This window comes from Mangifera indica, chromosome 10 (genome assembly GCF_011075055.1).
Source record: "Mangifera indica cultivar Alphonso chromosome 10, CATAS_Mindica_2.1, whole genome shotgun sequence".
In the NCBI taxonomy this organism is placed as follows: Eukaryota; Viridiplantae; Streptophyta; class Magnoliopsida; order Sapindales; family Anacardiaceae; genus Mangifera; species Mangifera indica.
The window spans coordinates 9,895,396-9,967,484 of record NC_058146.1 but is presented as its reverse complement, the minus strand read 5'-3'; the positions used below and the strand labels follow the sequence as shown (position 1 = coordinate 9,967,484).

The 72,089-nt window shown below is 31.8% G+C and overlaps 6 protein-coding genes across 7 annotated transcripts; 4 read left to right on the top strand and 2 right to left on the bottom strand.

Annotated features, from left to right (window-relative positions):
• The first annotated feature begins 4,433 nt into the window (after positions 1 to 4,433).
• Positions 4,434 to 7,853, top strand: LOC123226953. Its single transcript, XM_044651540.1, has 5 exons — positions 4,434 to 4,735; positions 6,231 to 6,594; positions 7,020 to 7,090; positions 7,307 to 7,405; positions 7,515 to 7,853. The coding sequence occupies exons 1-5, from the start codon at positions 4,514 to 4,516 to the stop codon at positions 7,626 to 7,628; spliced, it is 870 nt and encodes a 289-aa protein (XP_044507475.1). The 5' UTR covers positions 4,434 to 4,513; the 3' UTR covers positions 7,629 to 7,853.
• A 25,773-nt stretch (positions 7,854 to 33,626) lies between these two features.
• On the top strand, positions 33,627 to 38,034 carry LOC123228000 (glycine--tRNA ligase, mitochondrial 1). Its single transcript, XM_044653177.1, has 9 exons — positions 33,627 to 34,195; positions 34,961 to 35,343; positions 35,457 to 35,574; positions 35,710 to 35,904; positions 36,010 to 36,234; positions 36,551 to 36,610; positions 36,701 to 36,781; positions 36,885 to 37,290; positions 37,512 to 38,034. The coding sequence occupies exons 1-9, from the start codon at positions 33,818 to 33,820 to the stop codon at positions 37,742 to 37,744; spliced, it is 2,079 nt and encodes a 692-aa protein (XP_044509112.1). The 5' UTR covers positions 33,627 to 33,817; the 3' UTR covers positions 37,745 to 38,034.
• Positions 38,035 to 39,099: 1,065 nt separating this feature from the next.
• Positions 39,100 to 41,380, top strand: LOC123227049 (cytochrome b-c1 complex subunit Rieske-4, mitochondrial-like). The gene is made up of 2 exons (XM_044651664.1): positions 39,100 to 39,374; positions 40,460 to 41,380. The coding sequence occupies exons 1-2, from the start codon at positions 39,191 to 39,193 to the stop codon at positions 41,101 to 41,103; spliced, it is 828 nt and encodes a 275-aa protein (XP_044507599.1). The 5' UTR covers positions 39,100 to 39,190; the 3' UTR covers positions 41,104 to 41,380.
• Positions 41,381 to 43,422: 2,042 nt separating this feature from the next.
• On the bottom strand, positions 43,423 to 45,748 carry LOC123227746 (phosphatidylinositol transfer protein 3-like). 2 transcript variants are annotated; one of them, XM_044652867.1, is made up of 6 exons: positions 45,439 to 45,739; positions 44,809 to 45,067; positions 44,605 to 44,641; positions 44,391 to 44,496; positions 44,085 to 44,195; positions 43,423 to 43,779 (listed from the first exon to the last, which is right to left on the bottom strand). In XM_044652867.1, the coding sequence occupies exons 1-6, from the start codon at positions 45,526 to 45,528 to the stop codon at positions 43,663 to 43,665; spliced, it is 720 nt and encodes a 239-aa protein (XP_044508802.1). In that variant the 5' UTR covers positions 45,529 to 45,739; the 3' UTR covers positions 43,423 to 43,662. The 2 variants fall into 2 exon arrangements, with proteins under 2 accessions (XP_044508802.1, XP_044508803.1); XM_044652868.1 differs by lacking the exon at positions 43,423 to 43,779 and having other exon boundaries at positions 44,089 to 44,195; positions 44,391 to 44,486; positions 45,439 to 45,748.
• Positions 45,749 to 49,657: 3,909 nt separating this feature from the next.
• On the top strand, positions 49,658 to 50,388 carry LOC123227747 (cytochrome b-c1 complex subunit Rieske-1, mitochondrial). Its single transcript, XM_044652870.1, has one exon. It carries the CDS (start codon positions 49,749 to 49,751, stop codon positions 50,154 to 50,156), a length of 408 nt encoding a protein of 135 aa, XP_044508805.1. The 5' UTR covers positions 49,658 to 49,748; the 3' UTR covers positions 50,157 to 50,388.
• A 4,821-nt stretch (positions 50,389 to 55,209) lies between these two features.
• LOC123227745 (phosphatidylinositol transfer protein 3-like) lies at positions 55,210 to 57,521 on the bottom strand. The gene is made up of 6 exons (XM_044652866.1): positions 57,163 to 57,521; positions 56,458 to 56,716; positions 56,262 to 56,298; positions 56,047 to 56,152; positions 55,741 to 55,851; positions 55,210 to 55,435 (listed from the first exon to the last, which is right to left on the bottom strand). The coding sequence occupies exons 1-6, from the start codon at positions 57,328 to 57,330 to the stop codon at positions 55,319 to 55,321; spliced, it is 798 nt and encodes a 265-aa protein (XP_044508801.1). The 5' UTR covers positions 57,331 to 57,521; the 3' UTR covers positions 55,210 to 55,318.
• Positions 57,522 to 72,089: the final 14,568 nt, after the last annotated feature.

The following is a 72,089-nucleotide window of genomic DNA, read 5'->3' as shown; positions in this document are numbered from 1 at the left end:
TGACGTAGAATTTGCTACAGACAATTAAGAATAGCAAATCATTGGAATGCAAATTTTAGATGATTTGATCTATTACTTTGAAAACTATGTTCATTATTATGTTATTAGTTTTGTATGATATCAATTTGTCAATATAACCATAGTGATTATATTGTACAATCTTAAATTTATAGGATAAAAAACCCATAATTAAATAAGTAATTAGATGAAAATGTCAGTTTCTTCTTCCTGGTAACTGCTTCATGCAGTAAATAAATAAATTGATTGGTGGTTTGTAACTCTCTATGTCATAACTCCACACATTATCGTTATATTCTTGATGGGAGAATGCTTATTTAAGGGTACAAAAAAGGGTCCCTAGGTGAGCTTTTCTGAAAAAACATATACACTAATCTATGTGAAAAAGAAATCACTTAAAAGACAAAAATTTACAAGCAATTTCCAGAGAATTATTCTATATCAAATCGACAAGCAATGACCAGAGGTTAGTGTTTAATATTTCGTAAATTTTAATTTTGGTTTTTATCTTACATACTCAATATATATATGTTTAGATAGAGGTCATATACATGTTTTACAAAAAAGATATCTAAACCCTACTACAATAAATCTAGATAATTGCTCCAATTCCATTTCTATAGATAGTGATACTAGAAGATAACTCTTGATTGATATCCAAATATTACTAAAAATAAAGATGAAATTTGATTGGGGATTGTAGAAGATGGACTTGACATGTCAGAGGGATAATAGGAGCACTAGAAAATCTCATTCTTTTCCATTGCATCGAGATAAAAGGCAACAATAATAGTTTCTACCCTTAAATCACACTCCAGAGTAACCAAGTAACAATTTCAATCAATACAAAAATTGCAGATTATAACCCAAACTAAGACCAATGACAATAATTGAAAAAAAAGAATTTCTGATAATAAGTTAATATTAATCTTGGAACTTATTTTAAAAATAAATTTGATTGAAAATTTTTAGGTAAATTTTAGATTTGGAGCTAGATAATTGAGATAGGAGAGGCAGGCATCAATTTATAAGTCAACAATGGTCAAATCAAGTTTATTTTTATTGTTTATACTCAATAAAAATAGGCCATTTAAATTAATTATTATTATTTTTCTATGATATTGTTAAAATTTTGTAAGGTATTGGTGGTATAGACATGTCAATTGCCCAGTTCAAGTTGTAAAGCACAGAAAAATGACATAACTTGTTACTGTAGTAGGGCATGCCAAGTCCATGGGTTAACCTAGGCTACACACTATTTACATAATAATTTAAAAAATTAATTAATAATTATAATATAAAATTATAAATATTTATAAGATATAGAAATTTTAAACTTAAAAAAATGAATTGAATTATTTGGATCAATCTTACATATATAAGATAACCAAAATTTTAGTATGGTTAAAAGATGATATTGAATATTAATTTATAGTAGGTGAAAGAAGTAAGTGATTTTATTTTTTTTTTAGACGTGAGACTCTTTGCAAAGTGCAAAAGTGTGGGTAAAGGAAATGAGTGATTTTATTTTTTTTTAAAAGTGAGACTTTTTGTAAAGTGTAAAAGTGTAAGTGTAAAGATATCACACATATAGAAAAATACAATTACTCACTCTCTTCACCCACTTTAAGAAAAGGTTAAGTAAAGTTGAAGGTTCAACCAAAGTCAAGTTTTAAATCCCATATTAGCAAGATTTATTATGAGAACTCAACTTATAAATAAATTTATCTTTATTTTAACCACAATTTAATTTTTTAACATATTTTTTTATTAGAAAATAAAATTTAAAAAATTATCTTTTATTTAAATTAACATACTAACTCGGTAAAGGCCTGTGAGTAGGGCTGGATTCGAGCCGAGCCGAGCTTGGCTCGTAGCCAGCTCGGGCTCGGCTCGCTTTATTTAGGGGCGGCTCCAGTTCGGCTCGAGCTTGACTCGAGCTGAACTCGGCTCGGTTCGAGTTCGGTTCGTTTTTAGTTCGGCTCGTTTTTCATATCAAAACGACATCGTTTTGTGTATATATATGGATCAAAACGACGTCGTTTTGTATAAAAAAAATTTTAAAAATTTTTAAAAAAATCTGCCCTGCCAAGCCGAGCCAGCTCGAGCTCGGCTCGAGCTCGATCGAGCCGAACAGAGCCCGGCTCTTTTTGGGCTCGAACCGAGCCAAGCCGAGCCCGAGCTCGAACTGGCTCGGCTCGAATCCAGCCCTACCTGTGAGCTAACTTGTTAAGGGATCGCCCTGGCATAGTCCTATATTTATAGAGTTGTGCTGTGAGTGAGCCTTAAAGATTTTTCAAGCCAACCCTGCTTGAAGGCCCACAATTGTGTGGGCCTTATGCTTGACCCCTAGGGCCAATGGGATTCATCAAAGCGAGTCCAATCCACTAACTCCTCTAGTCATTCATTCGGAAGATTCACATAAACAAGGCTGCAAGCATAAGAATTGGACCATTATCTATAATTGTTAAATTGTTATCTATAAACTAGTAGTGTTAACCAAAAGATAAAAAATCACGAAAATGAAATCTTGTCATTTTTTATGTTATATTTATTTTATAATAAAATATTATAAAATTATTTTTACATATTTACTAAATAATAATATTAGATATACACATTTTTAATATATAAATGATGTATTATTATATTATTAAGTATTATTTTATTTTTAATTTAAAATTATTTACTCACATGATAACATATAATTTATATATTTAAATTATGTATAAAAAATATATACATATAATTTTATTATTTACTAAATAAAAACTATAAAATAAAAGGTTTTCAAACTGTTGTGAGGGATTGTTAAGAGTTATAAAAGATTTGAAGGTCTATAATAATAAAATTAATATTGCAGGCCATACAATGTGAATAAATTTGTAATATAACAATAATTTTATAAGCTATAAATATTTGAATTGGTCTATTAATGGCCAAAAGACTATTTTCCACCCAAGTTTTAATATAAATATAAATACATATTTGTAAAATTTCAAAAACCTAAACACTCATTCATGATATAATTTTCGTTTAAATTTTCGTTTATAGTTAAGGGTAAAATAATCATTTTAATAATAATATTAAAAAATATATAATTTTGTTTCATTTTCAACTCAAGATTTTAGAAAATAACAACTTCACTTCTGTTTAAACATTTTCAATTTTGAAAAGTGTCTATTTCCCTCCACCCTTGTTTTTTTTTCTCCCTTCTCTAGCCACCGCCCATCTTCGACAACTCCTCCTTTTTCTTTTGTTTAGTTGACCATCTCTTACAATTGAAATAGTTGGCTAATACATGAGGTGTGATGAGGAGACACCTCAAAGATCTCTTCGTCTCTTTATTGAGATCTTCAGGGTGGGTCTTCAGGATATTGCACCGTATTGTCATCAAAAAGTAGCTCAAACATTGGAAAGAAGCAAATGTCGATGTCAGCTTGGTCGACGGAGTGAGAGGTCACCAGAGTAATATGAAGTTGAAGAGGGGATTAAATTGAAGTTTTCAAAAAATTGGGGTAGCTTAAATAGGAAAAAGATGGAAACTCTGGGTTGGCGGTGGGATTTGAGTTTTTAAAGTTAGAAAATTTTAGACAAATGTGAAGTTAATAAGTTTTAAAACCTAAGCGGGAAAATATAATAAATTATATATATATTTTTAATAATATTATTAAAATAACCATTTTATCTTTCATCCAAACTGAAAATTTTAATAAAAATTGATTTATAAGTATATGTTTGGATTTTTAAAATCTTATAAATATTTATTTATCTTTATATTAAAATTTGGGTAAAAAATAATCCTTTTGACCGCTATTAATCTATAAAACTTGTCATGAACTTATGGGAATCCCCTATACAAAGAGAGTTAGCCTGACTCTTATTACACAATATAATAAATTATATTAACACCTCTTACCACTTTAACGCCATAAGATGATAAATGTAATTTGTATATAATTTAAATATATAAAAAATATATTATCACCTATTTATATAATAATATATTATTTTTATATTTAATTATATATTTAAATTAATGTATATATAATTTCATTATTTTAAAACAATGGTCATCTTCTAATGATTATGTATATTGAGAAGAGAAAGAGAGAGTTTTAGTATTATATTTTGGAACTCTTGTGGCATCTACCATAATGGAAAGGAAGGATTATTTGAGGACAATGCTTGTTTATGTGCTATTTCTACTAAAATATTTTAGAATTATAAAAAAACAAATTATATTTACCTATTAATTTTTGTTTTTAAATCATATTTCAAAGGTATTTAGTTTTTAATTTTTATAATTTCACAAAACATATGTTCTTTCCTTGAAGAAATCTTAAAAAAAAATAATAATAATAATAATAATAAAGCAAAAATAAAAATATGTGGATAACGTAAATAAAGGCTTTATCCTCGCTTCAAATAGACAAATGACAACCTGAACTGAAAGACTCTAGATTTTCTAAGTACACTTGCAAACAATTTAGAAATGGCATCGCGTGTGCTGTCCACGGCCTTGCTGACTCCTCCGGAATTCATCAAACCCTCTTCAAGCTGCTCCTTTTGTTTGCCCTCAAAAAGAGTTTTGATTAATTCCAATAGAAGTTTGAAGTGCAAAGCGGTTGGTGAAAGCTCTCAGGGCTCTTTTGATCAGACGGTTTACAACGGTGTTTATGGCCCTTGGACTGTTGAATCCTCCGATGTGAGAGAGGTAATCTGGTTCTTCTTCTTCTGTTGTGTGGCGTAGTGTGTTTTGGAAGCGCTTTTGAGGCCATTAAAAGCGCTTTTCAAGTGGTTAAATTTGGTCGATGGGATGCATTTTGGGATGAAGGAGAGACTTAAGTGTTGAAGTGTTATAATAATTTTGAAGAAACACTTGGAGTGTGTTCTGGAAGCGCTTTGAGGAGATTAAAATTGCTTTTCAACTAATTTGATTTTGCTGGTTTTTTATCAATTTTGTTTGGATGCGATGCATTTTTGAGATAGAAAAAGAGAATAAGTCTTCGAGTGTTTCAATGTTTGGAGAAAAACTTGGAAGTTTTATTTTTTAATAAAGCACTTGAAAGTGTTTCTGTTTCTGGGAAAACACTCTTAAGTGATAGATTAAAGACAATAAAAAGTGATTTTTGGGCAAAGTATTTATCAGTTGTTTCTTAAAAAGGGCTTTTAATGTAAGGAAAACTCTAATACTGGAAAAATAATAGTTATGAAGAGGTTTTTCAAGTAGTTGTCTAATTAAACTATTTTTTTTCCTGGAAATGCGCTTCTAATTGATAGGTGTTAGGCAGTAGAAAACTTGAGTTTTAGACAACTAAGAATTAAGTTTTTCTTAGAAAGGACTTTTTAGATGAGAAACACATAAAAGAATTGAAAAGAATAGTTATCAAATGGTATTCTAAAATGGTCTTCGAATTCTGATTTTAAGATTCACTTAGTAAGTGCTTTTCTGGAAGCAACATTCCAGTGGTTTCTACCAAAGAAATCCCGCTTGTAGTAGATATGATAAACAGTTAACATTTAAATAACTTGAAGCTTAAATATTAAATTTACAATGTCTTATGTGATTATGAGTATTATTAAGGATAGATAATTACCCTGTTAAATTATTACGATTTCTTGAACTCAAATGCCATGTTTGTTTTATGGGACTAATCTTAGTCCACTACTAATACATGGGCCAAAATTTTAGTTCCAAATTCATGGTGTGTTTGACAGGATAGGACTGATTTTCTATTCTAGGGGATGAAATTAAAAGTTAGTTCTTAGACTATTAGCTTTAGTCAGTCAAGTCATAAAAGGCAGTGCACGTAGGACTAAACCTTAGTCCCATATATTAGTGCTGGAACTAGGGCCGTAGGGTTAACTTCCAGTGCACAGCCTTCAAGTGACAATACATTCTAGGCATATGGGGAGAATTTTTTTAGAAAGGTTCTTCTAGTGATTTCTATAAAATACTGAAAGTTTTTCGTAGAAAATATTCTTCAAAAGGAACTTCAAGTGTTTTTCTTAGGTAAAATTTACATGTGACGGAGCAATTTTTCAATTTTTTTTATTTGAAAATTATTTCTGTTGAATTCTACAAAATTGACTCTAAAGCACTTTTACATTTTGACGTGTTTGATTGCTGTGCAACATCTCATAGGCCTCACTATAATTACCTTTGTTTGTTGTGTTGGGAGTTTTATTATATTTTTCTTGTCGAGCAGGTGATTTTGTATCGGTCAGGACTCGTAACTGGTGCTGCATCATTTGTGGTTGCAGCGTCAGCTGCCTTCTTACCCGCTGACTCATTGTTGAGTGAAATGATCAAGCAAAATCTTGACTTGTTTTACATGCTAGGAGCTGGCGGGCTAGGCCTATCATTAGTTTTGATTCACATCTATGTGACTGAGATTAAGCGCACCCTTCAGGCACTCTGGGCACTTGGTGTTGTTGGATCTTTGGCAACGTATACAGCACTTGCTCGACCTGCTGGTGAAAATTTGGTGCAATATGTTATAGATAACCCAACTGCTGTCTGGTTTGTCGGTCCTCTCTTTGCTGCTCTAACAGGACTTGTCTTCAAAGAAGGTAAAAGACCATTTTGTTAATATGCATCATTTGCTTGTTTAACTATGATATTTACTGATTAGTGAATGGTTTTACAATGGTGAGATTGATCTGATCTTTTAATGAGAAGTGGGGAAAGGGAAAAAATTTCTTTTGTTATATGCTTAATTCATCAAGGCAACTCTTAGTTGTATTGCTTATCATATGTACATTAATTTATGAAAAGAATCTCGGCCTTATAATCAGATAGGTCATGATTTTATACTGTGAAAGTGAATCTTCAATTGTCCAGCCATTATGTGTTAGCAACTCAGAAAGAATGTCTGGACTAATGCATACAATTAAGGCTTTCAAATCTATAAATACTAGCATGATGCATGCCTGCTTTTGCCGATGGTACAAAGTATGATTAATTTTCAAACTGAAATCTTGAATTTTCTGAACAGGCCTCTGCTACGGAAAGCTAGAAGCTGGAATTCTTACATTCATTATACCAACAGTACTTCTGGGTCACCTGGTACAGTTCATGCAACTCTATCAGGATAATTATCTAGTTCTGTATAAGTTTGAAAGCTTTCCTGGATGGATTTGAACAACTTCATGTTTTATCCAACCACTTCAAATTTCTTCATATGGATGAAGTGGGTTAAGACTCATATTTTCTTGCTAACTGTTGAAAGTTATTGAAGATGATTCGATTAAAACCTTGATGATCTTCACCTGAAATATGCAGACTGGGTTGATGGATGATGGCATAAAACTTACTCTTCTAGGCTCATGGATGGCACTCTTTGTCATATTTGCTGGAAGAAAGTTTACGCAGCCTATTAAGGTACATTATTTACAAATCAAATGTTGAAATTAGTGATCTTATGGCAGTTTATGTTAATTTGTTATGGAAAGATTCCACAGCTTCTAATGCTTTCTCAATTTCTTTCAAGGATGACATCGGTGACAAATCTGTCTTCACATTCAATTCTCTCTCAGAGGATGAAAAGAAGGCCTTGGTTGAGAAGTTTGAGCAGCAAAAGTACAGTGAGAAACTTAATAACTGATTGAGTGCGAAAACACAAACCCTATATTGTGAATATTTTTGCTACATTTAGGGACAAGTTTGAGGAACTCTTGGAACTTGTTCTGTGAATACAACATAATGTTGCTGATTTTTGTGATATTTTCTGTTGAGTCTTCACATCTGCAAGTTCTGTAGAAAGAATTCTTAAGATATTATAAGTGCAATTTTGTCTTGTATAAAAGCAAATGCAATTGAATTCCCCAAATCGACCGTATTTTTATTTTGTTCTTTTATATTTTCATGTAATTTGACCATATTCATGTAAATTCATATTGAGATCATCTTGTACTTGATCAAGAAAACCATCTTGAAGGGAGTTTGTGTTTTCCATTTTCTTTTTGAAAATAAGCTGAAAATTCTTCCGGCTGCAACTCTTCATAAACAATTTTGGAAAATAGTGGTTCCTGTTTTCTACTTTTTACAGAAAAAAATTGAGGAAACATTTTTATCATGTTTTTGGTGTTTAGTAAAATAAATCTCAAATTTAATATATCACCAACTTCTTTAAATATTAGGGTATAACTTTATTCATATTTTTGGAACATGATTTCTTATGTTTAGAGTTTCTATAAGGAGAAAAGGTTTTCATCAACTATGTTCAGATAATGTTTTGGGATAATGCAAAATCCATCTTATAATTTTTGTGACAGAAATGATATAACTTCTTTAAGGGTGAATTATATTTTTTTACCAAATAAGAATCAAATACATTGAACTAGATGTTCAAAGACCAAAAAACGGTTTTTAATCTTTATAAGTTTGATTATGGATTAATATCTTATTGGAGAAATGTAATGAATCCTCATAGGATATGTTTAAAGTCGAGTATGTAATGTTGTTGAAGAGTACTGGATTAGTCGAGTATACTACATCTTATTTATAGACGATTTATTGAATTATCTCTACTTTGGTCATTTTGAGTTTTTTGAACAAATTTTTACTTGTAATGAAGTAGAAAAAAGCAAAAATGTTATGAGATTCAAACAATGTTACTTCCGTAGTTGTCAATGAATGCAAATTTTAATTTGGGACAGTAGGAAACATGGCTGATTTCGATATTGTTTATTGAGATTGTTTTAACATAGAGCTTGGAAAATGAAATATTGCATTTCAAAGATTTGAGAATATCTCTGGTATTATATTCTGAAAATGACATTCCTAAAACAGAGCTATCAATGTGTGTTTGGTTAGGGGTCATTAAATCTTACTCTGGTAATTTATCTTTAGTTTGTCATATATAGATAATAAATCAACTGATATAGTCTTTTAGATACACACAGGAAAAACCTCTTAGATTTCAGTTATTCTAAGAATCTTTGTCCCAAGTAATATCCTTTTTGGGATATATTTTTTTGTACTAACATCAATTTATAACATACTGTGGGTTTAGGTTATTAAAATATCAAGCACCACATTAAAAATTCTTGGAGTTTTTTTCTTTATGTTTATCTTATATCATCACAATGGGTATCAGGATCCATTGAATGACTCTCAACATTGTTATCGTAACATATTTTATGCAAGATTTTGAATTGTGTACATAAGGTAGTAACAATAATTTTATCAACAATTTGGTACTAGAAAAAGGGCTAGATTTCATTTCACCACCAAAAACATCTATCAGTCATCGGTCTTTGGCATGTAAATCTTCCTTGATGGCTTACAAAAGGTGGGAAAAAAAAGCCTTAAATGACTAGACATTCAAAAAGTCCATCACTAGCTTTAAACCATCTAATCTTGCCAGTGACAGTTAACCAATCACAATGGTTGAAACACGATAGCTAGCTTCCAATGCAGTTGCCTAATCTACAATGAATGATCTTTCCAAAGTTGACTAATAGGCATGCATCACCAGGCTTCTTCCCTATTAAGAAGACCTATCCAACAAAGGAGAGGAACTGCAGAAAAATCCATCTTTCATTTAGCTAGCACTCACTCTTATCATAAGTGACACTGACAAAATACTGTCAAGCAAAGGATCTTGAATCCTTCCTAACACACCTTGTGTCCCAAGCTTGTTGTCTCCAAATAAAAACCACCACCAAAGAGGAGATATCAGAATGCTTTTAAGCATAGGACATTAAATCCTACCCGACAAGAAACATATCTTGGGCTTATGGTTGCCAACTAGAGTGTCAACAAGCTTGGTATCAATTCAAAATTGGTTAATGATAGGATAAACAACTCCAACTATGTAACACTCTTTTTAGAAGTACTATCCTTCAAAATAATGTTACCACACTTAATTAGCAGAACATGCATTCACTTAAAACTTTTACTTAATTCTCATTTTTCCCTTTGACTTGATCCCTCCTAACTAGGTCATAGTAAGTACCCTTTTTACTTCATGCTTGGATGACGTGGATCTAATTACTTATACCTTTAACTCGAAAACTCCTTTGGTCCCTTAAACCTGCCTTGAGAAACATCAATATCTCATATTGTCATTTAAGATTCTCTTGGGATCCTAAACTTGTATGACTTACTAACCCTTGACATTTGAGTGAAAGCTTATAATTTGACTAACTTATTATTTGTGTTGATTAGACTAGGTCATGACAGGGATTTCCCACCTTGGTCACATGAGTTCACACACTATGCATTCATCTTCCTACACATACTAATGTACTGCAAGATCATGGCTCAAACCTATTATGACAAGGGTAGCGAAAGATAAAACAAAAATGTTCAAAAACCTAAAATACAAAGAACATATAATATGCTCAAAAATTAAAAAAAAATATTATGAAGAATATTCAAACAAAGTTCAAGAGTCATATACCTGTGTTAGACAACTTCTTCAGTCTTTATATGACAAGAGTATTGTAGTCCAACTCATGAGAGGGAGGAACCTCAATATTCATATGAAACACAAATGGAAGGAGGTCAGAATCGTGCATAGTGATCTTTTAGGATGTGATGCATGAGGAGAATGTTTTGTTGCATGGGTGTGCATGTATGTATATGTAATGTAAAAGAGTGAATTTACAGAAAATCACATTTGTATTTATAGACACCATGCACAATCGTGCACCCCTAATCTTTATTTTGTACGATCTATGATTTATCCAAATTTTCGAGTATGGATAAGAATAAAAGTTTGTCCTTATCCACCTACCATACACAATCATTCATGGAGTATGCACAGTTGTGCATGATCAAGGAAAAGTCAAAATCATATTTATTCTTATCCAATTAGATAAACCTAATTCAACACAATTTCACATACATACAAACACTCCAGGATTATTAGACTTTGGTCCCATTGTGCTATAAAAATACACTTTTGAGTCTAAAGACCTCTTAAGACTAGAAATTCTTAATCTAGAATTTGAATTAGATTTAACTTTGATAAACTTATGCCTCAAGAGTTCAATCAACTCCTTATATATATAAAACTATATTTGACAAAAATTTTTCAATAAACAATTAAGTGTACAGCTTTCTTTTTCATATTTATTTTGTCATTTTTTAAATATATATTGTATATATATTTCATATTTATTTTATATGTTTATATTATATTTTAGAAAACTAAAATTCAATTAATTTTATAAATTATATATATATATATATATATATATATATATATATATATATATATATATATATATATATATATATATATAAATTTTTAAAATGTTCAAAATATGGTAGTCTAGTCATATATTGTAACATGTTTTGAAAATATAATTTTTTATATCATGTATTATGCATTATATCGTATGATACGCTTTTAAAAAATAAAATAATAAAAAATTATAATTGATCCACAAACACCCTTAGCATTTGAAAATTTTCATAAACGTCCATAGTGCTCAATCATTTTCTCTAAAAAAAAATGTATCGATCCATATCGCTAATAAGTATTATATCATAGGATATTTTTATTGTATCATATTATTAAACAATTTCCTCAAAAGATAATGACAGTTCTCACGTGTCAAATTTTGTGTCACATACTTAGTGTAACACATAAGTGCACATTGTAAACGTTTTCACTAATCGACCTGTCAAAAGAATTCTACATGGATGGTTGCTCCAGTGTCTATAAATATATTTTCTTGATGAACGAAGGTATATGCAATCCTTAGACTTAAGGTCATTAGATTGTCTTGTGCAAAGATTGGTGGTTTGACATTAGCTCAATATAGTTCAGTTAAAAGATTGTCAAAAAGTGGTGATTGATCATATTAATATTTGTACAAAAATCATGGTAGATCAATAGAGGATTTGTGACTCTTAATCATGAGAGTTGATATCTTAATTAGGGTCCCCTCATAGAAGGTAACGACTAATTAATCATGTGGCCACAATGAGATAGAGTTGATGTCCAATCTAATATTTTTCAATTATTGACAGAAGTTAATCTAAATAATTTGAAGATCCCTATTGGAGACATTTTATCTATATATTAAGCCTGAAAAAATATCATATGACAAAAAATCAAATGGTGCAAGTAACCATATCACTAACAAGTTAATAAGTCATACGTTGACCTTCCACTAATCAGGGGACTGTGATATCTTATTAGAGGTCAATTTTAGTCTATGTTTAGATAGATACCAAGCTAAAAGTTTGGGATGAATTTGATCATTACCGACTTAGTAGAGAGTTTATAAGTCACACACAAAAGGAGTTGATCAAACTTTGGAAGCATAGGTGTTTCTTAATTGAATCTAAATCAAATCCAATTTAGATTTTAGATTGAGGGTTTTAAGTCTTGGAAATTCTTTTAGACAAGAAAATATACTTTATGATACTTAAGGACTAAAGTAAAATAATCCTAAATGGTTAGGGTTGTATATGAGAAAGTATAAGGATATATTTATCCAATTGGGTAAATTCAAGCCCAGCCAATTGATTTCATGCGGGACTATGGGCAAACACCAAAACTTATGTATACTTAATAATATGTACAAGCAAGCCATGAGTTTAAATAAGAAAATCAAACCCGTGATTTTCATATGACAACACTGGTGGGCTCTTTAATATTTATATAAATACAAATTTCTCACATGAAAAAATAGGGAGTAATGTGCATATTATGTGAATTTAGAAAAACCCTTGTCGCATGTGATGAAAGAAATTCTTATTATGACTTTTATCAAAACACCATAACCATCTTTAAAGTTCTAGTAGATTTTGAGCATGGTTTTGACCTCTATTCCCATTTATGCTCCTTGTGGATATCGAGGAGCAAACCTACACTTGGTTGTAAGAGTGATTCTATAACCTCTTAACTTCAACAAAAGACGAAAGAGCCTCTTACATAAGTATATTCATTAAATACCTTATGTGTGTATCATTGTATGTTTGTGAATTAATTGTTCTACAAGGCCAATCCAGAAAAGGTTTTTGTAGTATGATTGACTATTAACCAAAAAATTTTAATCATTATTTCATTGCTTGAAAGCCACAAATTCTTTACACAAGTTACCACTTGTGACCATTGTGATGTGATTGCAAAATATGATCCACATTAATCAAAAAGTAGAAGAATTTTTCCAAAATGTATTTGGGAAGTTTTTAGAGTTGGAGCATTCAATATTTAGCAATGTGAGGGCAAATTTTGATCATGAGTTCTAATTAAAAGCGAACAAGTTTGACATTTGGTCTAGTCCATTTGAGTTCAGCCTTGGTATATAACTCTTATTTAGTCTTAGGACTAACATGAATCATTATCTCTTTATCTTAACTAGATATAGGATACGAGAAACATACTTCAACAATGAAATGTTAGTTTACTAGGTGATGTGATGACGACCTTAGAGGATTAATCAACTAAAACCCATGAACCATAAACCCACACCTTATATTCTTAACCTTAAACCCCAAAACCATATATCCTAAATCAAAAATCATGAATAAAAAATGATGAATCATAAACTGTAAACCATAAACCCAAACCCTAAATCATCAATCATAAACTTCAAACCTTTATGTCTTATACAATGAACTGTAAACTTATAACACTCATAAGTATACTCAGAGGCCTTATTGTCTTTTCCATATGTTTAAATTAGAATTCAAATCGAATTAAGCCAAAAACATAAATAAATTATATGTTTGGCCTGTTGTATAACCATGACACAAGGAAAGGCATGCCCATACATTTTGTTATAGGTGTATGTTTGTATCTTATGAGAGGTATGATTGTATGTCATTGAATTTAAAGACTCTTAAATTTCATAGGAGTCTTGAACGAAAAGGGATTTCCAGAATATATAAACCCAGCTACTTTTTAGACAAAAACCTTAATCTTGGCCTCTGCATCCTTGTGCTAGCATAAAACATAAAGGAGAGCAAGGACAATGTAGATTTTCTAATAATCGAGAAGGAATGTTGCTAGCGACTAAATGAAGGGAGAAGAAAAACAGTTTCATGTTTCCCTCTGCCAGAAACTAGGTAAATAGGGATTTCTATTGCTTATGATTTCTATGGTTGAGTGAAAATTTTGATATTGATCTTTGAGTCTTGTTTCCCCACCTGATATTTCTTAATTTCATATGATAAGGCATTCTAAACTAGCATAAGCAATTCTTGAAGAAACATGTGTTATATGTGGTAGGAATCGTTAAGCCTAATGCTTGATTGAATTATGTTTAAGGTATTTAGAATTGATTGGATATACTGATAATGATTACTAAAAACTAGTGTTTGGTTTGACGATGGGATATGATGAGAATTCTACCAAGAATTGGCTAGAAATTCACGTTTTAAGGCATCACAAACAACTGTGACCCTAATAGTCATAGGCATGCATGGGCTAGTGTTGCAAGAAAAATACAAAGGCATACTCTTGTGTGTAATTGCATGCATGCTTGTATGTTCTTCTAGAATATAGAGTAAAGAACGAAAAAGATGAACAATAGTTCTTAAGGACATGCACCCATATGTCTCTCTACATATACATACACCTATGCATATAGACCATGTATACTTGTACCTTAGGGTATTTAAATGTTGTATGCCTGAAACTTGACCTGGGAGTGATCATGCATCCTAAAATGACTACATACCCCCATGCCTTGCCAAATGTATACTTGTACATAAAAGAAAAAGTACTATCATGACTTGGTTATATATAGGTTGTACCCAAAACATGTTTTTAATGATTTTGATTGAGATTCAAGGCTTGTTGAGGTGTCAAGAGATACCTAAGGGGTAGATACTTAAGGGAATGAATAGATATGATTGAGAGAAACTCAGGTAAAGTTAGAATGGATTATAGAATAATTTGAAAGAGTTTTGGGAGATTAGATGTTGATAAGGATTGACTATTCCAATGAGATATAAGATGAGTCGATACCTATGAGATATAAATGATGATATTATAGGTTAAATAAAGGAATACTCTTGACCTGGGCAACCTATAAATAGGGTGAAGTTTGTTGATTGATATCCTTAGATAGAAAGAGAAATTACTACGATTGCATATTTGTCAATTAGCTAAGATGTACCAGAACATAGGGAGTCTGATAATTGGAGTCCATAGATTGATAAGTTAATACCATGAGTCTGTCAATTAATAATGAGATCAGACAACCAGAACTAGAAAGAGATAGCCTAGAGAGTGATCACTAGAGTTGGTACGTCAATTCCTATAGATTTAGTTAAGATTCTGATTGCCTTGGATTAAGAAAGAGATAAACATGTGCTAGTAAAGGAAAGAGTTAGATTTGATTGAGAGATTATATGATAGATCATTCTTACTTACTAAGTTTTTTATGCTTATTCCTTTCTTTTCATTTTATAGGTGACAAAATTAGAGGCGATAGTGGTGAGGCAACATATCAGTGATGGGGAGATGTGTGAGTGACAAACTCATAACTGTACATAGCCCCATAATGATGACATTGTGATTTATTATAGATTTGGTTTGTATTCTAGTACATGGATTATAGATTGTGGGATATTATATTATTATGCTTGGGATGATTGAGACTTGGTTTTAAACTTAAATTAATAAAGATCTTTAAGGATTGACCAACTAATAACCATGAACCATAAACCATAAACATAAACCCTATATAAAAAAATTGTGAATCATAAACTGTAAATCATAAACTCAAACCCTAAATCATCAACCATAAATTTCAAATCTTTACACTTTAAACAATGAATCATAAACCCTAAACCCTAAAACATACTACCATTGACCCTTAACCTTGAACTCAAAATTGTGAATCATAAATTATAAATCATAAGCCAAAACCGTGCATCTTGAACCATAAACTCAAAACCATTAATCATAAAACTTAAATATAGACATAAAATCTTTACAACCTAAACCTTAAACTATGAACCGTAAACTATAAACCATAAAATGACAAACCTTAAACCCTAAAACTCGAAAACCATAAACCCTAAACTAAAAATCATTAATCATAAGCTCCAAACAATAAACCCAAACCTTAAATCCATAATCATAAACCATAAACCATAAACCATAAATGATAAATCCTAACCTAGAAATCCTTAATCTCTAACATTGAACCCTAAACCTCTAATTCTAAATCCTAAACTGTAAACCGTAAACTATGAAATAAAAAATCTAAATTTTAAAACCTTAAATATTAAACCATAAACCTTACACTCTCCTATAAATCATAAACTATAAACTTAAACCTTAAACCCCTAACCGTAAACTATAAACCCTAAACTGTGAATCACAAACCCTAAACCATAAACGTAAATCCTATTTTACCAACCATAAAACCATAAAAGCCTAAACCTTAATTTAAAAAACATAAATTGTAAACCATTAACTCAAACCCTAAATCGTAAATTGAAAACCATAAATCATAAACCATGAACCTAAATTCTATTTTGTAAACCCCAAATTTTAACACCCCGAATTGTAAATCGTAAACTATAAACCCTAAACAACTAGCTGTAAACATTAAACCATCAGCTATAAACCATAAAAAATGACTACAATTCTTATTTAATAAACTATGATAATAAATTAGATAGTCTTTTTCTTCATTATTATTTCATTTATTCGAAATTTGTGCATTGATTTTAAATTATAATTTATATTACATATATTATTCAATTATAATTTATATTAATTATACTTATTACTTATAATTAATTTTAAATTTTAAAATATTGTTTACAATTTTACACATGAAAATTTGAATTAAAAGTATTTAGAGGAATAATAAAATTAAAGAATAAGAAAAATAATAAATTTTATAATTTTAAATTTGTAAAAAAAATATATATTATAAAAACACGGCTGCAAGGCTTAAGCCTAGGATTGACTTACTAGGCCCTTATATCGGACTCGTAATAAATATAAAATTAATACATTAAACTTAATTAGTTAAATTTGTTATAAAATTGTGGCTTTCCACCTGATGAAGAAAGTTTGGATGACAATATTTACTGCTTTAGGCGACTCATTTATTTACTTAGTATTTATTACCTGGGGCGATGAACAACCCCTGTATATCTTCACTCTTTCTTTGCATCATACATATATCCCTCAACTTTGATATAATTTCACACATCTTCATTTAGCTTCTTGCCTCGCATTTTTTGAAGCCTTTGAGCTTTTGTTTCTTTAGCTTATACATAAATGTATTCCTCTCTCTTTTCAATTCATATTCATTTAGTTACATTTACAATACATTATTAACATGATCTGTTCAGGTGTATTTTAATGTTACTAATGTTTAAATTATGTTGTTATCTCATTTGTAAAATATAAATATAAATATTTCAATTATATTTTTGTTTCGATTGTCAATTACAAACTATTGATGTTTAAATTATGTCGTTGTTCTATTTGAAAAATGCCAATATAGATATTTCAATTGTGTTATTATCCTATTTTCAAATTACAAACCATGAATATTTAAATTATACCACTATCTTGTTTGTGAAATGCAAATATAGATATTTCAATTGTATTATTATCTTGTTTGCAAATTACGAACTATGGATGTTTAAATTATGTCATTGTCTCATTTGTGAAATGCAAATATTGAAATTTTCAATTATATTATTATCATGTTTGCATATTACAAACTATGAATGTTTAAATTATATTGTTGTCTCATTTTAAAATGCAAATATGAATATTTCAATTATGTTATTATTCTATTTGCAAGTTACAAACCATGGATATTTAAATTATGTCGCTATCCCATTTGCAAAATGAAAGCATGGATGTTTCAATTATATTATTGTCTCGTTTGTAAATTACAAGCCATTTATATTTCAATTATTATTATTATCTCATTTAACTTTTTATTATATTTATTTTCCCGTTCATGACAAACAAATTATAGATATTTATATTTGTGTTATTTTTGTAATTATTTCTCATTTACAAATGTAAATTATAATTGTATCTTATTTGTAACTTAAAGTTTGTAAAATCATGAAAAAATATGGATACGAAGTCCTAAATATCATCAAAACTAAGGTTTTAAAATATTATAATTTAAAATTCAATATTAAGAATATTAATTACAAAATCAAAAGTTTTGCGAATATAGGACAAATATGAACATGAAGTTTTGATACAATAATTTTTGTTTTTGAACTATAATTTTGTTATTATTATATTATAATTAGAACTATATCTCATTTGCATTTTAAAGTTTACACAAATTATGAAAAAAATATGAATTTGAAATTTGAAATATCATTATATAACACCCCTCTTTAGAAATATATCCCTAGCTGTAATTATCTCGAAGAGACGTGTCTTGTGTAAATAAATGTCTAAATTAAAATACTTCATTTACTGAAAACGAATTATTATTTATTTAAATTAAATTATAATGTCAAAATATCCCCGAAAATGATAACAATAATAATGAGTTTAACTATTACTAGTAATTTAATTTTTCTTATGTGCATAAATATCATAAATCAAGATAACAAAATAATAAGAGCCAAGTTTGTAGCTCAACGTGTCGATCCACTTGCCTCCCTACTTGCCCTGTCGTCCTTCCTACCTGCAAAACACAGAACAAGGTATACTGTGAGTATAAATACTCGTAGGTTCTCACGATATCATTGGTATTCCTCATTAACCTTTCCCCCTAATGGAGTCTCGCTATCGAACGCACCTCGAGCGCAACAGTTGGTCACTCGTCTCAAGTGCCTCTTATGAGCATCCATCTCTAATGCATACCGAAATGAACACCCATCCCAGGTATCTCTTCTAATTATAATCGGGATGGACACCCATCTCAAGTGCCGCTTACCTCCCCTAAGCTTTTTTTTTAATATTAAATTCCCAAGACCGAGACATCTCATCAATCGGTTTGTGCTTTCTTATTATTAGGACGTCTCATCAATTGGCCTTCGATATAATTTTCTTAATACCAGGACATCTCATCAACTGACATTTGACATAATTCGTCCATAAGTATGTACAATTATATATACGTTTTCTGACCAAACCTATTATAATCCCTCATAGACCATATACTTATTCCCATATTAGTACTCAAATTAAGAATTAATTTCTTATAATTTAATATGGATAATATGCAATTGGCCTAGAAGCCAAAAGATGAAAATAGATAAATAATTAATTAATTAAATAAATGATTAATAAATATTATTTATATGGTGCACTGTAACTAAAGTGGGTGCGCCTGCACCCAATAAATGGTATATGTTGCAGGTACACTGTAGCTTATTGAGTGCACCTGCATTTTACATTTAAATGTGCACGTGGTGTGCACATGGCCATCTCTTTTAAATTTCAAAGCAGAAAAGTCTGCCATGCACACAAGCAACTTCTCAACCAACGATTATGCATGCTGCTCGATGGCAGGGTACGTGCTAGCGATACCATGACATACCAGTGAGAGGGTGACACTTCCGGTGAATGTGCAGTATGCCGACAACAAGAACGTCACAAGATATGGTACACGTTCGGCGTGCTTATAACATACCGGCAGCGAGAGTTCGCTTGACGTGCTACCCATCCAGTGTCGTTAGCTACTAGGCCAGCCCTTGGCAGCGCCAACAGTGACCCAACCAAGCGCCAACACAAGATCCCGACCTCCCGACATCCATAACTGTCGATCATCATCATCATAATAAAAGTGTACAAATACATACATATAATCAATTTTAGCCTAAATTCTAATCTTCAAAAACAACACCACTTGGCCACATAATACACATGATTATTAGTAGATACAATATACATACACAACCTTCAGAAATTTCATATCACAAAGCTTAGGTACAAAAAAGTATGGTTGGTGGCCTACCTCTCCTCCGACAATCTCGATAATATTTGCATGATGACGACAACTCCGATGACTTTCTTCCCTAATTGACGTTCTGGAAGTTCTACGCTCTCTCTCCTTCTCGTCAAAAACTATTGCTAGGTATCAAAGAAATAAAATACGTCTGCTGTGTCCCTTTTCTTTTCTCCTTTTTTTTTTTTTTATGCTGTTACTTTATATAAAAGTTGAAGGCAATGCCCTTCATGGCAAACCTCCCAGAATCGCGTTCCTTTAGGCATAATTCTGGGATTCAAATTGATTGTAAATTTTTAATTTCCATTTCAAGGTGTGCTATACGTAAATATACACAGATAATTATATCTTTATATAAATGGAAATATATAATATCTTATGTTGTTACTTTATATATATATGTAAACATATATCTTATGTAAATATAATATCTTGATAACGTGCCACATATAAGCTCCTCCGAATTCACACCTGAACTTACACAATCTCCAAATAAGAGGCATACACACTTTAATTTGAGTAATAAATGAAATACCAAATATTAGCAAAATGACCAAATTACCTTTTTTATTAGCTAGGGGTATTATACATTAGAACTAAGTTTTTTCAATACTATAATTTGAAACTCCATATTTTGAATATTAATTACAAAACTAGAAATTTTATAAATATGAGGTAATATCTAAACCCAAAGTTTCAAAAATTAATCCTAATAAATTCTCTAAGATTTGGCTAATAAAATTATACAAAATGGGTTATGGACATGATTCTTTGCTTAGCTTAGAGAATTAATTAAATAAAGTATCTTAGAAAGACAAATTCAAGGTCACTATTTTTCTCCAATATCACATCTATAAAGGATTATGAGCCGAATATGTAGATATAATGATGGATCCATTATATTTGTGGAGAAATTTGTAAGATAGATTTGAATATAAGAAACCAATAATACTCTCAATGGTTCTATAAGTTAGTATAACTCTATTATATTTTGAATCTTTCCTTGACTAAGGTTATGTGTAGAAAAAATATTTGAGAATATGTTAGAGAAAATATTATCCACTTTTCATCTTTATAATATGCTCATGTAGTAGCAATATCGAGAAAAAGATTATGAATTAATATCATGCTTGCTCATTGATGAAAAATCATCAAATTCACCTCACTGGCAATGCACCGTTCCCTGAGATGAATGCAACCACCTATAGTAGTTATCATGAGAATGGGTGAGGTCATTAATGAAATAATTATTTACCCAAAGGTGATTATAATAGAAAATCTCAATCATACCACTAGATGTGGACTAAGACTGAAGCAAAAAACAACGAAAATAAGTGTGGTCGTAAATGTTATTAGTTGTGTACCTATTACACACATAAACATTAGGTGGATTTATACTAAACATCTATACAAAATAAATGAGAAAAAGGTATAATCAAATTCATTGATGATTTAGATCACGTTGATCTAACAAATCTTGATGTTTCAAACTTCTTTCAAAAAGTAAGAATATAAGTCACTTGACTAGTAATGTAAACGCCTAAGATTTTTAAAATTAGAGTTCATCTTGTTTCCTTAGTTTAAAGTTACGGAGTCATGAATATTATTTAGTGTTTTTATTACCACGTAATCTTTCCTTTCAGTATTTTATATACATTATGGCTAAAGTAATTTTTAAGTGAAAGAATATGGACTCTAAATTTAAAGCATTGACTTCATAAGTTGATGATGGAGATATGTGTTTGGTGGATAGTGCAACAACGTATACAATTCTTAATGAAAAGAATTTTTCTTAATTCTAGCATTAATTAAAGCTAAAGTAAACACAATTTCAAGGCCAATGAATTTGATTGAAGGCTCTAGAAGAGCCATAATTCTATTGAAAAATAGGACCAAGTATTAATAATATATTATATTCAAGTAAATCTAGAAGAAATCTAGTTGGCTTTAAAGATATAAGAAATAATACTTTTCATGTTGATGTATCTCAGGCCACTTCAACATTTTCGACCCCCAAGTTCTTAGCCATGCACCATTCAGCCCAAACTAATGAAGGGAATGAGGAAAAAGCTCCATGCAAGCCCAAAGAACTTTTGCCATCTCCAATTTGGCCAAACTTTACTTTTGGGTGCACTCTCATTACTTACATCCAAGGTCTTAATGAAATGGAAGCTTAAATGAGTCCAAGAAGCCAACTACAAGCCCACTTTGAAGCCCAAGTAGATGAGACAACCATCCATCACTTAAATTGGAGCCCAAGATGCCATGAAACCCATTTAGTTGAATTGCAACTAAAGAGGAAGCAATTAACTTTAGTTGGTGGACATAGTTCCACTTTTTAGGGAAAAGTTGTTCCATTTTTGTCATTTTCTTCATTAATATGGTATGACATTAGTTTATTTGATTGGCTAAGCTTAAATGAAGGTCATAACTTACTTGTCTAATTAATGGCCTATGCTTGCTCATTTTGCTGCCACTTGCCCTTGTATATAAGTGTGGTTTTTTCACTTGTAAACTTTAGACTCCTTTGATAGTGAAAATTTCAAGCAAAACTTTGTAGCTTTTCTTTGTTTGTTCCTTTATCCAATTCATCTTGGAGGAAGAATTGGTGGTGGAAGATCCCAAGGTTGGTGGAAATTTTCTTTATGCCTTGGTTAATTTTCTTGTTACCCTTGAAATCTAAAGTGTGAAGATGTGAATGTGTATTGTATGCCTCGGATACTATTCACAGTGTATGATTTTATAATTTCCAGTTTTTGCCAGTAAACTTTGAAGCTAGTTTTAAATGTTTTGTTGATTGAGTTGTGATTGATATTATATACCATTAGAAAGCTCTTTGAATGTCTTTTCCAATGATATATAATTTGTATGATTTGGAGGTCATTTGATTGGTTAAAATTGAAAGACAAATTGCTACTGTGTCAAATAAATAGTAATTTCTAGAATTGAGTTTGTCTGTTGTTGCATTGTCTTGATGGAAATGCACCACATGTTTAAACCATGAATGAAACTGATACAAAATTTCTCTGTATAATTTGTAATGCATTTGATCAAAAGCATGTACTAGAAAAATTGTTCACTTTATCATTTAGATTGTATTATACAATCATAAAGGTAATTAAAATTTATGTTGTATCAAACTAGAATTTCTTAAATTTAAAATTTTTTATGATTTGACATGAGTATCTAGGTCACCCAAATTCTATAATGATGTATATGATTGTTAAAAATTCACATAGATATGCATTAAAAAATCACATGATTCTATTGTTTAGTGAGAAATTATGGACCACCTATTCAATAGGTAAATTACTAGTCAAACCATCTCTCTTTAAAGTTAAAGTTGAATCTCCATCATTTCTACATAGGACTTAAGGGTATATATGTGAACCTATTCGTCCATCAAGTGGGCTATTTGATTATTTTATGGTATTAATCGATGTATTTCCATAATAGTTTCATGTTTGTTTATTATCAACATAGAATGTTGTCTCTGTTAAACTGTTAACACAGATTATCAGATTGAAAACACATTTCTCATATTATCTGATCTAGTCAATATGACTAGACAATGTTGGTAAATTTACATCCAAGATATTTAATGATTGTTGTATGTCTACGAAGATTGATGTTGAGCATCCAGTCTCGTATGTGCACACTTAAAATGATTTAGTTGAGTCTTTTATCAGATCAATTATTACAAATAACTCAATAACCAACTTCTATTTGGGAACATATTATATTACATGTTGTAGCGTTAATTCACTTGCAACCTTCTTCTTATCATTAATATTTTTTTTTATAATTGACTCTTAGTCCAATGTCGTTTTTAAGCTTATTTGGCTATGTTGTATAAATCTCTATTACGTTTTCTCAATGCACTAAAATGGGAATCTAACGTCGTTTAAGAATTTCTGTTGGATATAATTTACTATCTATTATCAAGTATCTTGAACACTTAACTAATGATCTTTTTACTATATATTTTACTGATTGTCATTTTGATAAGACAACATTCCCACATTTGAGGGAAAGGAAAATGTCTTTGGAAAACATGAACTCACTAGGCACTTACCTACCATGTCTTAACTAAATCCTCACACATCTTAAAGTAAAACTGAAATATAGAGGATAGTGTGTTTACAAACTTTTGCCAATCAAATGTTTGATGTTTTTGTGGATATGATGATAGTGACAAAATCACACATATTAGCTGTGAATGCACCAAAAAGAATAAATGTAACTACTGAACAGTTTATTCAAGTTATGACTAATTTATCTACCATATGTTAAAAGCGTAATAGGCCTATTAGATCAAAGGACATTGTCCCTAAAAAATGAAAAACAAATATTCAAATAGATATCAATCATGATAATCCTAAATGATTGAAAAATTCACACTTACTAATATTTCAATAGAAAAGATTATGGTCCCTAAAAAGACTAAAACCCCTGAAGTAAAACAAATCCTTAAAAAATAGGCAAATGAGAATATAGAAATATTTATAAATTATGCTTATACAAGAGAAATGTGAAACCGTGAAACAGTTAACATTGATGGTATATTCTTATTTGCAGTAGCTACTAAAATTATGAATGGTGATGATTTTGAACCATATACTATGGATGAATATAGACAAATGCATGATTCGCCTAAATGAGAAGAAGTAATTCATGTAAAATTAGTTTCGCTTGTAAAATGTCAAGTGTTTAGATCTATAGTCCAAATATCTAAAAATGTCCGATCCATTGGATATAAATGAGTATTTGTGAGAAAAATAAATGAAAAAAATGAGATTGTTAGATATAAAACAAGATTGTAGCCCAAGGCTTTTCCCAAAAGCCAAGTATAAACTTTGATGAATATAATTACATTCAAATATTTGATCAGCTTAACAATCCCAAAAGGATTAGATATGTATCTAATAGATGTATTTACTATTTATTTGTATAGAAAGTTGGATACTAAAGTTTATAAAAAACTCTTTAAATGATTTAAATTGTTTAAAGCAAAAAGAGTCAATCCAAGAGACATGTACTCAATCAAGTTACAAAAATCATTGTATGAATTAAAATAATCTAAAAGGATGTGGCACAATCACCTCAATAAATATTTGATAAAAAAGGGTTATGTGAATAACTTTATAGCTTATGTGTTTTTATAAAAACGGTTATAATCAAGATTTGTTATTGTAGTTGTATAATACCCTTCTTTAGGTACATACCCCTACTTGGAATATGTACTTGAAGAGATGTGTTAACTTAAAACATTTCTCAAACATTTGTAGCAATAAAATAAATGCATGATATTTAATTAACATCTCACAATCCTCAAAAGTACATATCATTATTATTATTTCATAAATCAAAGTACATAAATCTGGAAAATCTAATTATAATAATCAGTGCATGAAGAGAATATAAATAATCCTTTAAATACATAACCATTGACCAACATGAAAAATGTAAAAAATGCCTCTACCCACATTCGTTGCCTTGAGTTGATTAGTTGGCTCCCTCGTCGTTGTCCTGCTATTCTACAATCTTACATGTAAAGCCATAAAAAAAAAAAAAAAACACGTGAATGAAACACACTCAGTAAGTGACCTCACGACACTTAATTATATATATATATATATATATATATACATATAAAACACAATTAATCACTACAACGTGTGTGTCCTTTACTTAATCTCTTTGTGGTATCATAAATATTTTTCCAACATTCCAGATGCCTATCCAAATCATCTCAGAGGCCAACACTTATTCCTCAATGGTAGTGTCATCCCAAATGACTAGTGCTAGATGATGTATGTCGACATGTTAAACACTTGGTGAAAACATGAGACATCTCATATGTCAATCATCATGTATACACAATACACATATCGATCAGGCTTTGGGTTATGGATTCCATATCACAGGGGAATAAACCTCGAGCCTTTCCCAAAATCGCACAAGTATCCTAGATGCTAAAATGCCCAACGTTAGTGTGTGCACTAGCATCTCAAATGTTAATTCACTTTACATTGGTGCATAATCATCCAAATGTATCAAGGTTACACAGATTAGCCTTGGTACTTTCATAACCATATTACACACAACCCAGTGGCTCAAAATAATATAATATATCGTTCCTAGTTTTTGACTTGAAATCATTCTAGTCAGGGTTCGTGTCATTGTCCACATAGTTTGACATATTTATCTAATATTTGCCTTATATTTCCTTTGTTAAGGCTTTATTATTCATATTTCACATTCTCATCCCCTAAAAGAGTAAAATAGTCAATTTTAAACTCATATACGATCTTATAAACCTCGTGCCAATATGGTTAACTTCCTACACCTTTGCTTCCAAATTTCCCTAATTATAAATAAGGGTTATTTTGTTGCTACATGAGGATGTATGTGTGTTTCCAAATACACATACACAGACATGCATCTATCATTAAAATGTTAAGGGTGTTTATGATATTTTTCAGAATAATGATGTGTTAATTATAATATTTTATTAGTATTTTATTATTTTAACTTTTAAAAATTTAATACACAATATGGTAAATCAGAGTTTTGATATATGATACAATACACGATTCAACTATTATAGTTTCAATATTTTAAAATCATTTATTTATATATATTATTTAATAAAATTAATTGAATTATAATTTTCTAAAACATAATATACACATGTAAAATAAATATAAAATATATATACAATGTATAGAAAATGACAAAACAAATATGAAAAGCAAGTTGTACACCTAATTACTTATTGAAAAATTTTGTCAAATATAATTATATATTTGTATGTTAAAAAATACGTTTACTGTTTGACTCAACTTGAAAATTGCCCAAACAGTAACCCGAATTGAAAAAAACGATTTGAAAAATTTTACTCCAAATCAAACCATTTTACAAACCAAACCAAATCATAATTTTTAAGCGGTTCGATTCGGTTTTACAGTTTGAACCAAATTATACGCACCCGTACCGATTCATATGATAAATTTAACTATCATAAATATTAAAACCATTAACAAATATATGAATATGATATATCAAACATAGTAAATTCAAATCAATAGTATTTGTAACTTATAACACACTGCATATAAACTACAAAATATTTTTTACACCCTAGCAAAAAGCATTATTAAATTTATTTTTTTGTTAATTTGAATTAGGGAATAAAGATTTTTTGGACTTAATCTCTTTTTTTCAAAAAAAAAAAGGATATTAAAGATTTTTTATTATTATGATGTTATGCAATATTCTATATAAAACTTTCGGGTTAGTTCAAATAAATTCCTGTTGGCTTCGTGTCAATTCGAACCTGATTCAATTTTTTTAGGATCAATTTTAATCTAATCTGAACTACTTTTTATGTCAAAAATTATAACTTTAACTTGACTTTTTAGTATCATATCATATCAGATTAATGAATTATATCAAATTTTGTCAAACCTAATAAAAATTATTTATACAAGAAAAAATTCAATTACCCTCCACTATACTTATTCGAATGTCTACTAATACATTAAACTAAATATAAGTCAAATATTTAGTGTATCAAAAATACATTTGACAAATATCTAGCGAATAAAAAATACATAAGTAAAATATTAGAAAACCTCCCACCTTTCAAAATTAAGAAATTTATAATCCATTCAAATAATTTTACATAAAAACTGAAGAGTCGAAAACCAGTCGACTCATATCTATAAAATTTTAAATTTTTTTACACAAAAAAGTAATTTTCAACATTCTACTTAATAAATGATGAAGATGAACATTTTATTAACTTTTTTCTCCCCATTTTCAGTCAAATTAATTGAAAATATATGTCAGAACTACCTATGAAAGTTTGATAGGCGTGCGTGAAATAGGTAGGTAAGCAGGTTTATTATGGAAGTTTGCAAATATTGAAAATGATTCTTAAATATATTTATATATGGGTAATTTTGTGGAACCCTAATATGTTGCTCATATCTATATAACCCTTGAAGAGTGGATCGATTTTGTAAAACCTATTCGATTATTACAGGGTTTATATAAGGCCGAAGAACTTATTCCAACCCAAAGTATCCTCTTATCTTAAAATTCCACCTTTTAACTTTAACCATCCCAAACACCCACCTATAGGTGGTTAAAATTAATAATTTTAGAAGCAAAATCGTTATTTTATTTGTAATATTAAAAATAAACTAAAATTTCATCTCATTTTCTCCTCATAAACCTTAAAAACTAAAAGTTCTCACTCCCCCCCCCTCCCCTTCCCCCCTGTCCCCACCAACTCAAGTTTTAAAAAATGATATTTTCCGTTTAGGGTTTAGTTTTTAGATCTTTGACATCAAATCCGAAACCATCGCTCTTGACGAATATCTTTTGTTGCCTCCTCTCCCTCCAATGGCCAAGCTTCTCTTGTTTGAAAGCTTCAACGACGTCCATTGACATAAAAAATAACTTCCAGCTTTGTTGAGAAGACAAAGCTATTTGTCTCTTCCAATGAACACGAGATCTCTTGTTTTCATCGGGGAGTGAGAAAATATTTCAAAGAGAATACAATGTTTTTGGAAGAGAAAGTCTTGTGTTTATTCACTAAGAAATCACACGTATATATAGTATTACAATCCTGGAAATTAGGAACTAATTTAGCACGTAGAAAATGCTTATACAGGAAAGAAAATCTCTACCACCTAAATAAACACGTAATTAGGAACTAATATTTTTCTTGCTATACAAGACTATACAACTAATATACAGAGAATATTTCCCATATTTCTTATTATATTTCCTATTACCCCCTTCAAGTTGGAGCATGAAGATTATGAGTGCCCAACTTGCGAAGAAGATGCTCAAATTGGCAACCGCCCAATGCTTTAGTAAAAATGTCAGCCAGCTAAGAACCAGTAGGAACATACGTTGGTCAGATCACACCACTGTGAATCGCATCACGAAAAAAATGACAATTGATCTCAATATGTTTGACGTGCTCATGGAACACGGGGTTGGCGACAATATGCAAAGTTGTCTGACTGTTACAGTATAGTTGTACAGGAGTCGAATGATTTACACCAAGAGCCAATAATAGTCCTTGCAACCATTTTAATTCACAAGTAGTCATAGCCATAGATCGATATTCTACTTTAGCTGATGACCAAAAAACAGTCTGTTACCTCTTGGTCTTCCAAGATATTGGGGAACTACCCTGTTGAATATACCAACTAGTCAAAGAGCGACAGGTCCGAGGACAACTCGCCCAATCGGAGTCACACCAAGCAGAAAGATGCAAATCACTCTACAATCTAAGCAAAATTCCTTAGCCAAGATTTCCTTTCAAGTAACGAACCACCCTTAAGGCAGCCTCCCAATGTTCTTTTCGAGGTTGTTGTATAAACTGAGCCAATGCATGCACACAATATGATAATTCAGGTTGAGTGATTGAAAGATAAATAAGTCAACCCACCAAATGTCTGTAACTCTTTAGATCATGCAGAAAAGCACCTGTGGCCAATGCCAAATTATGATTCTGTTTGATTGGGAAAGAGATTGGTCTAGCTCCAAGCAAACTAACTTTTGAAATAATATCCAATGCATATTTTCGTTGACACAAATAAATTCCATCTGAATTGCGTGCAACTTCAATACCCAAAAAATACTTCAACACTCCCAAATCCTTCATATGAAAGCAACTACTCAAATACTGTTTAAATACTTGAATAGTCATATGATTATTACCTGACACAATAATGTCATCAAAATAGACAAGGACATTGATTTGCACCTTGCCTTGTCGCAAAGTAAAAAGGGAATAATCCGAATAGGTTTGCCTAAAACCATATTCCTTTAAAGCAGAAGCGAATTTTGCAAACCAAGATCTAGGAGCCTGTTGTAGCCCATATAAAGACTTCTTCAAATGACATACCATTCCTAGTTTATGAGCGTAAAAGCCAGGAGGCATGCACATGTACACCTCTTCTTGTAGATCTCCATGCAAAAACGCATTATGCACATCCATCTGATGAAGTTCCTAATTTTTAGTTGCAGTTACTAGAAGAAAAGTGTGAACTGTTACCATTTTTACCATAGGTGCAAATGTCTCATTATAGTCGATTCCTTCAACTTGTCTATTTCCAAGAATAACTAATTGGGCTTTGTAACATTCAATTGTTCCATTTGCATTATACTTGGTCAAAAACACCCATTTACATCATATTGCTTACTTGTCGGGTGGTAATGGCTTTACAATCCATGTTCCATTATCTTCCAAAGCTTGTATTTCCTTCTTCATAACATCTCTCCATCGTTCATCTTTTACAACTTCAGCAAAGGAATTAGGTTCAACACTTGTAGTAAGAATGCACGGTGATGCATAGAGAATTTATCATAGTTCACATATTGTGTAATAGGATAAGGACTACCTGAGGAATGTCGATGATCAAGTGAGTTTGCAGAAGGACTCATTACTTTCATGATGTTTAAGACAAAGTCTCGTAACAAAACAGATCCACGTTTCTTCTTGTGACCATGACCAAGTAATACTTCGGATTGTTGATCATGTTCAATTTCGGTGATACCACCCCTTTTGCTATAATCATATCTTGATTCTAGGCATTGTTGTTAGGGTCAATCACGTCTTGATACTGCTTATCACTCTCATCACTTTTCTCTTGTTCAGGCATCCTATAGTGTTCCAACTCTTCTTCACCCAAACAATCTTTAACAACATTGTTACCAGTCTTCTCTTATTCATCATTGGTTTTATGTATATAAAGGAATTGATTTTCCACAAAGACAACATCTCTTGAAACAAATAATTCACTTGTTTCCACATCATACATGTTTCATCCTTTCTTTCCAAAAGGGTATCCAACAAACACACATTTACGACTTCGACTAGCAAATTTATCTCTTTTCTATCATTGGTTATGAGCATAAGTCAAACATCCAAACACTCAAACATTTTCATATGAAGGAGTTTGACCATACAAAAATTCATAAGGCGTTTTACCTTTCAACAACATAGATGGAGTTTTATTAATTAAATATGCAGCTGTTAACACACATTCTCCCCAAAATTCAATGGGCAAGTTTGCCTGAAAACGAAGTGCACGTGCCACATTAAGTATGTGTCAGTGTTTCCGTTCCACTCTTCCATTTTGTTGAGGGGTCCCAACACATGAAGTTTGATGTATTATCCTATTCTTCACAAAGTAATCATTCAAACAAGTAAACTTAGTCCCATTATCACTCCGTACTATTTTTACATTACCTTGAAATTGTCTTTGTATTAATGCAAAGAAATTACGAAGAGTTTGTCCTACTTCAGATTTATTTTGCAACAAATAAACCCACACACTTCTTGAATAATCATAAACTATTGTTAAAAAATAATGCACACCACAAAAGGTTTGAGTTTCATTAGGACCCCACAAATCACAATGAATTATTTCAAAAACACTGAATGTTTTGTTATTACTGGACATAAACTCTCCTCTATTCTGTTTTGCTTGAAAACAAACTTCACAACTGGTGCATTTATCATTACTATTGTCAACAAACGACAATAAACTAACAATCTTATTAGAGGGATGTCCCAACCTTTGATGCCAAATTTCAAAGATATCTTTCTGCACCGTCTTTAAAGCCTTAGTACACTTCATGCCTTTAATTCCCTGAAAGTAATAGAGCTCCTTGCGCTACTCACCCGTACCAATCAGTATCCTTAAATTGTGGTCCTGTATTACACAAAATTTGTTAGTGAACAGAACTGTACAATTCATCTTTTCAGTAAGCTGTGACACAGAAATCAAGTTACACTTCAAATTAGGAACATATAGAACATCGTTCAATTTTAGATATTTATTTAACATCACGGTTCCTTCCTTCTCCGCCATGGTTTCCTTCCCATATGGCAATCCAATCAGTACTGGATGAGCATTTTTTACGTTGCTCATTAATTCAAGTCTTCCTGCCATATGATGAGAAGCTCTAGTGTTAATTATCCATTCTGTCCCATTTAATCTTCCTTGATTTCCTTCCTTCTAAGCATTCAAAAAATTAAGCAGCACGTTCCATTGCTCGCTACTTAGTCCGCTCAAACTTCCTTTGTTTGCCTTGGTTGTCTTGCTTTCCTGTGATGCCACAATTGTTGTGTTGGCTCTAATTGGTCTACCATGTCCTCTACCACCTAAGGCAATAGATTGTTTTGATCCTCCTTATTCACGTCCTAATCCACATCTGTTGCCTTTTGGCCTATCACCCTACCAATCTGGATAACCAATCAGCTGAAAACATGACTCAGTGTTGTGCCCCAACTTGTCACAGTTTGTACATACCATAAACTTATCTTTATTTCTAGTTCATCCCTTTGAAGTCGATCCTGTTTGGACAACAAAAGCCATGTGCTCACTCTGCTGTTCCTTTCCATGAGTTATATTATGAATCTGCTCTTCTTGAATCATTATAACGTATACTCGATTCAAACTCGGAAGTGGCTCGGTACTCAAAATATTGGAACGTACTGTTCCATAAACCGAATTGTCTAATCCCATTAAGAATTGATGCAACCTTTCTTCTTCACGTTTCTTATCCATTTCTACACTAATATTATATTTGCAGTCTCCACATCTACATACTGAGTTCTGCTTATAGTTCCCTAATTTTTCCCAGATCATCTTCAATTTTCCATAATAATTCACTATGGTCATCCCTTGTTGTTTGCACTCCACCAATTCTATTTTGAGCTGATGAATGCGTGGTCCATTCCTTACAAAAAATCTTTCCTTCATATCATCCCAAAGATCCTTTGCGATTTCCATGTATATGATGGTTGATCGCAATGTCTGAAGAATCTTCTAAAGGCTACTTTACTGAACCATCAATGAACCCATACTTTTTCTTGGCTCGAAGTGCTGTCCTTATTGCTCTTGCCCATTCATCATAATTTTCTTCGTTCAATTGAACCTGTGTAATAATATTTCTTGGATTATCATTTGTCGAAAGAAAGTATGGTGACATCGTCAATTTAGTTGAGGTGTCACTACCTACCTTTTTTTCACTATTTATGTTCCCACTCATGGCTTTGATACCATGAGAAAATATTTCAAAGAGAATACAATGTTTTTGGAAGAGAAAGTCTTGTGTTTATTCACCAAGAAATCACACGTGTATATAGTATTACAGTCCTGGAAATTAGGAACTAATTTAGCACATAGAAAATGCTTATACAGGAAAGAAAATCTCTACCACCTAAATAAGCACGTAATTAGAACTAATATTTTTCTTGCTATACAAGACTATACAACTAATATACAGAGAATATTTCTCATATTTCCTATTATATTTCCTATTAGGGAGACGATGTTTTGTCTTTCTCGATGAAACATTGTCTTCTGCTAAGTTTAAGACTATCAGTCAGAGAGAGAGATGGTGAGGGAGCAATTGCCGAAGGAAGAGAAAGGAGATATCATCAGAAAAGCATCAGAGATGACGCTAGAGTTTGAAAACTAAACTTTAGGGGGAAAATGCATTTTTTAAAAACTTGGCTTATAGGGAAAATTGTCAATTTTTAGGTTTTAAGAAGGGAAAAAAAATAAAATTTTAAGAAGTTAAAATTTCATTAACTTTAATCGCTCATAAGTAAATAAATGAAATTTTCAAAGTTAACGATAAGAATATACTTAGGATGGGAAATAATCCTTTGGCCTTTTATATAAACCAATACTGGAATTTCCTTGAGTCCCTATCCAAACACCCTCCTAAGCCATTACACTCTCAAAACCCTAGTAAAAAATCTTATCTTCCAAGCTCCATTTGCATATTCTCCACTTTCAAAATCTCATCCTTTTCAATTGGCCACAATTTATTCTCTTGCCTCACTTTGCGTCGATCACACGCACTGTATCTCAAACCCTGAATGGCCGTCACCACCGAGGAATCTCTTCGGCGAGACTTCGCCGCCAAGCAAACTGCCATCGAGGCCCAGGGCAACTCTGTTAGGGCCCTTAAAGCTGCCGGAGCCGCCAAGTCTGAAATCGACGCAGCGATTGATGCATTGAACCGGTTGAAGATTGAGAAGGCGGCGGTTGAGAAGGAGCTCCAGAGTGTTATTAGTGGTGGCAGCGGGGATGGCTCCGTTAGCAGAGAGGCGTTCCGTCAGGCCGTGCTTAACACTCTTGAACGGCGATTGTTTTACATTCCATCGTTTAAGATTTACCGAGGTGTCGCTGGGCTTTATGATTTCGGGCCTCCCGGTTGCGCCGTTAAGTCCAACGTTCTTGCTTTCTGGCGTCAGGTAAGCCATTAAGTATGGTTGTTACTGATTCCTTTTTGGTCGATTTGTTTCGAAATGATGTTTAAAGTGAGGGAGATGACTGGTTTGCCGATATTCATAAATTACGGAATAGTGACAGAGAATTCCAAACTTTTGGTAGCGTTACTGGAGGAATGCAAAACGTCCGGTGCCTTTACTTGAATAATGCAAAATACGTGGACATGCTACAGGAGTAATGCAGAACTTCCCTTAAGATTACTGGTGTAATATTGAATACCCGGTACTGGAGTTTTGCAACAATCCTGTAACGTTATTTTTTGTTGGTTTGCGCATTAAACATCCACCAGAAACCTCCATTCCGTTAATGTTACCACAATGCAAAATCTTTGTAATGCAGGACCTGGGTAAAGTTACTGACAGTGATCTGTTTTGGTAATATTCCCGGAAACCTTAACTCAGAATCGGTAATGAAGAAGCACAGCAGCATACCTGGAATGTGGAACTCTGGTAGCATATCTGAAATGCGAAGCCCCCTGCAGTTGGCTTTTGGGTATTATTTGAGAATTAAGGACGAATTCCTTTGTGAATTCTGGGTTAGATACATTTGTACCGAGCTATTAGATTTTGGTCATTTTGTATAAGCAATTCGTAAAAAGATACTTGCAGGGCCTTAGGAAGTGCAAAATGTTTATTTGAGTTATCGTAGTGTTGTTTACAGCTACTCCTGATCAGTGATATGATTTTTTTTATTGTTAAAGAAATTGAGAGATGTTTTTTGGTTTTCAGCATTTTGTCCTTGAGGAGAACATGCTGGAGGTTGATTGCCCTTGTGTTACACCTGAGGTTGTCCTGAAAGCGTCTGGTCATGTTGATAAATTCACTGACCTAATGGTTAAGGATGAGAAAACAGGGACTTGTTATCGTGCTGACCACTTGCTTAAGGATTTTTGCAATGAGAAGCTTCAGAAAGACCTTAGCATATCTGCAGAGAAGGCGGCTGAACTTAGGCATGTGCTTGCAGTTTTGGATGATCTCTCAGCTGAAGAGCTGGGTGCCAAGATCAAGGAGTATGGTATTATGGCACCAGACACAAAGAATCCACTTTCTGATCCGTATCCATTCAACTTAATGTTTCAAACATCAATTGGCCCATCTGGTTTGCTCCCTGGGTGAGTATTTCAGCTTTTTAGTTCCTAAAAAAATATCTTCTTTTTTATGTGAATTACTAAAATTTAAACTTTTATATTTAGTCAGTACTGAACTTCTTATTTATCTGCTACAGGTATATGCGTCCTGAGACTGCGCAAGGCATATTTGTGAATTTTAAGGACTTGTACTATTACAATGGGAACAAGCTCCCTTTTGCTGCGGCTCAAATTGGTCAAGCTTTCAGAAATGAGGTTTTTAATCTTTCCTTTTCATTTGCAAATTGAAGATTGTTACTGGTTCTTCATTGTTGAGATGTTGTCATTGAGTGTGGTTGTGAGTGTGAGAGAGAGGCCTTAATCTAACAATTTTTTTTTTCATATGTATAGATATCTCCTCGTCAAGGTCTTTTGAGAGTTCGTGAATTTACACTAGCAGAGATTGAGCACTTTGTTGATCCTGAGGACAAATCCCACCCTAAGTATTCAGAAGTTACTAAATTGCAGTTTTTGATGTTTCCAAGGGAAGAACAAATGTCTGGCCAATCTGCAAAGATAATTTGCCTTGGTGAAGCTGTTTCAAAGGTTTGCTTAAATTGTAAATTTGATCAGTCCTCATGCCTTTGACACATCTTCTTTCTTTTTTCACGTTGCCACCCTCTTACTGACAATCTTGTTCATTGCTTTCAGGGAATTGTAAACAATGAAACTCTTGGCTACTTCATTGGGAGAGTTTATCTCTTCCTAACTCGCCTTGGTATAGACAAAAATCGTTTGCGTTTCCGTCAACATCTTGCAAATGAAATGGCTCACTACGCTGCTGACTGCTGGGATGCTGAGATTGAGTCTTCCTATGGGTGGATTGAGTGTGTTGGTATTGCAGATAGATCTGCATATGACTTGCGTGCTCACACAGTAAGAAATTGATATTCTGTAAGAACTTTTATGATTAAAATGCTAGGCTAGATCGTCATAAAGTCTTTTTTGGGTTAGTTGCTATCATGATACGATGCTGGGGTACTTGTTAGGTGTGATTACTTAGCCTTAGTTCCTTTTATCACTATTATAGGCCTGACAGTGTGAAGCCCTGCAGGGCATGATTTATGGCTGGTAATTACTAATAATTACTGGAAGAAGTGCAGCAGAAAAGTTTTGGCAAGATATATGTGCTTTACTATCCAAACTTTAAAATTCTACATATGCATTTTGTATTAATTTTGTCACTCGACAGGATAAGAGTGGTGTCCCTCTTGTTGCTGCTGAGAAATTTTCAGAACCTCGGGAAGTGGAGGTATTGCTTTAATCATCATTGTTATTGGCTGCTTATAACTTTTCCTTTTTTGATTTATAACATGATTGCTTGACACATTCTTAATTTCAGAAATTGGTTATAACTCCAGTGAAAAAAGAGCTAGGTCTTGCATTCAAGGGAAACCAAAAGAATGTGGTTGAAGCATTGGAGGTAGATATCAAATATATCTCTATTATTGATGCCGATATTTTTTTTATGCTATGATTTTAGAAGTACTTGTTTGACAATAATTTTAAGTTTTTTACCGTTTTAGGCGATGAATGAGCAAGAAGCTTTGGAGATGAAGGCTGCACTGGAATCCAGAGGAGAGGTGGAGTTTCAAGTCTGCACCCTCGGGAAAAATGTGTGCATTAAGAAGAACATGGTCTCGATTTCAAAGGAGAAAAAGAAAGAGCACCAGAGAGTTTTTACGCCATCAGTAATTGAGCCATCATTTGGTATTGGACGGATAATATATTGCCTATATGAGCACTCTTTCTACACAAGGCCAAGTAAAGCTGGGGATGAACAGTTAAATGTATTCCGATTCCCCCCTCTTGTGGCGCCAATTAAGTGCACAGTTTTTCCACTGGTTCAGAATCAGCAGTTTGAAGAAGTAGCCAAAGAGATTTCCAGGTCATTGACAAGCGCGGGGATCTCACATAAGATTGACATTACTGGTATGTACTCAAGTCAAAAACTCTTTTCGTTAAAACAGCTAGTGCCACCTGCATCAACAATATATTTGAAACTGTTAGACACAATTTTCTTTAATAGCGAACTGAAAAGATGTATGCTCGATTGCTGTGTGTTTCTAGAAATGCATTGATCTGTTTTTCATTTATTCATGTTGTGCAAACACATGTTTGATCAAACTGTTTTTACGCATTGGTGTCTACAGGCACTTCAATTGGGAAGCGCTATGCAAGAACAGATGAACTTGGTGTACCCTTTGCAATCACTGTGGATTCAACATCCTCGGTGACAATCCGAGAAAGGGATAGCAAGGATCAAGTGCGCGTTAATGTGGATGAGGCAGCGTCAGTCACGAAGGCTGTTACTGAAGGACAAAAATCCTGGGAAGATATATGGTCAAGTTACCCTCATCACTCATCCGAGATTGCTGATGATTAACTTATATTTCCACTATTGGCTTCGACATAGCATACAAAACTTTTTTGATGCCTCTTGAACATATACGATTTGGAAAAATAGAAATATGTATAACACATGTCTCTGCACGTTTCAGGAGTATTCTCAACTCTCTTGTGCTTAGTTACATTACACTATTCTACAGAATTTTGCTTAATGTTTTACTTTTGGGGCTGTTCATAAATGTTGCTGAGATCCTTTTTTGTCCAGATATTTTTCTTATTTGTTTTGTAACAAAGAAACTTGACGATTTAACAGAATTCTATTTGAGTTATATTAAGAATGGTTAGTGTGAATATAATCAAATTATCTCTACCATTTATTTTAATAATTAGACCTTTTTATTATGGGGGGATCTCAATAATTTTTTTTACACTTCAAAAAGAATTTTATTATTATACCATATTTCAACGGAATTAATTTTATTAACTCTAAAAAATTTATTTCAAATCCTCAAAATAAGCGATTTCAAGTGGCCTACACAAGAAAATAACAATTCCTCAAAAAGATATGGGATGACAATAATAATTTCTAAAATAAAAAAAGGGAAATACCTATTTGCTCCCTATTTACTTACATTTCATATTATGATATTTAGATAAAATAACAACTTAAATACCCTTTAACTGTTAAAATTAATTGTTAATTTTAACATATGGGTTGGAAATGGATTTTTTTAAAACTTAAAGGAATCATTTCATTAAACCTTGAGTGGGAAATAGTCATTTGGCCAATTATATTTTCTACATCAAGATTTGGCAAAACCCCAGGCCTCACCTCTCAATTCTTAAACCACAAAATTTTACTTAAAATCTAATTCTATTTAAAAAAGACTTAACAAAGGAAACGGTATATAGACATTATTTCTCCTCTAAAAATATTTAAAAAAATTAAAAATAATGAAAAACCAAATATAGCAGTCTATTAATTGCATTGGAAAACATATGATTTGATCAAAATTGCATTCAACTTCAAAGCAATTCCAATGATTATGACAAATAAATCACACTTTTTGTTGAAATTTCAATGATCGGCTCAAACTTTTTGGGTGAAAATTGTGATTTAAAACATGGGTGAAAATGATTATCTTATAATAATTTACTCGATAAAACAAATGACACGTGGTTTCTACTCCGTACGCTTCATGCTTTCTCATCCATAACTTTTATTTTTTGAAAACTGAGGGCCTCGAATTTAAAAACACTACACATGAAATCAATCAGGCTTCATTTGGTAATTGATAACAATAAAACAGTAATATTTTGATTAGATAATTTTACGACCCTAATTTATAAAACAAGACAAGTCAGATTGCTGTTGCAAAAACCTCTTAACATTTTGTTTTTCTGGCATTTACCACCCCACAGTTATGACAAAACATAAGTCAGTTTTGTTGATCTCTTGACAGTGAAACCCTAACATTGAAAGATGTTGAGAGTTGCAGGGAGGAGGCTCTCATCTCAGCCATGGAAGCCACCGCATGCAACCTCCGCCTTCCTTGCCGGAAACACTCCCCTTGATATTCATGCCGTCGATAATGCTGACACCTCCAGATCCACTCACTCGCCTCTTCCTTTTGCATTCACTTCTCGCTTTCCCAGTCTAATCAGAGGTTTCACTTTCACCTTTCACTTCTTTTTTCCTTTTTATGTTTTCATTGTGCTTTTAATGGAGTGAAACTGGTGAAGGAAGAATCTTTGTTCATTGTTTTGCCCTTGCTTTGAAATGTTTTGGATAAATTTCATCAAGTCCACGACCCTTGTTTTGAAATTTGTAACAGACGTTAAAATCTTGAAATTTAAATGACTTTTATAGAATTAGGGCAGTGCGGTATTATTTATGTTGTGCTACTGGAACTCAATTTATATTTGATAAGAAAAAAAATTGAAATAGAATGTGTTGGAGCAAAATCTCAATAAAAAAGTTGCACGAATTATAAATTTAATTTATTTTTAGAATCAAATTTGTGGGTTGTTAAAGAATTATTTCTTTATTTTTAAGTCATATTGAACATGTCGAAGGGTTAGCTGATTCGACCTTAGAAGATGTTTGATTCACAATTTTAATATTTGAGTTGGTGTTATGTTATTCTTGTGGCACGTCCATGGATTTCTAACACTATGACGAACCTTGATCTTCGATTTTGCCGCATTTGTGTGTGTGTCTATGAGCATGAATGTTAAGGACTGAGTCTACTATATCACGGTTTTTTGTATTAATTTCTGTTTCAAGAAACTTTGCTTTGAGTATGAGCTTTTGATATATTTGAGATAAAGATTTATTGGAATTAATTGCTGTAACATATGATGGTCCTAGGAAGATTTGTATCTATATTTGACAGATTGTGTAAGCCATTATGCACTAGTGATCTTTCCCAACACTTGGACTGGACTGGATAGAAACAAATATTTCCCACCTTGTTGAATTTATCTTTACAGAATGGTATATAGTATTTTTTTACGCTAAATGAAGTTTTGGGAGATATTGTTAAGGTGTTTGGCTTCAGCTGTTGGAATAAATGAAAGCCTTCTATATTGTCTTGTTGGCTATTCTGTCATATTTATATGAATTCTCTTTTTGTTTTGGATAATAGTTGTGGCATTTTGCAAAAAATTTCTTTTCATTTCCATATTTTTATCGAATTTTATATGCATGGAAATGATGCATGACTGCTTTTCTGGTGTTGTTGGTTTCCAGGTTTCTCTTCTAATGCCCTCATTCCAGGACATGATGTGGGTATAATCTCAGACCTCCCAGCTACTGTGACAGCTGTGAAGAACCCAACTTCAAAAATTACCTATGATGAGTACAATCATGAGCGTTATCCACCTGGTGATCCCAACAAGCGCGCTTTTGCATATTTTGTCTTAACAGGTGGTAGGTTTGTATATGCCTCCTTACTTCGTCTCTTGATCCTCAAGTTGGTTCTAAGCATGTCTGCAAGCAAAGATGTTCTTGCCCTTGCTTCTCTTGAAGTTGACCTCTCCAGCATTGAGCCTGGGACAACAGTTACTGTCAAGTGGCGTGGGAAGCCAGTGTTCATTAGGCGTCGGACTAAAGAGGACATTAGCTTGGCTAACAGTGTTGATGTTGCCTCCCTTCGTGACCCACAGGAAGATTCTGCCAGGGTTAAGAATCCAGAATGGCTTGTTGTTATCGGGGTTTGCACCCACTTGGGATGCATTCCTTTACCAAATGCTGGGGATTTTAATGGATGGTTTTGCCCCTGCCATGGTTCACACTATGACATCTCTGGCAGGATTCGCAAGGGACCAGCGCCATATAATCTAGAGGTGCCCACATATAGTTTCTTGGACGAAAACAAGTTGCTTATTGGGTGACTGTTAGTATGGGAGATTTTTATTTTTTGGAGCAGTAGTAGTTACTGCAAGATATCATAATAGATATTTTTCTCCACATGAGGGAAGTTTGATTTTGCATATTTATTTTGTTTTCCTTTTGGTTATTTTATTGTGCTTTACACATTTAGATATCTGTCTGTGGCGAAGTTCAGACAGGAAACTGAGATTCTGAATAATAAAACGGGAAATTGCTCGAGCATTTTCAGTTTAAGAGTACTCAAAGTAAATTCCATTAAATATCAGAATTGTTTTGTGATGTTCTTTACTTTTTTGAAGATTTGGTTGTAGGGTTTTTTTCTTAAAGTTTGAAGTTGCTGTTCTGAATTAATTTTTGACAGTGGAGATTTTGGTTTTGTAAAAGTAATATCAAGGAAGAAGTTGCCTTGCTCTAGCCAAATCGTGCTATTATTTTTATTTAATTTTATATAGGAAACTGAAACTTTGTATTTCAGAAGGCAAATCATGGTGTGTTCTTACTCTGCTACGGGTGAACTTATGCAATATGAAGGAAATTTGAATCGCTTTTCATTCTTTTTAAGAGCTGTTCTAATTCTATTGCTTAATTTGATTGTTAATAAAAAAAAAATCAATTTCATCCAACTTAAGTTAATTAGTTTATAGATTAGGTTTCCAAGTTGATTAGGATCTCTAACATGCATTATGTCATAGGCTAAAATTTTTTACCTGTCCGTGCAACATCCCTAATACTGTTTTCTAGAGGATTAATCTTGTACGTACTCATATTATGGTTAAGAATCATTGGTTTCACTGTTTTTTTAAAATTATTAGGACATTAGCTCCAACTTTTGACTAGTTTGTGTATAGATGATTTAGTCTCCTTTCAATGGATCTCCTCGAACTACATTGTATACGCTCTGTGATTGGAGTGTCTAGAATAACATGGCTATGAAATCAACAACTACGCACACTCATCCTTAAACACGTTTATTTGTCATGTTTGTTCAATGCCTGTCACGGGCATGAATCTTGAGTGTTACAATTACATATTATTAAAATTAACATGGCTAGCATCACCGATAAACTTGACCCTTCTGGTTTTAGAAATTAATGTCGTTGCCCTGTTCTTCAACAAATTCAATCTTAGACTTTTGACGCATTGGAAGAGACATTGTTGATTTTAATGTTATATGTACAAGCAAAATGACAATTATACTCTTCTTAACTTAAACGTTTGACCTGAAAAAATCAAGAGGCAACATCAATTCTAAAACTATTGATGTGAGTCATTATGCCAAGGGATCGAAGGTGACACGCAAATATATTTTGGCTACAAGACTATTTCACACCCAAGCTTTGGTAAAATAAAAATTCCCACCCCTTAAATTTTAAAAAGCTAGATTTTCAACTATCTTCATTTGTTAGTGAATTCTAAAATAAGAAAGGGTAGTAAGATCATTTTGTATATTTTTTATATTAATAAAACTATATATACGTATTTTTGGTATATAATTTAGATATACAAATAATGTGTCATCATGTGATTGAATAATCTTGAATTAAAAATAAAAGTAACATTCAATCACATAATGACACATCATTTATATACTTAAATTATATAAAAAAATATGTATACATAGTATTACTCTTCTATATATTTTTCTTTTTTTTTCTTATTCTATTAATTTTTCTTTTTTCAAACTAAGGTGTATTTTGGGCAAATTGTAATTTTGTTAAATGTTAGAGGTGTTAGAAAAGTTTTTAGGGTGATTGAAACATTTAAGAAAAAGTTTTGCAAGTGTTTTTTAAAATTTTAAAATTATAATATTCTCTCAGTATTTATAAAATGACTATTACACTCCCAAAGAAATAAATAAAACTTAGCATATTAAAATTAGTTTGAGTTTTGATATTTAATAAGGTTTTAAGTGATAATTTTTAAAATAATAAAGATATATTAAAAATTTGACATTTATACTATATGTAAATAGTAATTTTGTAATTTCTATAAAAAAACAAAACAAACATTTCCTAAAAGCAAAACAAAATATATTAATGAAAATGGATGAATGATGACAAATGAGAATTTAATTTTTTAAAATTTAGGTAATGAGAATTTGTCATTTTATCAAACCTGGGGAGAAAAATAGTCCCTCAGCCTTTATTTTTCTGTATTATAAAGCTGCCACTCAGTTCTTCAGCACATGGGTTATAAATGCTAACAACTCTGATACAGCACAAACCGATCAGGATGCGGTCACTGGAGTCATAAATTTTCAAGTGTCATATTTATGTCTCTGTCTGTGAAACATCAATATGATAGCATCTGTCATATCAGTAGTAGAAATGGCATTACTCCCATCAGAATTTGACATATGTAATATCAATATGATAACATAGTATGTTAAAATGAGTAAAAAGAAGACATACGAGTGCACAATCTTGATCCCTAATCAAAATTTGAAGGCGATATTAGTACAATGTCAAACAGAATTCTTATTTGAACTTTTATTATAATGTCATGTAAGCATCAAATTATTGAGTAGCCATAAAAACTTCTCAAGATGTGGTGTCACCAAATTAGCCGTCTTGTATATAGACTAATGGCAGTTTGCCTCCATATATATCAGGAAGCTGGCTCTCATCAATGTCTTCAAGCAGAGTGGACTTCATTTTTTTCTTCTCAACAAATACTATCTGTAAAGATTCAACAAACATATAATTAGGGTTAAGATGAGGATGTCAAGATAAACAAGTTTAAATGTATTAGTTTAAGTAAGCTATCTCCAAGGTAGCGTGTATGCTTCTCAAACTAAGGGCTTTGTGATGACAAATACGCAACCTGTAACAGTGGTTTGGGTGTATTTAAATCCTTTGATTTAAAACATTATTGATTTTCTATACTTAAGCATGTCAAGGATCAGATAAGCCAGAAAATCCATGATGTGCTAAGGATGCTAGGAAATGCATTTATTGCAAGGAAAAGGCATTGCCTACTTTACCTTCTTTTTGGTGTTTTTGTCGATAAATGGGTAAACAACCTTCCACACAGTCATGAATATGTAAGGCGCGTGTACTATATATAATTTGCCTAGTCTCTCTGGATAGCAATCCTGTTATCAATGTAAACGGTCAATAACTGCGATAAGCTTTTAAGGTGCAAGGATATTCACAGTGAAAACATTGCTATTGATACATGCTTCATCATTGCCTAAATGCATTTTCAATGCACATCTTGAAGCAAATTACAACAGGGAAGTGAATTCGAAATTCTGATAGAATAGTGCAGGGTGAAAGATTGATCAAACCTGCAAGATTGATAAGCAAGCCAAGTATCCCCTAATGTCACTGCAGGCATATCCCCATCCATCAAGATCCCCAATGGCCACAAACTTTTCCTGCCCCTGTGGCATTCTGAACAAGGAATGAAACATATAAGCTTAATCCATCCACTACTAGAATTCAACAATCAAGAAAAATAATTCAGCTGCAGAAATCAATATCATGATGAGAATGAATTACTTGGCACATATTCTTTCCAGACAGTAGACAACAAAACCTGCAAAACAAAAACATAAAAGGAACACAAAGAAGACATGTAAATCCCTTTTATAAAATTATTTCTTTCAATTGTGCAGTCATATAGTATGATTTTTTAAAAAAAAAAAAAGAAAGGGGATTTCTTTCAGTTCCATCTAAAATTTAGTTTCGGGAGATACAACATACGCTTGAATTCCTCTATACTCCCTTCATCAGGTTTGTGTCTGCCACCAAAGCCTACGACTATAGGGCGTCCCTTCTTATCATGACCTTGCATACAGAACTTTTTATGGGAGAGTTGAGTTGTAACCTCAGATTCCGATATAAAGCCATTAGGAACAAATGCCCGCTTCCAGCTCAGGCACTTCAAAAACAAGGTAGAAGCCTTCTCAATATCCAAATCACGAGCTCGCAGAAATCTCCGAATCATCAAATCATCAACTTCCTAAAACCATAGGTGATGTGAGTGAAATGTGTAACAAATTGCATACATAGCTTATAAGCAAAAGGGTATTCATAAGCATTTAACTTACAAATAAAAAGGTTAAATCACATTTCAACACCAATAAAAAAACCCTACAAAATAAGAAGCTATCCAAACCTAAATGTAAGAGTTTAGAGTATTATCATGATTTTTATTGATTCATCTTGCAATATCTGGTAAAATTTTATCACAATTCAGAAAAAAAGTCCAATAAACAGTACACTCATTTTACTACTAAAAACTTAGACAAATCAAAGAAAAACAAATTCTTTGATCAGATATAGAATAAAGAGGACTAAAACGGGCAATGAAAAAAAGGAGAAAAAGAGAACCTTAGCAGAGGGATCTTCTCTTTCAACAAGAGCTCTCATGATTCCAACTTTGCTCCTCTCAATTTCATTTTTAGAGTCTTTGACTTCCATTTCTAGTTTTTTTATTTTGCAAGTTCAAGTGGTGTTTTTCATAAACAGAGAGAAAAGAGAAAGATCTCCCCCTTCCTCTTCCTCTCTCTCTTCTGCCTGCAACTTAAAAAATGATAAAGAAACACAACAAAGACATGAATATTAGTGGTTGAAGAAATGGTCCAATTCCTGACAACATTTACTTGGCTTGACTTGTTAGTCGTTCACTTGGTTGTTGTTTTCCTTCAATTATGCCTTTTCATTTTTGATTCACAAGTTGTCTACCCATTTACGTTGGGTTCAAGGAAAATATAATTGCACTTCTAAATAAATATATAAATATATATATATATATATATATATATATATATATATATATTATGTTATAAACAATCCAATAGATATTGTTTGTTTAAGGTTTTAGATTCGCATGATTTTATTTCTAAAATGTGTCTATCAAGTTAAGGGTTTCTGGCCTCTACCTATACACACGCTCAATTAAACAATACATGAGTCATAGAATTTCAGGTCACAACATATATATATATATATATTGTCACGTATAAAGGGGATTTCCGCATATTGAAATAATGCAAAGGGAATGCATTTACTGTGGCATTTATTTAACTTGAAAGATGAAATAATTTTATTGGCTGGAGAGTGGTTAGAAATGGCCATTTAAATCCACCTTTTTATATTGTATACAGATGCAAAATAATATACATATTTTCTCCTCACTTTGTGTTCCGTTTCTCTCCACTTTTCTTCCGTTCGTCAGCTTTCAATTTTTTCATTAATATGCTCCGCCTCCGTTTTCTTCATTTTGCTCATTTTAAAACTCTAAATTTATATCTTACAATTACAATCATAAATTACACTTTTTATATTATAAGCATCATCTACTCAAATATATCTTAATACTAATTATATTATTATTTTATTTATATAATACAAATACAAATATCTTAATTATGATAATTTTTTATTTACAAAATACAAATTATAAATATTTCAATTATTATTCTGTTTAATTTTTTTATTATATTTATTTTTCCGTTTGTGAAAAGCAAATCGTTGTTATGATAATTTTTATAATTGTTTCATATTTATAAATACAAATTATAATTGTATCATATTTGTAATCTGAAGTTTGTAAAATCATGAATTTAGACCCGAACTCTTAAATATCATTTATAACTTGAAGTTTATACAATTATAAATCCGAATCTAAAGTCTTAAATATCATTTGTAATCTGAAATTTGTAAGATCATGAATCTGGACTAAAAGTCCTGAATATCATTTGTAACTTGAAATTTGTAAAATCATAAACCGAAATTATGAATATCATTTAAATATTTATTTATAGTATAATAATTGTATTTGATTTGCAACCTGAAATTTGTAAAATTGTGATAATATATATTTATATATATGGGCTCCAAATCCTAAATTTTATTAAAATATTTATTTATTTTATAATAACTAAATCACATTTACAACATGAAATTTGCTTAAATTGTAAAAAATATGAACTTGAAGTTTGAAATATAATTAGAATTAAAGTTTTAAATACTATAATATTTTGAATACTAATAATAAAATCAGAAGTTTTGTAAATATGAGATAATAATTGAACTTGAAGTTTCAAAAATTAATCCAAATATTTCTTCTACAAAACCAGTTGTTTTGTAAATATGAGATAATATATAACCCTGAAGTTTAAAAAATTAATTTATATATATTGTCTACAAAACTAGAAGTTTTGTGAATGTGAGATAATATTTGAACGTAGAGTTCCTAAAATTGGATGAATATAGTTAAATGAGCGTTTTACACAATTCTCTACTTAGAATTTATGAACCTTGAAAAAGTGATTAAATAAAATGTCCTAGAAGAAAAAAAATCCAAGGCCATTATTTTACCGACATCACATCCCTGAAGGATTGCAAGTCAAATATGTGGATATAATGATAGATCCATTAAATTCATGAAAAATTTTTAAAGAAAAATTTGAACATTAGATTCAATAATACCCCCAATAGCTTTGTAATTTAGTATAACTTATGATGTTCAAAATCTTTCGTTGATTGAGATTTTTTTTATATAATATGCATATGTAGTAGCAATATCGAGAAAAGAAATTATGAATTAATGTTATATTTTCTCATTAATAAAAATCCACCAAACTTGCCCCACAAGCATTGCATTGTTCCCTGAAGTGAACATAATTACTAGTAGTGGTTCTCGTGGGTGTAAGTAAGGTCATGAATGAAATAATTTTTGATCTAAAGATAATTATAATAGAAAATCTCAGTCACACCATTAAAAGGAGACTAAGACTGTAGTGAAATAAATAATAATGTAGAATAAACTATAAAAACAATAAGTGTGATTGTAAATGTCATTAGTTACATACTTGTAGTATACATAAATATTGAGCGAACCTATATTAAACGTTCATATAATATAATCGAATGTACTAATGATTTAAATTTTGTCAATCTAATGAATCTTGATGTTTCAAAACTTCTTTCAAGAATAAAAATATACATTACTTGACTTGTGACATGAATGCCAAGATTTTTATAATTAAAATTCATCATATATAATTATTTTGGAGTCATGAATATTATTTTGTGTTTTATTATTATGTTCTCCTTTATTTCACTTTTCTAACTAACATAATTTTAAATAAAAGGATATAAACTTCAAAATTAAAGTGTTAACTTCAAAAGCTGATAATAGAGATATATGTTTGGTGGATACTACAACAACACTCACAATTTATAAGGAATTTTTTTTTTAACTTCAACACTAATTAAAGTAAAGTAAACATGATTTTAGAATCAATAAATCTGATTAGAAGTTTCGAAAGAGCTACAAATTTGTTGAAAAATGATATCAAATTAAGCGTCAATAATGCATTATATTCCAGTAGATCTAAAAGAAATCTACTTAGTTTTAAAAATATAAGAAATAATGGTTTTTACATTGAAATCATGAATGAAAATGATACAGAATTCATATATACAACTGATAATGTCTTTGGAAAAAGGATTATATTAGAAAAATTGTCCACTTTATCATCTGGATTATATTATATAATCACAAAGGCAATTGAAACCTACACAGTATCGAATTAGAAATTCTTTGATCCAAAAGTATTTATGTTTTGGCATGAGCATTTAAGTTACTCATGATCTACAATGATGCGTAGAAGTATTAAAAATTCATACGGACATATATTAAAAAATTATAAGATTTTATTATTCAATGAAAAATTATGCACGTGTATTAACAAGACAAATTAGTAATTAGATTATCTCTCCCCAAAGTTGAAGTTGAATCCCCATCATTCCTACAAAGGATTTAATGGGACATTTATGGATTCATTCATCCACTAAGTGGGCTATTTAGTTATTTTATAGTCTTAATTGATTCACCTATATGATAGTCGCATGTTTGTCTATTGTCAATTCGAAATGTTGCGTTTGTTAAACTGTTAACACAAATTATCAAATTAAAGACACATTTATCAGATTATTCGATCAAATCAACATAGCTAGATAATATTGGTGAATTTAAATCAAGATATTTGATGATTATTTCATGCCTATGGAGATTGATGTCAAACATCCAGTCCCACATGTTTATACCTAGAATGGATTAGCTAAATCTTTCATCAAATGACTCTAAGTAATTGCACGTACTTTATTTAGGGTTGGATTCAAGCCGAGTTGAGCTCGGCTTGGTTCATATATGAGCGGCTCGAGTTCGAGCTCGGCTAAGGTCGGCTCGTTTCAGGCTCGAGTTCAGATCGACTCATTTTTCGTTATCAAAACGATATCATTTTTAATATATATTGGTTAAAACGATGTCATTTTGTATAAAAAATTTTAATAAAAAATCTACCGAGCCAGCTTGAGCTCGGCCAAGCCCGGCTAGTTTTGGGCTCGACCGAGCCAAGCTCGAGCTTGAGCTGGCTTGGCTCGAGTCCAGCCCTAACTTTATTACTAATAACTCAATTTTAGGACATGATGTGGGTATAATCTCAGACCTCCCAGCTACTGTGACAGCTGTGTAGAACCCAACTTCAAAAATTACCAAGGATGAGTACAACCATGAGCGTTATCCACCTGGTGATCCCAACAAGCGCGCTTTTGCATATTTTGTCTAAACAGGTGGTAGGTTTGTATATGCCTCCTTACTTCGTCTCTTGATCCTCAAGTTGGTTCTAAGCATGTCTGCAAGCAAAGATGTTCTTGCCCTTGCATCTCTTGAAGTTGACCTCTCCAGCATTGAGCCTGGGACAACAGTTACTGTCAAGTGGCGTGGGAAGCCGTTGTTCATTAGGCGTCGGACTAAAGAGGACATTAGCTTGGCTAACAGTGTTGATGTTGCCTCCCTTCGTGACCCACAAGAAGATTCTGCCAGGGTTAAGAATCCAAAATGGCTTGTCGTTATCGGGGTTTGCACCCACTTGGGTTGCATTCCTTTACCAAATGCTGGGGATTTTAATGGATGGTTTTGCCCCTGCCATGGTTCACACTATGACATCTCTGGCAGGATTCGCAAGGGACCAGCACCATATAATCTAGAGGTGCCCACATATAGTTTCTTGGATGAAAACAAGTTGCTTATTGGGTGAGTGTTAGTATGGGAGATTTTTATTTTTTGGAGCAGTAGTAGTTACTGCAAGATATCATAATAGATATTTTTCCCCACATGAGGGATGTTTGATTTTGCATATTTATTTTGTTTTCCTTTCGGTTATTTTATTGTGCTTTACACATTTAGATATCTGTCTGTGGCGAAGTTCAGACAGGAAACTGAGATTTTGAGTAATAAAACGGGAAATTGCTCGGGCATTTTCAGTTTAAGAGTACTCAAAGTAAATTCCATTAAATATCAGAATTGTTTTGTGATGTTCTTTACTTTTTTGAAGATTCGGTTGTAGGGTTTTTTTTCTTAGTTTGAAGTTGCTGTTCTGAATTAATTTTTGATAGTGGAGATTTTGGTTGTGTAAAAGGAATATCAAGGAAGAAGTTGCCTTGCTCTAGCCAAATCGTGCTATTATTTTTATTTAATTTTTATAGGAAACTGGAACTTTGTATTTCAGAAGGCAAATCATGGTGTGATCTTACTCTGCTACGGGTGAATTTACGCAATATGAAGGAAATTTGACTTGCTTTTCATTCTTTTTAAGAGCTGTTCTAATTCTATTGCTTAATTTGATTGTTAATTAAAAAAAAAAAATCAATTTCATCCAACTTAAGTTAATTAGTTTATAGATTAGGTTTCCAAGTTGATTAGGATCTCTAACATGCATTATGTCATAGGCTAAAATTTTTTACCTGTCCATGCAACATCCCTAATACTGTTTTCTAGAGGATTAATCTTGTACGTACTCATATTATGGTTAAGAATCATTGGTTTCACTGTTTTTTTGAACTTATTAGACATTAGCTCCAACTTTTGACTAGTTTGTATATGGATGATTTAGTCTCCTTTCAATGCATCTCCTCGAACTACATTGTGTACGCTCTGTGATTGGAGTGTCTAGAATAACATACCTATGAAATCAACAACTACGCACACTCATCCTTAAACACGTTTATTTGTCATGTCTGTTCAATGCCCTATCATGGGCATGAATCTTGAGTCTGTGACAATTACATATTATTAAAATTAACATGGCTAGCATCACCGATAAACTTGACCCTTCTTGTTTTAGAAACTAATGTCGTTGCCCTGTTCTTCAACAAATTCAATCTTAGACTTTTGAAGAATTGGAAGAGACATTGTTGATTTTAATGTTATATGTACAAGCAAAATGACAATTATACTCTTCTTAAGTTAAACGTTTGACCTGAAAAAATCAGGAGGCAACATCAATTCTAAAACTATGGATGTGAGTGATTATGCTAAGGGATAGAAGGTGACATGCAAATATATTTTTGCCTACAAGACTATTTCACACCCAAGCTTTGCTAAAATAAAATTTCCGACCCCTTAAATTTTAAAAAGCTGGATTTTCAACTATCTTCACTTGTTAGTGAATTCCAAAATAAGAAAGGGTAGTAAGATCATTTTGTATAGTTTTTTTTTCCTATTTTTTCTTATTTTTTATATTAATAAAACTATATGTACGTATTTTTGGTATATAATTTAGGTATACAAATAATGTGTCATCATCTAATTGAATAATTTTAAATTATAAATAAAAGTAATATCCAATCATATAGTAACACATCATCTATATACTTAAATTATATAAAAAAATATGTATACATAGTATTACTCTTCTATATATTTTTCTTTTTTTTTCCTTATTCTATTAATTTTTCTTTTTTCAAACTAAGGTGTGTTTTGGGCAAATTGTAATTTTGTTAAATGTTAGAGGTGTTAAAAAGTTTTTAGGGTGATTGAAACATTTAAGAAAAAGTTTTGCAAGTGTTTTTAAAAACAATAAAACTATGTGTACCCATTTTGGGTACACAAATATGTACACATTTATATGTGTCATCATGTGATTGGATGATTTTGAATTAAAAATAAAACAATAACCAATCATATGATGACACATATGAGTGTGTATACATTTGTGTATCTAAAATGGGTGCACATAGTATTACTCTTTTAAAAATTTAAAAATTATAATATTCTCTCAGTATTTATAAAATGACTATTATACCCCCAAAGAAATAAATAAAACTTAGCATATTAAAATTAGTTTGAGTTTTGATATTTAATAAGGTTTTAAAATAATAAAGATATATTAAAAATTTGACATTTATACTATATGTAAATAGTAATTTTGTAATTTTGTAATTTCTATAAAAAAACAAAACAAACATTTCCTAAAAGCAAAACAAAAGGGATATTAATTAAAATAGGCAGCCGTATTCCCGTTTAAACCTTTTTCGGTAACAATTTTTACATTTTACCTTTTTAAGCAAACCGTTATTTTCATTCCAAACATACCCTTCGCCTAATTTCTCACTTTACCGTAGCATTTTCCCGATTATTTGCTTTCCTTTCACGAAAAATATTAAGATTAAACTGCCGTAATATTTATAAATTAAAAAACAGATTAATATTTTATAAAATAATTTATTCTTATATATAAAAATATTAGGTTTTTCTCTAAATTATCTGTAATGAATAAAATTTATAAATTAAAAAATAGATTAATATTTTATAAAATAATTGATTGTTATATATCGAAAATGTTAAGTTTTTTTTCTAAATTATCCGTAATGAATAAAATTTATAAATTGAAAAACATATTAATTTTTATAAAATAATTGATTCTTTTTCTTTAAAACGTTGCGTTTTCTTGTGGAAAGAGGTGTGGGTGCGGGAATATGGAAACGGGTGCGGGAATTTCGGAAAGGGTGCATGGACGGTGCGGTAGCTTCTGAAAGGGTGCAGCAATTGCGGAAAGGGTGCAACAGTTTTTGAAAGGGTGTGAGAATTGCTGAAAGGGTGCGACAATTGCGGAAAGGGTGCGATAGTTTCTGAAAGGGTGCGGGAATCGCTGAAAGGGTGCACCAACCGTGAAGGGTGTGTGGAAATTGCGAAAAGGGTGCGACAATTGAGGAAAGGGTGCAGCAGTTTCTGAAAGAGTGTGACAATTACGAAAAGGGTGTGACAGCTTCTGAAAGGGTGCGGCAGTTTCTAAAAAAGTGCCGCAATTGCGGAAAGGGTGCGACAGCTTCTGAAAGGGTGCGGGATTTGCTGAAAGGGTGCGGCAATTCACTGCATGGAATATATATTAATATATTATATATTAATACATATTATATTATATTATATTAATATATAATATAATATAATATTAATATTAAAAGGGTGCGGCATTTTCTGAAAAGGTGCGGGACTTTGGTAAGGGGTGCGTGTGCGTGTGCGTGCGAGCGGGCGTGCGCGCGCTGGCGCTGCATGCGGGTGCAGGAATGGGGGTGCGGGCGCGCGCGCGCACACCAGTGCGTGCGTGTGGGCGGGCGTGCGCTGGCGCCCCCGCACCCCTTACTAAAATCACGCACCCCGTTCCCGCACCTGCACGCAGCACTAGCGTGCACGCACGCACGCACGCAGCGCCAGCGCGCGCCCGCACGCACGAAATGCCAGCGCAAGCGCCCGCACGCATGCAGTGCCAGCGTGCGCCCGCACGTAAGCAACGCTAGCGCGTGCGCCCGCACGCAGCACCAGTGAGCAGGCGCCCGCGTGTCGCACCACCGCGCATGTGTGTACCTGCACCCCCATTCCCGCACCCGCACACACCAGCGAGTGCACACCCGCTCGCACGCACCTGCACCCCTTACCAAATTCCTGCACCCTTTTAATATTAATATTAATACTAATATTATAATATTGATATTATATTATATATTAATATAATATATTATATATTAATACATATTATATTATATTATATTATATAATAATATAATATAATATTATTATATAATATTATATATTAATATATATTTCACGCAGTAAGTTGCCGCACAGTTCCACGCACCTTTTCAGCAAATGTCGCACCCTTTCAGAAAATGCCGCACCCTTTCAGAAATTGCCGCATCTTTTTAGAAAATGCCGCACCCTTTTAGAAATTGTCGCACCCTTTCACGCACCCGCCACGCTTGCCGCACCAGTGCTAGGGCGCCCGCACGCACGCACCAGAGCGTGCGCGCCCGCCTTTATGCACCAGCACGTGCGCACCCGAACGCACGCACCCGCACCCCTTACCAAAGTGCCGTACCCCTTACCAAATCCACGCACCCCTTGTCAAATTCACTGCAACCTGTTTTTGTAAAAAAAAAATTAATCTATTTTATAAAAATAGATTATATTATAAATATATATTATTTAATAGATTATTTTATAAATATCCAAATTCACTTCAATTATTTTATAAAAATAAAATTTTCATAAATTTTTCATTACAAATAATTTAAAGGGAAACTTATCATTTTTTATATATCCATTATTTTTTATATATAAAAATAAATTATTTTTTAAATATTAATCCCTTTTTTAATTTATAAATTTTATTTATTTCAGATAATTTAATCTTAATCTAATATTAATGATTTTCGTGGTAGGAATCGATTAATCGGGGAAAGTCACGCATTGAATTTGAAAAATTAGATTAGAGATATTTTTGGAATGAAAAAGATGATTTGCTTAGAAAGGTAAAATAGAATATTTGTTACCGAAAAAGGTTTAGGCGGGAATCCGCTTGCTTATTTTAATTAATATCCCAAAACAAAATATATTAATGAAAATGGATGAATGATGACAAATGAGAATTTAATTTTTTAAAATTTAGGTAATGAAAATTTGTCATTTTATCAAACCTGGGGAGAAAATAAGTCCCTTAGCCTTTATTTTTCTGTATTATAAAGCTGCCACTCAGTTCTTCAGCACATGGGGTTATAAATGCTAACAACTCTGATACAGCACAAACCGATCAGGATGCGGTCACTGGAGTCATAAATTTTGAAGTGTCATATTTATGGCTCTGTCTGTGAAACATCAATATGATAGCATCTGTCATATCAGTAGTGGAAATGGCATTACTCCCATCAGTATTTGACATATGTAATATCAGTATGATAACATAGTATGTTATAATGAGTAAAAAGAAGACGTACGAGTGCACAATCTTGATCCCTAATCAAAATTTGAAGGCGATATTAGTACAATGTCAAACAGAATTCTTATTTGAACTTTTATTATAATGTCATGTAAGCATCAAATTATTGAGTAGCCATAAAAAACTTCTCAAGATGTGGTGTCACCAAATTAGCAGTCTTGTATATAGACTAATGGCAGTTTGCCCCCATATATATCAGGAAGCTGGCTCTCATCAATGTCTTCAAGCAGAGTGGACTTCATTTTTTTCTTCTCAACAAATACTATCTGTAAAGATTCAAGAAACATATAATTAGGGTTAAGATGAGGATGTCAAGATAAACAAGTTTAAATGTATTAGTTTAAGTAAGCTATCTCCATTGTAGCGTGTATGCTTCTCAAACTAAGGGCTCTGTGATGACAAATACGCAACCTGTAACGGTGGTTTGGGTGTATTTAAATCCTTTGATTTAAAACATTATTGATTTTCTATACTTAAGCATGTCAAGGATCAGATAAGCCAGAAAATCCATGATGTGCTAAGGATGCTAGGAAATGCATTTATTGCAAGGAAAAGGCATTGCCTACTTTACCTTCTTTTTGGTGTTTTTGTCGATAAATGGGTAAACAACCTTCCACACAGTCATGAATATGTAAGGCGCGTGTACTATATATAATTTGCCTAGTCTCTCTGGATAGCAATCCTGTTATCAATGTAAACGGTCAATAACTGCGATAAGCTTTTAAGGTGCAAGGATATTCACAGTGAAAACATTGCTATTGATACATGCTTCATCATTGCCTAAATGCATTTTCAATGCACATCTTGAAGCAAATTACAACAGGGAAGTGAATTCGAAATTCTGATAGAATAGTGCAGGGTGAAAGATTGATCAAACCTGCAAGATTGATAAGCAAGCCAAGTATCCCCTAATGTCACTGCAGGCATATCCCCATCCATCAAGATCCCCAATGGCCACAAACTTTTCCTGCCCCTTTGGCATTCTGAACAAGGAATGAAACATATAAGCTTAATCCATCCACTACTAGAATTCAACAAATCAAGAAAAATAATTCAGCTGTAGAAATCAATATCATGATGAGAATGAATTACTTGGCACATATTCTTTCCAGACAGTAGACAACAAAACCTGCAAAACAAAAACATACAAGGAACACAAAGAAGACATGTAAATCCCTTTTACAAAATTATTTCTTTCAATTGTGCAGTCATATAATATGATGAAAAAAAAAGAAAGGGGATTTCTTTTAGTTCCATCTAAAATTTAGTTTCGGGAGATACAACATACGCTTGAATTCCTCTATACTCCCTTCATCAGGTTTGTGTCTTCCACCAAAGCCTACGACTATAGGGCGTCCATTCTTATCATGACCTTGCATACATAACTTTTTATGGGAGAGTTGAGTTGTAACCTCAGATTCCGATATAAAGCCATTGGGAACAAACGCCCGCTTCCAGCTCAGGCACTTCAAAAACAAGGTAGAAGCCTTCTCAATATCCAAATCACGAGCTCGCAGAAATCTCCGAATCATCAAATCATCAACTTCCTAAAAACCATAGGCGATGTGAGTGAAATGTGTAACAAATTGCATACATAGCTTCTAAGCAAAAGGGTATTCATGAGCATTTAGAAAAAATAAAAAAATCTAAATTGAGCTAAATCTGAGAGTTTTGACCCAAAAAACACACACTCAAACTGATTTTTTTCTCATCTAACTTACAAAAAAGAAAGTTAAATCACGTTTCAACACCAATAAAAAAAGCCTAAAAAATTAGAAGCTATCCAAACCTAAATGTAAGAGTTTAGAGTCTTATCATGATTTTTATTGATTTTTATTGATTTTTATTGATTTATCCAAACCTAAACACTCTACACTCATTTTACTACTAAAAACTTAAACAAATCAAAGAAAAACAAATTCTTTGATCAAATAAAGAATAAAGAAGGCTAAGACATCAAAACAAGCAATGAAAAAAAGGAGAAAAAGACAACCTTAGCAGAGGGATCTTCTCTTTCAACATGAGCTCTCATGATTCCAACTTTTCTCCTCTCAATTTCATTGCTTTGCTCTTCGTAAAACTCTTCTTCCACTTGCTCTTTTCCCCTTTCATTTTTAGAGTCTTTGACTTCCATTTCTATTTTTTTATTTCGCAAGTTCATGTGGTGTTTTTCATAAACAGAGAGAAAAGAGAAAGATCTCCCTCTTCCCCTTCCTCTCTCTCTTCTGCCTGCAACTTAAAAAATGATAAAGAAACACAACAAAGACATGAATCTTAGTAGTTGAAGAAATGGTCTAATTCCTAACAGCATTAACTTGGCTTGACTTGTTAGTTGTTCCGTTGGTTGTTGTTTTCCTTCAATTATGCTTTCATTTTGATTCACAAGTTTTCTACCCATTGACGTTGAGTTCAAGGAAAATATAATTTCATATTGTCACGTATCAAGGGGATTTCCACATATTCAGATAATACAATGGGAATGCATTTATTGGTTGGAGAGTGGTTAGATTTGACCATATAAATCCACCTCTTTCTATTGTATACAGATGCAAAATAATATACATATTTTCTCCTCACTTTGTGCTTTGTTTCTCTCCACTTTTCTTCCTTTCCTCAGCTTTCAATTTTTTCATTAATATACTCCGCTTCCGTTTTCTTCATTTTACTCATTTTAAAACTCTAAATTTATATCTTACAATTACAATCATAAATTACACTTGTTATGTTATCAATTTCACCTACTCAAATATATCTTAATATTATTTATATTATTATTTTGTTTATATAATATAAATATAGACACCTTAATTATGATATTGTTTTATTTGGGAAATATAAACTATGAATATTTTAATTATTATTCTGTTTAATTTTTTCATTATATTTATTTTCCCGTTTGTGAAAAGTAAATCGTTGTTATGTTAATTTTTATAATCCTTTCATATTTATAAATATAAATTATAATTATATCACATTTGCAATCTGAAGTTTGTAAAATCATGAATTTAGACCTGAAGTCTTAAATATCATTTATAACTTGAAGTTTACAAAATTATGAATCTAGATCTGAAGTTTTAAATATCATTTGTGATTTGAAATTTGTAAGATCATGAATCTAGACCAGAAGTCTTGAATATCATTTGTAATTTGAGGTTTGTAAAATCATGAATCTAGACCTGAAATCATAAATATCATTTAAATATTTATTTATAGTACAATAATTGTATTCGATTTGCAACCTGAAATTTGCAAAATTGTGAGGAAATATATTTATATATATATAGGCTCGAAATCCCAAATTTTATTAAAATATTTATTTATTTTATAATAACTAAATCACATTTACGACATAAAATTTGCTTAAATTGTAAAAAATATTAACTTAAAGTTCAAAATATAATTAGAATTAAAGTTTTAAATACTATAATACTCTGAATACTAATTATAAAATCAGGAGTTTTGTAAATATGAGATAATACTTAAACTTGAGGTTTCAAAAATTAATCCCAATATTTTCTCTACAAAACCATCTATTTTGTAAATATAAGATAATATATAACCCTGAAGTTTTAAAAATTAATTTATATATATATTGTCTATAAAACCAAAAGTTTTGTGAATGTGAGATAATATTTAAACCTGAAGTTTCTAAAATTGGATGAATATAATTAAATGAGCTTTTTACACAATTCTCCACCTAAAATTTATGAACCTTGAAAAAGTGATTAAATAAAATGTCCTAAAAGGAAAAATCCAAGGCCATTATTTTACCGACATCACATCTCTAAAGGATTGCAAATCGAATATGTGGATATAATGATAGATCTATTAAATTCATGAAAAATTTTGAAAGATAAATTACATCAAATTCAATAAGACTCCAAATGACTCTGTAATTTAGTATAACTTGTGATGTTCAAAATCTTTCGTTGATTGAGATAATGGGGAAGGGAAAATATTCTCCACCTTTCATTTTTTTTATACAATATGCTCATATAGTAGCAATATCAGGAAAAGAAATTCTGAATTAATGTTATATTTTCTGATTAATAATAATCCACCAAACTTGCTCCACAAGCATTGCATTATTTCCTGAAGTGAACATCATTAGTAGTAGTAGTTATCATGGGTGTACGTAAGGTTATGGATAAAAAAATTTTCGATCCAAAGATAGTTATAATAGAAATCTCAGTCACACCATCAAAAGTAGACCTAGACTATAGCGAAATAAAGAATAATACAGAATAAACCACAAAACAATAGTGTGATTGTAAATGTCATTGGTTACATACTTGTAGTATGCACAAACATTGAGTGGATCTATATTAAACATCCATATAATATAATCAAATTTATCGATAATTTAGATTTTGTCGCTCTAATGAATTTTGATGTTTCAAAACTTCTTTCAAGAATAAAAATATAAGTTACTTGACTGTGACATGAATGTCAAGATTTTTATAATTAAAATCTATCATATATAATTATTTTAGAGTCATGAATATTATTTTGTGTTTTATTATCATATTCTCCTTTATTTCACTATTTTACGTACTTTACGACTAACGTAATTTTTAAATAAAAGGATATAGACTTCAAAATTAAAGTGCTAACTTTAAAAGTTGATGATAGAGATATATGTTTGGTGGATAGTATAACAACACTCACAGTTTTTAAGGAAAATTTTTTTAACTTCAACACTAATTAAAGTAAAGTAAACATGATTTTAGAATCAATAAATCTGATTAAAGGCTTCGAAAGAGTTATAATTTTGTTAAAAAATGAGATCAAATTGAGCATCAATAATACATTATATTCAAGTAGATCTAGAAGAAATCTACTTAGTTTTAAAAATATAAGAAATAATTGTTTTCACATTGAAACCATGAGTAAAAATGGTGCAGAATTCATGTGTATAACTGATAATGTCTTCGGAAAAAGGCTTATATTAGAAAAATTATCCGCTTTATTATCTGGATTGTATTATATAATCACAAAGGCAATTGTAACCTATGCAGTATCGAATTAGAAATTTTTTGATCCAAAAGTATTTATGTTTTGACATGACCATTTAAGTCACTCATGATCTACAATGTTGTGTAGAATTATTAAAAATTCACACGAACATATATTAAAGAATTATAAGATTTTATTATTCAGTGAAAAATTTGCACGCTTATTCATAAGGTAAATTAGTAATTAGACTATCTCTCCCCAAAGTTGAACTTGAATCTCCATTATTCCTACAAAGGATTTAATGAGACATATATGAACTCATTCATCCACTAAGTGAGCTATTTAGTTATTTTATGGTCTTAATTGATGCATATACACGATGATCTCATATTTGTTTATTGCCAACTTGAAATGTTGCATTTGCTAAACTGTTAACACAAATTATCAAATTAAAGGTATATTTCTTAGATTATTCGATCAAGTCAACATGGCTAAATAATGTTGGTGAATTTAAATCAAAATATTTGATTATTATTGCATGTTTATGGAGATTGATGTCAAACATCTAGTCCCACATGTTTATACTTAGAATGAATTAGCTAAGTCTCTCATCAAATGACTCTAGGTAATTACACGTACTTTATTACTAAGAACTCAATTACTAACTTCTATGTGGGGACAGACTATATTACATGTTGCAATATTAATTTGCTTGCGACCTTTTTCTTATCATTAATATTTTCCTCTACAATTGGATGGTTATCAATCTTATATATCTCATTTAAAGATATCTAGTTGCGATATATATATTCATATTGCGTCTCCTCAAATGCACAAAAAAGAGACCCCAACGTTGTTTGAAAATTTATGTTGGATATAATTTACTATTCATTATCAGGTATCTGAAATTATTAATAGATGATCTTTTAACTGCACAATTTCTAGTTATCACTTTGATAAGACAACATTCCCACCTTTGGGGAAAAAGAAAATACCTTTTGAAGTTAGATATGAATTTACTTAGAACATACCTGTCATATCTTATCTAGATCCTCGTATATCTTAAAGTAAAACTGAAGTACAGAGGCTAGTGTGTTTATAAATTATTGCTAACCAAATGTCTGATACATTTGTAGATATGAAAAAAGTGACAAGATCATATATACCAGTTGCTAATGCACCAACAAAAATTGGAGACGTTGCATGAGGGGCATTTTGGTCATTGTGTTCACGGACCATTATCTTTATATTTTTTTATGTTAGGATTGTTATTATGCACTTTGCTTTTATGCATTTGATTTTTAGACATACTGATACTTGGATTAATTGTGAAATTAGGGTTGAATGATTTATTATGTTAATGAGGTTTGTTTAATGGATTGCCCATTTTTTTCTGTATGGGTTAATTATAATCATGCTTTTAATGTCTATTGCTTATGATTGTGGTAAAGTTTTAAGTTAATATATCTCTTCGAGTATATATTTTAGGTAGGGTTATATATTTGACAAAGGTTGTTACATAGTTAGGGTTGTATGTGAGAATATGTGGCATTGGATTTACCCAATTAGTAAACCCAAGCTCACTCATCTTGATTGCATATGGTAGGATTAATATTTAATTTGTGTTTATCTAGCTCGCGATTTTGGTTGATGCATAAAATCATGGGATATGAAATTAAGAAAGATCGCCCAGTTCAAGCACTAAAGACTGGGTAGGACAAGCTTACTCAAACATGATTAAAATTATAGCCTAGATGTGAAATATGAGAGAAAAGAAGAGGTACACCCTATTTTAGTGCAAAGACCAGGTGTATAAGGCAAGTACTCCCAGTCCTTGCACTTAGATTAGGTATACATACATAAGCATACCTAGTCATTGCACCTTTATAAGTTGTACATGTGAAAGATCACCTGACCTTTGTACTAAAATTGAGTGAGCTTGTGTGCATTTGTATAAATACATGTTTTTTCTCTCTCTTTCTCACGATTCATTCTAAAACATAACCCTAGCTACATACAAAGAAGTCTTCCAATGTTTCTCACGCAAACACAATCGTCCTTAAGATTTAGTAAGCCTCGAGCATAGTTTTGGCCTCCATTCAAGTTGTTATTTCATGTGGATGCCAAAAATGAGGCCTATTCTTGGTTGTGAGAGCCATTTCGCAACATCTTACCATCAACGACAGATAATAGGAGCCATCTATGCATGTGTAACCAATAAACACCCTATGTGTGTATTATTGACATTTTGTGAATTAATCATCCTATAAGAGTGATCCAAAGTAGAATTTGTGGTATGTGTGATTAATTTTTTTTGGTTAATTTCACTACCTAAGGCCACAAGTCCCTATACCCATTGCTCACCTTGTCTACCTGTTAAACCACAACAAGGAACATAATGCATAAAAAATACTTAGTAATTAGGTAACCTTTTGGCACATAGCACACAACATATCTCAAAGTTAGTATGTTCCAATTCTTAATCATATTAGTGTTCTTTGATCTTTCCTAAATGCCCATCTAAACTATTTTAGTGTACTTATGTCATAGCTTCATTGATAATGTCACTTAAATTACTAATGTCAAATGATGTATATCGATATTCTATATGTCTTGTGAAAGCATATGACATCCTTAATGTCTTTTATAAAAGTGCATGTAGTACACTGTTGGTTGTGCTTTAGGTTAAGGATAGTCTAGTCACTCAAGGACTCAGACCCTAGACCCTTTCACTATCTCACACAAGCATTTTAAATGTTAAAGAGTCCCAACAACAAGTGCGTGCACACATATCCTAGATGCGATGGTGCCCAATGCTTAGTGCATAATATTTCATGGTTATCTATATCACAAAACAGCCTTAATGCTTTCTGATAAGGCCATTAATTGTTATTATTTTGATTTATAATTCCCTTGTGTTGTGTGGAAATTTGATTCAATCTAATGGAATTACTTATCTTTTTGCATTTAGGAAGCTTTGAGCATTTTTGGAATAAGTTGGGCCAAAAAGATGAAAAACTGGAGCAAATCTATTAATCTGGAATTTTCGTAATGCAGACTAGGCGTGGGCACGTGAAAGATGAGAGTAGAATTCGAAAAACAGATCTGAACGCCCAGATCAGTTGCAAGAGTCCATAAAATATTAAGATTTGCTTTCTAGGAAAGGGATAATCACCAGTTGGAAAAGAGGATTATTTGAGCTAGATAAGGAAGGATATTTTTGGAAGAAGGATATACATTAAAAATACATATCTTTTCCTTTCTTTTTGGGAAGATATGTATCACTTTGCTTGGTTGGATTAGGAGATTAAGATTCACTTTCAATTTCCAGATTTTTAATAGGAATGCAATATATATACTCTTATTTTTATTTGAGAATAATCAACCATTGTACTTAGAGAATTAGAGAGAAAAACATGGTCTACAGTGGCTGAATAATTTATCTTGGTTGAAGGGATCTGAAACCATGGAACTACAATGATTGTGAGATTTATTTTTGTTCTTTAATGCATCTTTTAATTATTCGAGTATTGATTATCTTTCTGAATTATTTGTTTATGATTGTGTTGGTTGATTTCTAAGACACGCGATTAGTTTATCAATTAATATAATCTACGGCTAGTTTAGGTGCTGAATCCGTAATTGTTCAATCCATCTAATCGAAGTGGCAACTAGGTTTATTGTTTGCTGCGTCAGAAGCGATAATCCTAGGGAAATAATCAACTAGATTAAATGCAACGTCGTACGTTTGTGTTGTCTTGCTTCGTTGGTCTTTCTAATTCATAATGCTATTGTTTAATTAAATTCGAGATCGTATCCGAATTATTAATCAATAAGGGTTAATTGAAATACATGTTTTTGGTTAACTAATCGTAAGGAATGACAGGTAAATTTAATACCACAACGAATATTTGAATAATTAATTTGATATTTTTGGTTTCGATGATCAATCGTAGTTCCAATGGTGGATGTGACCGAAGACTAAGGTTTGTTAAATCGATTTATTCCTTTTAGATTATTTTACTGAATTTTTAATTAGTGTTTTTCATTATAATTTGCATTCACTTCAAAACCCCCATTTTATTTATTTGTTTCGATTTATTTGTGACGACATATTAATTAAAGCTCTTCGAGGGAACGATCTCTACTTTCCTTTACTACATTTTTGTTGCAGGAATTTAGGATTTAATTTGGGTGTCAACGACAGCACGTACCACTTTCACAATTATATCACGCTATGCACAAAATTGTGGGTAAAATGATATACATCAATTTTTTGTTTTCAACTCAGATTCACTTCAGTTGAGGTCCATCTTATTGTCCATACAATTAGATTTTTTGCCAAATTATCTAACTAAATCATTTCATCTTTATTAGGGCCATTCCATAACTATCCTCTTTCCAACACCTAATATAGGGCTAAAAAGATCATTTTTCCCTTACATGAATGGGTGTCTGTCACTTTTATCCCTCGTTTATTTTTACATTTTATGAATAGGCGTCACCCTTAACTTGAACGAGCATTAATCTATTCTTTTGATTAAATACTAGCTAACAATGTTAATTCTCTTCACTGACCATGGTTATTCGACCTTATGGTGGTTGTTCATCCTAATTCACCATGAACGAACGTTCATCCCGTATTAAACGGTTATTCATGATGAAACACTAGAATGAATGTGTGTTAAGTGCATGAGGAACTAATATCTTGGATAAAGATAAACAAACATCCATTCATAAGAGATAAGAGTCCATCATCGTTTACAAATCATTGACCTTTGGGTTTTTACATGTAACATCCCTGGTCTAATAACCTGGCCCACTGTCAAGATGTTGTCCACTTTGGACATACAGTCCATCATGGGTTTACTTCTGGGCTTTGCAACCTAAAACGCGTCTTAACAGTTAAGAAGCTCACAAGCTATTTAACCAATCAAATTCTCCCACCACTAACCAATGTGGGATACATAGACAGACCCAACATCTCTCTTGTGCCTTGTCGATGTAGGATTCGCCTAAGGGTATCACATACACCCCCCCTTACAGGACTCAACGTCCTCGCTGAGGTTTTCCCCACCATCATTCAAGAGAACATACGGAGTTGCTCTGATACCATTTGTAACGTCCCTGGTCTAATAACCTGGCCCACTGTCAAGATATTGTCCACTTTGGACACACAGTCCATCATGGGTTTGCTTCTGGGCTTTGCAACCCAAAACGCGTCTTAATAGTTAAAGAGCTCACAGGCTATTTAACCAATCAAATTCTCCCACCACTAACCAATGTGGGATACATGGACAGACCCAGCATCTCTCCCGTGCTTTGTCGATGTGGGATTTGCCTAAGGGTATCACACTACATTTTCCCCTAAAATACTGTAAATCAGACATGTATATTCATCCAAATAGATCTTTAGGCAACCTAACATGCTTCCTCATAATTAGTAAACAAAAAATAGATAGCAAATCTAAAAATATACTTCAAAATGTTCAACCCCAACTATTATATCATGCCATCAATATATAAACATACATACTTTCATATAAATCTAATCAATCTCATGTTTGTTACCTAAATTAAAAGTCAAATTACTATAATTCACAATCTAACATGTTTGCAAATTGCTCCAAAATCATCTTTCTAATGTAGCAATGATCTTCACATGGCAAGACTAATCCTTGCATCTCTAGTTGCTCTAAAACCCTCTCCTCATTTACTTTTAATTCTAGAATTTGTAAAGTAAGAAAAGTGAGCCAAACAACCATGAAGTGCTTTTTATTTTCACCCATATAACACCATGAAAGGTTGTTCTTGCATAATGAATGGTCGTTTCTTTAGTTTTCCATTTAAATGAGAATCCCAAAATCACTGTAAAATTGGTCCTTATCTAATTTTAGTTTTGACAAATTGATGAATGGTTGTGTATTACCCTATGCAAGGATGTTCATCGTCCCACACTTAGCCATTTTTGTGTACCATTATAAAATGATAATTTTGCCTTTTTTAAGGTAGGAAAGGGTATTTCCCCTATGGTGCATGTCTGTTCTAGCTCCCAAACAATAATTATGTAATTCTAAACACTTTAACTCAAATAACAATATAAAAACACAAAAATACCCTTAAACGTACTTGTGGGCGTTACAATGAACCTAAAAAGCCTACTATATATAAAATCTCTTACTATAAGGTGGTTGTTATTCTTCTACCCAAATACATACCCCTACACGAAATATGACCTAAAGAAATGTGCACAACTTGCTTCCTTAAGCCATATAGTAGAATAATGAACATGTAATTAAATACTTTAATTTAAATGTGTGCAAAAAGGTGAAGACATCTAAACAATCATAAATCCATACATAATTGAATTCACTATGTCTGAAATAGCAACCAAACATAAATATGCAAAATTATAGTCCAAGTCTCAAATTATTTGAAATGGAAATAACATAAATTTATAAATTATGCAAATGATGATAATGCTCCTCAACCTAATGCAACTACTCAAGTTGGACCGCTAGCTCTCTCATATGCTTTACTACTCATCATTACCTACAAAATGATAAAAAGGAATACGTTAGTGAAAAACACTCAATAAGTAGGTAACCTCTCGACACTTTGGACAAAGTATAAATATGAAACCAAGTGTTTTATCACTAAATCTCTATATGATTATAATGAATGTTTTTCCAGCATCCTCTCATGTCCATCCATCTACTCTCAAGACATTCATACCCTAAGTACATAAGACATCTCACAAAGACTACTCAAGCCTAAGTTGATATTGATATATCTAATGCCTTAATGAAAGTAAGTGACATCTTACATGTCTACTAACTATTGTGCTTTATGCACATGCTTGTTAGACCGTTGAGTTAACTAGTTATGATACCTTGGTCACACAGGGAATTAGTTGTAGTCCCTCCTTTACCATATATGTCTAGTTATAAGACTACTATCTAAATTACCACCCTTGGGTGGCCTTTATTACAAGTTCACATATGATGCATCTTGTTAACTACATGAGGAACTAACTAAAAAACCACAATCTCTTACCATGCATACTTGAACTAAGTTGAACTATGTGGCTAATGCACCTTGGCATCGAGTGCATGATACATGTCATGGGTATTTATCTCTTATATAATCCTATTGCTTTCACATATCTTACCACTTATGCATACAACTAGAGGGTATCTAGATGTATACTACTATTCTTAGCTTTCTCTATTTTTGACCTAGATTCTACTCGATTAAAGTTTGTGTCAAGGTCTATTTCACCTATCTTATCCTAATGCAATGTAGCAATCTCAAGTATGATTAGGGTTAGGTTGGTTTTTTGGCTTGATCTGGGTTTCTGAGAGGTTCGACAATGTTGAATTTTTAAATTTAATACAAAAGTCAAATGTATGGGATGTTCATCCCTATAAGCTGGCAATTTTAATTATTGCTCGCATGATTTTTGTGATGCACGCTTAGGAGACTATCTAAGGTTATGTATTGTTAACCCTACCTTCTTGTATCAATGAGTGTAAAGAGGATTGAAGAGTTTTGGAGAATTATCAAAGCAGAGGATCACTATCGAATTCTTGCCACTCAAAGACTAAGTATCATCAAAGGAGAGGTACCTTCCCACTTCTTTTTATAACACCATTTTCTATCAGTATTATGTATAATATGTTGTAGAATAGTTGAATTGTGTGAGTATGATTTAGAGGAAGATGGTATACTAGGAATAAATATGAATTGAATTATATTCATTTCAAGTTGTGTTGATTGTTGAGTTCATAGATGTTTTGAAATGGTTTTGATCAATTGAATAAGCTCAAAAGAGTCCTAGTTTAATTCTAGATTATTAGATTTTTTAATCAATGCTCGAATGGTAAGGTTTTAGAAGTTACAAAGGTAAGGGATGCACATCCTCTCATGAGAGGGATGTTTATCCTATCATGAGGTAGGAGATGATGTTTGTGGTTATATCTAAGGGTAAATTAGTAATTCTAACTATGACTAAGATTACGAACTTGGTAATAAGGTCAAAAGGGAATGACTATCCCTATTTATTATAGGATGGTCATCCCTTATAAAGGAGAGGATGACTATTTTCTAGGGTGGAACGACTGTCCCTTATGATAATAGAAAAGGAGATGCCATACCAAAGGTTAGGAAAAAGATGTTTTGCCTTCCATATGATTGTTAAGAGATGTAAGAGGCATCTATGACATCTATTCCAATCAAGTTCAAATAAGAAGCATCTGGGATATTCGTTATAATAGTACATGAGTTGTAAGAGGCATCTAGGATACTTGTCTCGTTGGTATATAAGTTGTAGGAGACATCTGAGACATTAGTCTCATTGATACATGGGTTGTAAGAGGTGTCCAAGATGTCCACCCTAATTCTCAATAATGTGTAAGAGGTTTTCAAGACTTTCACTGGATATATATCTGGGATACTAGTTAATATGGATAAATAGATAGTCAAACTATCTAAGGATATTCCAGAAATGCTTAGTGATTGTGTGTGCCTATTGGGTGAATTATCACTCATGTGTTTTGTTTTGGCTTACAAGTAGATGTGAGGGCGGGGTAGGCGAAAAGGCTAGTAGATCAATTCAGTAACAGCTCGACCACTATCAAAGACTTTTTATTTTAGTCTTTGAATTAAACTGTTTTAGGACTATTACTTTTTATTATTATTAGTATGATTTTAGTAAACTATAGATTTCATATTTTTATTTAATAAATTTTTTAGGTATTTCATGAGATTATTTCTTGGATTTCAAATACATGAGATATTTCATGAGATTATTTCTTGGATTTCAAATACATGAGAATTGTTACTACATACATGACATATCATTTTAGTAAATTACTTTTAAGGGTATGACCTAGGGATAAGATATTACATGTAAGGATGATTTGCACTCTTCACTATAAAGTGTTTAACCTTAGTCTATTGACATACAGAGCGCTTATCCATAAATCTACTACATCTTTCTTCATCTTAGACTATCAGAATAATTTTTTTAGATCTTGATACACTTTACACTTTTAAGGTGGGAAGTGTAAAGGGAATTATACACCTTGGTACGGATCATGTCTCTCAAACACTGATCTTAGGGAACATATATTTGACCTTTGAATCTTAGGATAATTTCTACTATATTCAAAATCTACCTTAGTACGCTCAATGACTTTTTGTCTCATCTAAACACACCAATAATTTGATGTTTAAGCCATACAGATCTCATCCAAAAAGGTTGAATGAATCTATAAATTTGTCAACTACCTTATAATGACCTCAATGTACTTTCTCACCAACTCATGTTGTAACTCATGGTGATTTCCAATATGTGATAATGTTACATTCTTGCTTAAGGCATCAACTATCATATTGGCCTTGCCAGAGTGGTATCTGATCTCACAGCTATAATCTTTCATTAGTTATAACCATCATATTTGTTTTATATTGAGCTCCTTCTAGGTAAAGAAATACTTAAGGCTCTTATAATCTATGCATATATTGCTTTTGACCCTATGCAAATAATGTTACTAAATCTTTAATGCAAACACGACTATTGCCAATTCTAGGTCATATGTCAGGTACTAAGTCTTATACTCTTTCAACTAGTGAGAGGCATAGGCTACAACTCTACTTTTGTATTTTAACACTGCTTTTAAACCCTGGTGTAAGACATCTGTATAAGTGTCATATTCTTTGCTCTTTATTAGCAAAGTCAATATAGAAGCTGATGTCAACCTCTTTTTTAATTCCTAAAAGCTTTTCTTATAGGAGTCAGACCATTTGAAAGGAATATCCTTATGAGTTAACTCTATAAGCAGTTAGGCTAACTTGGCAAAACCTTTGAAAACTACCTATAATACTTTGCTAACTTAAGGAGACTTTATACCTTTTTAACTGTCTCAAGCCTTTACCATTCTAACACAACCTTTATCTTACTCGAGTCTATTGAGACTGTATATTCGAGGAAAACAACTCTGTCCAACTAGAACTCACACTTGAAAAACTTGGCATAAAGTTACCTCTCTCTAAATCTTATAACACAAATCTCAAATATTGTGCATACTTCTTTTGAGTCTTGTAATATATCAAGATGTAATATATGAATACCACTATAAACTTATCTAGACAAATCCTAGAACACCTAGTTCATGAGGTCCATAAACATTGTTAGGGGGCATTTGTCAACCTAAAAAGCATAATTACAAACTCATAATGTTCATACCTTATCTTATAAACAATTTTTGGTATATCTCTCTCATCTACTTGGATTTGATAATACTTAGATCTCAAGTCAAACCTTGGAAAACACTAAAGCACTATTGAGTTGGTCAAATAGATCATCTATCCTCATGAATGGATATTTAATCTTCACTATGAGTTTATTTAACTCTCGATAATTGATATACATGCTCATTATCCTATCTTTTTTTAAAAAAACAAGATTAGTGCACCTCGTGATAAGTGAATTAGTTTGATGAAGCCATTGTCTAATAACTTTTGTAGCTTTTCTTTAACTCTTAAAGTTTGACTAGTGCTATTATATATGGTGCCTTTGAGGTTGGCTCTGTCTTCGAGGCTAACTCTATACTAAACTTCACCTCTCTCTTTCTAGTGCTAACCGTAAAAGAATATCAAGGAAAATATTTGGAAATTTTTACATGACTAGAGTATCTTTTACATGCAAGACTACTCCATTTAACTTGCTTACTATGTGTGCCAAATACCCTATATATTTTTTACTCAACATCTTTTTGGCTTTGATACTATTGACCATCATGTTGAGAACTTGATCTTCTTCATATGAGAATTCATCCCTATTATCTAAACTAAACTGAACATTCTTCTTGCTACAATCTATCTATACCCTATACGTCCTCAAGAAATCCATGTCAATATCAAAATTAGGTATGTCCATCATAATTAGTTCTACAACCAACTCTTGGCCACCTACAGTAAATATTTCTCCCAATAACATATGATTGCTATAAACTTTGTCTCTATTAGACATCTTTATAATGGTCTTTGTGACTAATGTAGGCTCTAGTCTTATCCTCCTAACTATGCCACATGCAATAAAGCAATTTGTAGCACTAGAGTTGATTAAAACATATAAATGATAAGAATGGAAAGTTAACTGACCTATCATTACTGATGGGCTAGCCTCAACCTATGTTTAGGTAATTGTAAACACTTTGGCCTTTCTTCCCCCTACTGTCTAACCTACAGAAGCTAGTGTTATCATTGTTGTGTAGTCTTTAGCAAAGTGGCCAGACTACTTACACATGCACCTTTTACTCAGCTAAGTACTCATCAATATGTCTTTGCTTACATCTAAAATAGTAAAGGGATCGTCATGCCTTGGTTGATCTTCTTTTTTCTGTTTTTAACATCTGTAGTTTTTCTTATTACCCTTGAAATAGAAGGTCCTCTTACCTTTACTATCTCTAATACAAGTTGAACAATTTACTAATCTTTTCCCTATTTTTTAACAAGATTAATTGACAAAAAAAGGTCATATATACTGACGAAAATCTAGTATACATGAAAAAGTTGGGTATTTGGGTTCATTATATGAGTTTTCCAAATGTTGAAAATGAGTCTAAGACATATTTATATATGGAATAATTTCATTTAACCCTAATATGTTGGTTATATTTGTATAACCCTTGAAAAGTTGATCAATTTCATATACACCTTCTTAATTGAGTTATTTTAATATTTACCCTAATTTTGTTGGAGGGTTAAATGAAACTTTCAAGTTAAGAGGTTGGTGGCAGTTGGTGTAATAATAGTTTTTGGCAAATTGAACTTTAACTATGAAACACCATATTCATAAGGCCAAAAGATTTATTCCCACCCAAGTTTTAGTCCATTCCCAAATACCTACCTGTGGGGTTTGAAAAACTTGAAATCCCATCCATGAGTCAATTTTTATAA

Coding starts and splice junctions, on each gene's coding strand:
- LOC123227745 (XM_044652866.1), bottom strand. CDS start 57,330: ATGAACTTGCGAAATAAAAAAATAGAAATGGAAGTCAAAGACTCTAAA. Junction 56,717..57,162: donor GAGAAGATCCCTCTGCTAAG/GTTGTCTTTTTC, acceptor TATGGTTTTTAG/GAAGTTGATGATTTGATGAT. Junction 56,153..56,261: donor CTGGAAAGAATATGTGCCAA/GTAATTCATTCT, acceptor TTCCTTGTTCAG/AATGCCAAAGGGGCAGGAAA.
- LOC123227747 (XM_044652870.1), top strand. CDS start 49,749: ATGTCTGCAAGCAAAGATGTTCTTGCCCTTGCATCTCTTGAAGTTGAC.
- LOC123227049 (XM_044651664.1), top strand. CDS start 39,191: ATGTTGAGAGTTGCAGGGAGGAGGCTCTCATCTCAGCCATGGAAGCCA. Junction 39,375..40,459: donor CTTTCCCAGTCTAATCAGAG/GTTTCACTTTCA, acceptor GTTGGTTTCCAG/GTTTCTCTTCTAATGCCCTC.
- LOC123228000 (XM_044653177.1), top strand. CDS start 33,818: ATGGCCGTCACCACCGAGGAATCTCTTCGGCGAGACTTCGCCGCCAAG. Junction 35,344..35,456: donor CCATCTGGTTTGCTCCCTGG/GTGAGTATTTCA, acceptor TATCTGCTACAG/GTATATGCGTCCTGAGACTG. Junction 35,575..35,709: donor GTCAAGCTTTCAGAAATGAG/GTTTTTAATCTT, acceptor TCATATGTATAG/ATATCTCCTCGTCAAGGTCT.
- LOC123227746 (XM_044652867.1), bottom strand. CDS start 45,528: ATGGAAGTCAAAGACTCTAAAAATGAAATTGAGAGGAGCAAAGTTGGA. Junction 45,068..45,438: donor GAGAAGATCCCTCTGCTAAG/GTTCTCTTTTTC, acceptor CTATGGTTTTAG/GAAGTTGATGATTTGATGAT. Junction 44,497..44,604: donor CTGGAAAGAATATGTGCCAA/GTAATTCATTCT, acceptor TTCCTTGTTCAG/AATGCCACAGGGGCAGGAAA.
- LOC123226953 (XM_044651540.1), top strand. CDS start 4,514: ATGGCATCGCGTGTGCTGTCCACGGCCTTGCTGACTCCTCCGGAATTC. Junction 6,595..7,019: donor AGGACTTGTCTTCAAAGAAG/GTAAAAGACCAT, acceptor TTTTCTGAACAG/GCCTCTGCTACGGAAAGCTA. Junction 7,091..7,306: donor CAGTACTTCTGGGTCACCTG/GTACAGTTCATG, acceptor TGAAATATGCAG/ACTGGGTTGATGGATGATGG.